The sequence below is a fragment of the Pithys albifrons genome, chromosome Z (genome assembly GCF_047495875.1).
Source record: "Pithys albifrons albifrons isolate INPA30051 chromosome Z, PitAlb_v1, whole genome shotgun sequence".
NCBI classification, from domain to species: Eukaryota; Metazoa; Chordata; class Aves; order Passeriformes; family Thamnophilidae; genus Pithys; species Pithys albifrons.
Genome location: NC_092497.1, coordinates 10,644,031 through 10,704,582, shown reverse-complemented (window position 1 = coordinate 10,704,582; position 60,552 = coordinate 10,644,031). Strand labels below are relative to the sequence as shown.

Here is a 60,552-nt window from a genome sequence, read left to right as displayed (position 1 = left end):
ACCTTGGACAGGCTCAAGTCTGTGGACTCTGGGAGCTGGTGTGAGGCTGATAGCAGCCCCAGAAGCCAGAAGGGAATAATGGAGGAGGGAGAGTCTGAGGATGGCTGGGGAAGGGCAGGCACACTGTACAGGCAGGCCCTGACATTTTCTCGGGACACTGTGTTCTTTCTGCCACAAAGTCCCTGCCCTGTCTGGCAGTCTCTTCCACCAGCAGTCCTGCAGCCCCGGGCAGCACTCTCCTTCATGTGCTTTGCACCTCTCTCTGCCCAGACAGCTACTCCCTGTGGTGCTCAGGAGCACAAGCTGGGAGCTGCACATTATGCATTATGTAACTAATGAGCTTGAAACTTCATGAGTTGCTGAAATGGTGGATTAGTGAGTTCCAGTGTTAGACATATTGGTGCAAAGGGCATTGGGCCCCTGTTTGGTTTGTTTCCTTTCCTAATTAGCTGATAAAATAAAGTTGCAGATGATGTCCTGTGAATTTGAAGACCAGAAAGGATCTATATCCTGTTCCACCCTCTAACTGAACAGGTGACAGGCAATTAGTGGGAAATACATACATGGGTGTGCATATACAGCAGGGACCCCTTCAGTATCTGGCTTTTGTCACCCAGTGTATCCAGTAGCTGGCCCTGGAATTCCAGGTCACTCTCCTGGTCCCTCCAGTATCCAGCATGGACTTTGGACCACCCCAACACCCCAGTTTCCACTCCATGGGGCCTGGCACCAGCTTTCCCCCATATGTGCACACATCACCAAGTTCTCCACCCCCAGCAGTAGCTGGAAAAGGAATTTGGTGGGAAGATGTAGCAGAGTAGGGTGCAGAGACACAGGATGAGACTGACTTGCAGGCATCCAGCCTTCACCCCAGTCCCTGGCTGTGTGGCATCCTGCTGCTCCACACTGGGGTTGCTCCATGGTGCCATCCACCACGGGGGCCCCATGAATGTCCCAAACATGGATAGGCAAGAAGGTACCTGCTGAGACCTGAAGTCATTGTCAGGAAGCAGAATTACCCAGCTGCTGTCCTTCCCCTGTTCCCTAGTGCCATTTTCCCCAGCCCCTCCAAAACATTTCCCTGTGCTCCCCAAGTCACCTCCAGTTCCCCACATTGTTCTGTCCATGGCCACAGAGTGGCTTCTTGCACCCAGGGACACATGCGGCCTGGCTCTCTGCAAAGTGGAGAAAGGTTTATTTAGGTCCATGTGTGAGGACAGCAAACTTTGGGAAGGGGGAGCCCCACCAGCATGTTGCTGGGAGGCACTTGGAAGAAGCAGGGCAAGGAGAGGGTGTGCTTGGTGCTCAGGATGCTGGGAGCAGGCAGGAGCCTAGCCTGGGACTGATACAGTGAAGGACTGCAGAAGGACTGCAGGGTACAGGCAGCTCTGGTCCCTGTTCCCATCACTTGATGCGGGTAAAGATGGAGGTGCCAATCCTGCAGGGAAGACATGTCAGGAGGAGAGAGGGAGGACTGTGTGGTGGGAAGAAGGGCAGGGCTCACCTGGTGGCTTTCCAGGTGTCCCTGTGGGATGGGACCTCTTCCCGCAGGAGCCACATGGTTTCCAGTGTCTCCTTCCCATGGCGATCCACAAAGCACTGACCTACAAAGGCGGTGGTGGAGTCTGGCAGGGTTAGAGAGAGGCAGAGGGATCTGAGAGCCTGCACCTCAAGACAGGGGAACCTGGGCCACCTGATCCTGGCAGAGAGACAGACAGACAAACCACACACCACATACCCTGGACAGAGAGATGGATCTGCTTGCCAGATTGGCAAGATGGGTTTCCTCCATGTCATCTGGACAGGTAGATGGGGCACCAGCCCTGCCAAGTCTGTTAGACTAATGTATAGACACCCCTGACATCTCTCCCAGACATCCCTGCTACCCACTCCAGAGGCACCTCTCCCATCACCATGTCCGTGACAGGAGCAAGTGAATGTGGCCAGTCTGTGCCCACAGCCAGAGTTCCTCTGGGTGCTGTGGGGGACCAGCCAGGGGGCTCCCCTCTCCCAGCATGGTTAGGAGATCACTGGCACTGCTGTACCTGAGAACTGCCACTGTACAGTGAAGCCGAAGGTGGGGTGTCTCTTGGCACCAGGGTGCTGCTGGGCCCCTTGCAGGGGTGACACCAGGATCTGCTTGTTGGTGGCTGTCACAGCAGTGTGGTAGGAGCCTGAGAAGGTTCCAGCTGTGTTCAGGGCCAAGAGGGTCATGTTGGAGCCCAGCTCGTTCCTCCACAGGCCCTGCAGATCACACTGGGGGCCGAGAGTCATGTGGGTGCCTCAGGCAGTGCTGAGCCCCGGGTACCCCTCCAGCCTCACTAAGCACTGGGACGCATGTCCTATGGCACTGCCCCTCCACGTGGCAGCTGAGACCAGTGGCAAGGGCAGCAGCTGGCACAACACCTCTCCTTCACTGAGCAGGACAGGGAAGAGCTGGCAGTGTTGGGTATGTCCCTATACCAGGGGTAGGAGCAACAGTACCCACTGGGACAGCACAGCCAGAGCTGGCAGCCCCCTTGGTCACACAAAATGCATTGTGACATGGCATGGCATGGCATTGAATTGTGTAAGATGGCATGGGATGGCACATAAGGGCACAACAAGAGCATGCAGCCCCTAAAACAGAAATAGTGAAAACACTGTGAGCTGGGGTGGCACAGGACAGCCTGGCATTGCACAGTGAAAACATGCAAACAGTCCCAGGAGTGGTACAGCATGGCACAGAATCGTGTGGCACAGCAGACTGTGGCACAGCACAGTACAACACAGCACAGCACAGCACAGCACAGCACAGCACAACATGGCACAGCATGGCACCAGAAAGCACAGCAAGGGTAGGCAGCCTCCTTGGCCATTTACATTGCATTCCAGGGTGGCACAGCCTGGCACACTAACAGCAGGCACTTCTGTGGCTATTCACAGTGCACCACAGGAATGGCACAGCACAGCATGGCAGAGCCAGGGCGTGCAGCTGCTTCTCCAGCCACCCTCCTTCTGGAATAGCACAGCACAACATGGCCAGGCTCTGCCCCAGGGCTGCCCTTACCTTCCTGGATGCAGACTCCTGCGGGATGAGCAGGGCCAGGGTGAGCAGCAAGCAGCAGCTGAGGGTCCCCATGGCACTGGTGGCAGTGGCTGTGAGTGGTGCCTGTGCTTTGCCTGTGCTCCTGACCAGTGCCAGCTCAGGCCCTTTCATAGCAGAGGGGGCTGTGGCCGGGCAGTGGCCGCCCACGCTGGGCCTCCTGCCAAAGGACACCCACAGAGTGGGAGATTGGCCACTGGCCATTGTACCAGGCTGGGTGGGGTCCAACTTCCCTAGGCCAGGCTGGGGTCCCGAGGACCATGGTGGGGTGGGGGTGCTGTAAAAGAGGATCCTGTGCCATGGAGTGCCACAGCAGGGGACACATTGGCCTTCAGGTACGTGGGGAAGAAGGCACTGTGGGACGCCTTGGTGGGGAGAGGGGAATGTGTGTGCTGAGCCACAACACTGTTGTCCAGAAATATTGGATTTGTTCCTCGGTGTGCAACAAACCAATAATTAGACACTCAGGAGAGAACACTGATTATTTATTTCAGAGCTGTACAAGCTTGAGTGCTCAGTGGTATTACACAAATCAAGCACACAAACAAAGGCTTTAAAGTTCACTGGCAACAAGTTAAGTAGTTCTGCTATTAAGTATTCTCTCTGCTATTGACTCATGATTCTCTGGTGTCTCGCGCTAATTAGCCAGCAGGCTCAGTCTTTCTCTTCTTTTGAGTCAGTGGGTTTCTTGACTTGGTGGGTCATAAGTCAGTGGTCATGATCTCCCCCTGCCAGTATTCTTTTCTATCCAGTTGGAGCTGATTCAGCTTAGTTGCTCAGTTATCTATATTAGTTTTGTCCTTATCTTGGGAGTTCTGCCAAATGTCCTTGTGGCCTGTAAATTCTGTATTCTTTGTGTTCACTGTTGGAGGTACATCCTTGTTCCAAAGATTTGTTAACATCCACCTTGGTCTGAGATCATTGAAGCATGTCCAGACCTAAACCTTAACCTTAACGAGGCAATTCTAACAAGAAGTAATTTGTATTTCTAACACCTGGATATTGCTTAGAGCTTCTGTTTCACAGATTAAATCTCCTTTCTTGTTGATCAGGCTTGAAAGCATACAAAGATCAAACATCAAAGAACATCCTTTCTTAAGAAATTTTTTACATGCTTCACATTTCTCAACAACATGACAGAAGACAGTGGGTATTTGCAACAAAGCTTTATTGGGAGAAACAAGGGGTGGAGAAGGAATGGGGGCTGCCTCCTCAATGCTGTTGCCAGCCTGGGAACACCCTCGCTGCCATCCTCACTCGCTCTGCAAGGGCACACGGGTGAAGACATTGATTCCAACCCTACAGGGACATAGAAGAAGATGTAAGAGTGGGATATCACAATGCCTGAATGCTCACCCAGCCCTACAGTCTCCCATAGCATTTGCACCTTAGCAGGACCCCAGAGGATGTAATTTTTCCTTTGAATGTTTTTTCCCCTGCTTGAAGCAGTAGGGTAAACCTTGCCATCGAAATTTGTTAAGTTGTGCTTTTGCAAATCGATATTAAACTTGTTTTTGCCAACACCTCTGACAGTGACCCTGTAAGTGACTTAAATCACTAGTTTGTGACAGTCCCAACCCCCCTGGGGATGCACAGGGGAGCTGTGCAGGGCTGGGTCAGGGAGCTCACCTGGTGGCTTTCCAGTCATTTTCAATGTTGTCCACACGAGACCGCAGGAGCCACATGGTCTTCAAAACCTCCTTTCCATTCTTGTCCACAAAGCATTGTCCCGTGAAAACAGTGACGGAGTCTGCAAGGACAGGACAAGAGGTGAAGTGGAGCATGGCCAGGTTGGCAGGTAAGTGGCTGCTCCAGCACAGGAGATAGTAGACCCCTGCTGTCCTGGGCCTCTGGGCACAGTGGGAAGGGCTAAAACAGGTAGGAGGGCTCAGCAGGCTGGGGGTCTTTCATGGACATGGGCAGGCAGCAGTGGGCTTGGCTCCATTGCATCTCCTGCACACTGGGACTGGGAGGTGACACCAGCTGAGGAGCTCCAGGGACAAGGATGGGGGAGCATCAGGGACACCAGAGGGGATGGGAGAGCATTGGGGAGAGTATAGGTGAAGGCAGGGGATCAGCAAGGATGCTACAGGAAGGTGCAGAGGAGCTTCAAGGGCATCACAACAGGGAGGGCAGGGGAGGACTGGGGTCACAACAGGGAGGCTGGGAAAGGAGAAGTACCTGAAAAGGTCCAGTTGACAGTGAAGCCGAAGGTGGGCTGACCCTTCTGGTTTTTGCGTTGCAGAGACCCCTGCAGTGGTGACTCCTTGATCTCATTTGAGGTGGCTGTCACAGCCGTAAGGTAGGTGCCAGAGAAGTCACCATTTCCATTCACATTCAAAATTTTCATGGTGGAGCCCAGGTCATTGATCCATTGCCCAGTAAGGGAGCACTGGAGTGGAGGGAACTCAGTACCAGTGCCACAGCACAGCCTGCAGTTGCAGCCCCCTGCCCATCCTGTCCACCCTACCCTGTGCATCCCAGACCTGCTCTTACCTTTTTTGGAGAGAGACCGTGAGCCCCCAGGGCCAGGCTGAGCACCAGGAGGATGAGAGTTGTTTGCTCCATTTCTGTAGCAGGCAGAGAGCTGATGTACCTGGGGATGTGCTCTTTGCAGGACTCTGCTGATGCTCCTGCTCCCTCTCCTTTTTATTGCTGCCAGGGTTGTGGGTGCCAGCTCCAGCCAAGGCATTGTGCAATCTGGGTGTTTCCAAAGTCGTGGTTCTGAGCCATGAAGAAGGGGGGTAATTGCAGCAGACATTCCCAGAAGTGTCTACTGAAAATGCCCCTCCTTTCTACCCCTGCACCTTGCAGGCCAGATCTGGCTTCTGGTGGTCAGTGAGTGCCTGGAATGGTCAGCTGGGAAAACCCCTCTCTGGAGCTGTTGTGCATTCTGCCACCTCCTTGCTGTGTGCATGTGTACCAAGGAGCCTTAACCTCGGTGCACATCAGGACTGGCCACAGCACATTGCTCACCCTGCTCTTCCTCACCAAGCATGCTCATGCAAACCCACCCACCAACTGGATTCTTTTGGGACTTTGCCTTTTGACCCCACACTAAAAGTGCCCATCCTCTATTGCTTCAAAGTGGCTGGTCCTTTCTTGCCTGGAGCTGACATTACTGTTTGCTGCTGTTTTTACAAACTGGTTCATGGGTTTTTGGAAGGAAATTTTTTAGTTAATGAAAAAACAACATGTTCTGAATATCTTGGACACTGCATGTTAATGCTGACAAAAGTTGTATTTACACAGGGATTCTTGAATGACTGTAAGTACATATTTATATGCTTCCCTTTACGTTATAGGTGTGGGTGGCCAGGAAGGCTGAAGTGGCTGGATCCACATCAGAGTTTCTCACACATTTCTCAACAATTTTCAAGGCAGTCTCCTAAAATATATATATGTTTGAATTCCCCCAGTCCTTATAACAAGAGCTGATGGAGCTCTATTCACCAGAAAACAGTAATTTTCTTAAATTGGAAGCAGGACAGCTCTTTGCAACACCTCAGAAATACATCCCAAATTTTGCTACCTCTTTAAATTCACATTTGAGCCACAGTTTCTCTCCAAGAGTAAAACTCAATGCTATCTAGGCTGGGGAGCATTGCATTTCTGCTGCTGGCTTCTCCACAGTCCCCTCTTCTCTCAACAGGAGCCCCACAGCCCTCTCACACCCCTGCCTGCAAGAAATCCCTGTCCAGAGAGCTGACTGCCTGCAGGACATTCCTGCCCCAGTGTTTGTTTTCTCGGAAATTAACTGCACAACAAGGTATGTTTTCCCACATAGCTGCTGTTTGCTCTGACTGTTTTTTGGCAAGCAGGTGCTGCCGGGAGTAGGGCTGATGTTTGTGATAAAGGTCAAGGTTGGTCTGGAAAGGTTTCAGGGGCCAAGAGGAGGAGGCACCACCCCATCTCCATGACTCTCTCTTCATCACACCCTTGCCATTTCCCCTTTATTATCACACCCTTTCTATAACCCCCTCATCATCACCATGGTTCAGGGAGTTCCTGCTCCAGCAGGAACCCTGGTGATGGTCAACACAAGGTCTCCATGCTTGGCAACCCACAGCTCATTCACAGACATAGGTTCATTTTAGCACCACACAAACAATATTGCTTGTTTCTGCCCAAAATCTTTATTTTTCTTGTATGTAACCCTCCTTGTCCCACTGGCATACATTCCAGGTGCAGGGATCAACTGATGATTCCAGGAGGCAGACTTCTTGACCAGTCTCAGCTGAGTCAAAAATAAAACAAGCCAAGTGTTAGGGTATCGCCATGGGTTTTCACCCTCCAAAGGGAAAAGAGTGAAGCAGCTTGAACTTGGCAATCATTGCTATGGCTAAATTCTGCAATGCCATGGCTGAGCCCTGGGGCAACAGGAAGTGGGCAAGGGACAGTGGGCAGGCAGAGAAGAAATCCAATGCAGATAGTATTGAAGAAGTTAAAATTCAACAGGGCTGTGGTTTAAACCCTGATGTATCAGGGGGTTATGAAAAGTAAGGGTTAATGAATAATAATAAGAAAGGTTTAACAAATAATTCAAGTTGCTTCCTGAAACTGGGATAGAATCAGCCTTGAAAAACAGTAGTACAGGCTGTACTGTAATGATAATTCTGTATGTGACCAAGGACTGTCCTCCCTTCCTGTAGCCATGCCCATGCAGAAGCTGCTGAAAGCTGAGCCTATCAGCTAAAAGATTTACTGAGCTGATACAGCCAAAAGAAGAGGAAAAAGCAGAAATACTCCTTTATACAGACCAAAGACCCCAACTTTTGGAAAAAAATGCTTGCAAGGCAGCCTGTTGCCTGGAGTTGAAGAACAGTCTTGTCAGAAGCTGTGCTGGCTTCAATGTCTGCTTTTGTCCCTTTCCAGCTGGATCAGGACATCACTGCTGTTGTTGGTAGCTGCCAACACAAGATACATAGAGGTGGAAACTGTAGGTAAGCCACACCAATGTCTTGGCACCCCTGACCCCATCAGCCTCGCCATGGTGACATCTCTGTCCCTCTCTATTAACAGTGGGCTCTGCCATGCACGGATGACAATGGCTGGTCTAGGGGGGACCACATCCGGGACAACCTGTTCTTCCTGGATATTGTTATTCCTCTACCCATGCAGATCCAGGAACGCTTCCCTGAGGAGTGAAGAAAAAGCCATTTGTCACCCACTGACAGCATTGGGCCACCACAGTGATCCCCTGCCTGCACCAGCTCCCGGGAGAAGAATGGTCACAACAGGTAGGACAGGATGCTTCCTACTCCAGCCCTGAAGGCTTTTAAGGATTAAGGGAGCACTAAGCTCTAAAGTGGACAGAAAGAGCTTATAGCTCTTCCCGTGGTAAGAGCTCTCCTGTCCTTCACTGTAATGTCCCCAGAGATCTCCTCCCCTCTCTGTGATGTCCTTGATGCTCTTTTGTCTGCCTAGCTCCACCTGAGATCAGGTGCCCTGCACAAGTCCCCTGTGCATCCCTAGGTGGGATGGGGCTCTCCCTCCCTGTGGGTATCCTTTGGTAGGAAGACAACAGCCTCTCCAATATAAAAGGGACCAAGCAGACGAGGGGCAGCAGCATACGCAAAGCAAGGGGACCACTCATGACCACCACCACCACCACCAATGCCATGGGGACCCTCTGCTGCTGCCTGCTGCTCACCCTGGTCCTGCTCATCCCCCATGAGGCTGCAGCCAGGAAGGCAAGGGCAGCCCTGGGGCACAGCCTGGCCATGCGGTGCTGTTCTATCTCAGGGAGGAGGGGTGGCTGGATGAGGGGCTGCACACCCTGGCTGTGCCATACCATGATGTCTGATGATCTGCATGCTCTTGTTGTGCCCTGCTGTGGCATCTGGTGCCATTCGACACCGTGCCATGCCATCCCAGGTACAGCGTGCATGACCAAGGAGGCTGCCAGCTCTAGCTGCGCTCAGTACCCTGGGGGTACTGTTGGTCATCTCCTGATGGTATAGGAGGGTACCCAGCACCATGAGCTCTTCCCTGTCCTGACTGGGAGGAAGAGATGCTGATCAAGGTAGTATCCATGCCACTGGTTCCTGGTGCCACACAGAGGGGCTATGCCAGGCCCATACATGCAGGATACGTGTCTCACTGGGAGGCTGGAGGAGTGGCTGTGACTCATCACTGCCCAAGGCACACAAAGAACCCCCAGTCCCCACCGATATCTGGAGACACAACAGTAAGGGCAGTGAGCCTTCCAAAACCGCACCATTCCCTAACCAGGCTGGCATAGCCTTTAAGTGGTGCGCTGACAGAGGAAGAAGGAAAAGGAAGCAAGGTGCCCAGCCCTGGGCAGAAAGGCACATAGTTTGGTTAGTGCCAGTCACTGGCAGAGCTGCTGCCCACAGAGGCATTTTCTGCCTCCGGGCCTTGCCATGCCTTGCAGGCAGCAGAGGACAGAGCAAAGGGCAGGTCTTGCCTGCCATCATATCTGGGGGTGTGGGTTGCTCCCCTCAGCAAAACTCCACTAGAGCCAGCGACGAATTGGGCTTGTCCCCTCCCTGAATCCCTAGCCCTCCACAGCCCAGCCCAAGCACGAAAAGGACAGCATCAAGGGCTCCCTCTTCTGGCTTGGCTCCGTGGCAAAGAAAACAATGAAAAAAGAGCTTAGGGAGGCAGCTGGACAAATTTATTAAGAACCTACACTGATTTATCCCCTTAAATGTGCTCCATTGCTGCCCCCGGCACCAGGAGGGAGGGGGGCCATGTTACCAGACCAGAATCTGCTGGTTGGGCTGAGATTGTCACCGTCCAGGGAGCCGGGTATCCCCTGGAGACTGTGTCTGCCTGGAACAGTCAGTCTATGCAGTGTCACCCAGGCACAACTACCGAATCCATGTGCCTGCGTGCACCAGTCCAGTATCCTCACACACATATACACCCACAGGACATTCCCAACTTCCACAGCCCACTGACTGCAAGAGAGATTTACCTGTACCCCTGGGCAAGATACCACGTTCAGTCTGGAATGTCTGGGCAGCATGCAGGCTGTCAGAGCCCTGAGTAATGGGAAAGAGGAGGCAGGGGCTCCTGCAGTGCCTACTTGCTATACCTCTCTTTGAGATTTCCCCTGCATCTCTGGTCCCCCACTTCATGCTCAGTGTCAGTGCCTGGAATCCTCCTGAGGTCAAGGGAATGTAGTGGAGGTAGGGAAGGAGAACAGCAATGTGAGTGCTAGGACAGAGCAGGAGGGAAGGGTCCCTGCTGAATCACCTCCTGGATCATGGTGGCAGCCAGGGCATAGACCACGCCAATCCACACCTCGTTGGACTGGACGCTGGAGGTGTCAGGCACCCCGTCAGGTCTCATGCCATTCACTGCCCCCATGGTGCCACCCGCAAAGCCCAACACGTTCTTCTCAAAGATGGTCCTGAGTGCACTGAGAATGTGACTCTCGGGGAAAACCTGGGTGGACAGAGATGGGGGGAGCTTTGGGCTGAGTGCACAAGTGGAGCTCTCAGGCTGTGTCTCCAGGGAGCAGGATTAAGCTCTCCATAAGGAAAAGGTCAACACTGCAGCCTGGGTCAATTGCCACAAATTCGCACCTCAGGAAAATAAAAGGTGGAAGTGAAATAGCCTCTTTCCTCAAAAAATACTAAAACAAATGCCAAACCTGCTCAAAAGAGAGGTGCTGAACTTCACTCCACCTTCCTCCTGAAGAGGCTGACAGCTCATTCAACCAGTGCATCTCCAAAAACAGCTTTTCATCCTCACTCACTGGCCAACCTCACCACAAGTTTTGGGAGTTTACTTGGTGGACAGAGCCAACTACACCACTCTCATCTGATTTACAGTCTACAACTGTCATTTCTCAGGCTAAGGCCTATTTGAGGGCCAGACTTTCCCCTGACAAGGCCACTGTAGAGTTCTCTCAGCCTCTGCACCAGCTACAGGAGGCATCACAATGCCTTCAAGAGATGGGACACTGGCCAGAGTTGGCCAAAAGATGGCCTAGGATCAGCAAGGCTGGAGGTAACTTCTTGCCAAAGGGAAAAGTTATGGTCAAATTAGGCTGAGGACATCAAAATGCATCTTGCAGCTGCAAAGTCAATGTTGTGGATATCAGCAGGTTGGTTTGGGTAAATGCTGGGAATTTTGAGGAAAGAAAGTGCAAGAAAAATTTGTACTCAGTTCAAGGGGAAAAAAAAACAGCTTAGCTTGAACAACTTTCAAAGTACTTTAATCCTTTCAGTTTTGTAATTGGGTGATGATGCAAAATGTCATGGCCTAGATACTAATGCAAGATCTCAAGACAGTTACCAGAACTGGAATGCCATGTTCAGCAAGTTCTTGCCAAAACAGAAAAAAAGAACAAGGAAAATCAAAATGAAGCTCCAAAAACAAAAAGAAAGCAAACCCAATCAACCAACTCCACAAGAGTATGAAAGCAACCTGCCAACCAAAAAAAAAGCAGTGGAGCAGCAGCACAGGGAGGACTGCACTGAAATGAAAACACTCTGCAGAGAGTTGAAAATAAAGATGTTGAACAACTTTTGTTATTGGCAATAAAAATAGGAAGTGTCTGGGCAACACAAGTCATACATATTTTAGTCCCATTTTTAGACAAATAGTATTGTTGCAGTGAGTTCTGCTGCTGGCAGCTGAATCGCTGCATTCACCACTATGGAACTTTAATGACCAACCAAGTACAGGAGGGTCTGCAAGGAGAGTGGTCCTGCAGCAGCCTGGGCCGTTGCGACATGAGCCATTGGGCTCATCTCATCCCCTGCACATGCTCCTCTCCTCCCCAGTTCACGGTGTGCCTGCGTTGCAAGGGCCAGACTGTTTACCAGCAGGTCTTGTCTGTGGAGAGACCCAGCACTCTGCAGGGCTGGAACTGGGGCTACTGTGGCCACTATGCCTTTTACCATGCCCTGTACCCCCGTGCCTGGATGGTCTACGAGCTCCCGGGGCAGAACGTGGTGCTCACTTGCCGACAGGTCTCTCCTGTCATCCCCCATGACTATAAGGTAAGGAGGTGATGGCATCACAAAGCGAAGAGCTGCTTATTAGCTGGGCTTTCCCAGCATTTCCCCATGTTCAGCAACGGTCCCAGGCAGGGGAAATCCCGGCAGCAATGCGGGAGCTGGGGAATGCAGCAAGAGATGCCTCACCTCTCCCTCATGCTGCTCGTGCTGGCTCCCAGCCCCAGGCAAGGGTGGCAGGCGGTGCTGCTGACACGTCTGACCTTCCTCTTAGCCCAGCGAAGCACGTGAGCCTGTATCAACCTGCCGAGCAGATGAGGGATGAGGCACCCAGCAGAGCCTTAAACACTGTTTTCCATCTATTGTGTGGTGTTTGCTAGCCCAGGGCTCCTTTTCTGGATTTTGTATTGCCTGCTCCAAAAATTCCTCAGCTTCTGGTGTAACAAGCCCTTCACCTCTGAGAGGGATGGCGAGCGGGTTGCTGGAGTGCTGCTGCACCACTGCACGCCTGTGAACCCCTTCACTCTCGCCATCTCTGCACAAGAGAAGGTAAAGGACTGGCTCTGATGGTGTGGCTACTGCTAGAGGGTTGTGCAGCTCTGCTGGAGGGTGGGGAGCTGCTTCCAGGTAGCTGGCAAAGAGGTGTGCAATGGGCTGGGGCCAACACCAGTTCTCAGCAGCACTTGCCTGACCTCAAGAGTGGGGACTTGACTTCCCTGAGGGCTCCCTCTTTGGGTGTGAGTGGCAGGAGAGAAGCTGTGGGTGAAGCTTGTAGGGCAGTGGGTGAACAGGTTTGAAGCTGGAGTTGGTGGGCAGCAAGTGGGGAATGAGTGTGACATACCATTGTTGTGGTTGGAGGCAGAGAGCCTGCGTCTGCCCTCCAAAGTACCAACCTCTGATGATGCTCTTCCCTTCTCCAGGCTGGCACAGAAGTCACCCATCTGACATCATCCAATCCCAAGGGATCCGGTAGAGAGGTGTAGCAGGACCTCCTGCAGGATGGCAGGCTGGATTCACCCACTGGTGAGTCCCTCCATCCTCAGTGGAACAGGTGGAGGAGGAACAGGGGGAATGAGTGGCCACAGGACACCTGAGTCAAGGTAGAGTTTCCTTCCTCCAGCCATGTTGGTGCCATTGCTAAAAGCTCTCTGGGATGCTGTGGCTTTCCACCTTTAGGTTGTGTCCAATCTTCCCATTGCTTGTCCTTGCTGTGATTCTCCAAAAGCTGTCTACACACCACTTTGTTGGCTATATTAGTTACTGGTGCCACTATCCTGTTAGTCTGTGTGGGGTTGCCTACTGAGCTGAGGTTTTTGCTGAGTCACCAGGGTACTGCCCAGGTGCTTTCCCTCAATCCCTGTTGCCAGGTCAGTTGTGTCCCATTAGATTGGTTCCAGCACGTGTTTAGCAGCCCTTGGCATTTGGTGCTGACATCATTTGCTGTCCTTTTGCTACTGTGCTGGTTCTCTGAATCTCTGGGCTTTTGTCCTACCTGGGGAGTCTTGTGCTACCCAGTCCCTATGGTGACAGCTGAGGGAAGGGGCCCTCTGCTCAGCCTCTGCTCCTCAATGACTCTGCACTAGTAGGTGAGTTATTCTGGTTTTCTATATAGTCCAGCCCCTCTCTTGTGTCTGGGTGGGTTTCCCAGCTGGAGCCCATGGTGTGCTCACCAAAACCCTGCTTGGCAGGAGGTACACTCTGCTTTTTGGCAGTGGAGGCGATGCTGCTCCTGCCCTGTCACATCATGCCCTGATGCACTATAACAAATGAGCAGGAGAGGAAGTGGGAGAGATGGCAGAGGAAGATCAAAGTGTGGCAGAACCCTGTCCTGGACAACAGATAGGGTAGATGACAGCACCTTCCCAGTGGCTGCCTGGAGCTGGTTGGAGCAGGTGTATTGCCACCTCATTCACTGTGGTTGAGTTTACAGAATCTCAGAATTGTCAGTGTTGGAAAAGACCTCTGGAGATCATCTAGTCCAACCCTTTTGACAAGGTAGGGCCATCTGGAGCAGGTGACATGGGAACTTGTCACACAGGTGAGTTTTGAATGTCTCCAGAGAGGAAGGCTCTACCACCTCCCTGTGCAACTGGTCCAGTGCTCTGCCACCCTCAGTGTAAAGTTCTTCCTCATGTTGAGGTGGAACATCTTGTTTTGATTTACAGACATTGCTCATTGTTGTGCCACTGGGCACCACTGAGGAGAGCCTGGCACCATCCTCTTGACACCTGCCTTTGAGATATTTATGTGCATTAATAAGATCCCCTCTCAGTCCTCTGTTCTCCAGACCAAACAGGCCCATCTCCCACAGTCTCTCCTCATCAGAGAGATATTCCAGACCACTCATCATCTTTGTGGCCTCTGCTAGACCCTCTCCAGTAAACACCCCTAACAGTGTCACCCACAGTAGCATGTCCTTTAGTTCTCACCCATAAACTCTCAACTGTACAACTTCCACGTATCCAGGAAGAAATTTATGGCAGAAGTCAGAAATGAACATATACAAAATTACCTGGAAAGCAACCCGAAGGGAATAGATGCCAGCAGCCTTGTAGGTCAGCATAGGAGTCCTTTTGGTGGAAGAGGTGGATACGAACCCATGCCCCTGAAGTGACTGGAACTTATCACAATCTGATTGTTCTCTCACATAAAGAGCAACTCCACCTTCTCATTTCTCTGACCTGTAATTGCTAAAAAGTACACAGCCATCCATGACAACCTTCCAGTCATGTGAGCTCTTCTACTATGTCTCAGTCATTGCAATGAGGATTGACCACAACCACAAATCCTTGATGTGGTGAGCACTGCGATTCTTATCCTGAGAGGCAGTCAGGGAACATCTGCCACTGTACTGGTTGGTATGTGCTCCTTCCCAAGAGGAAGCAATGGCACGAGCACTGCCACTTTGGACCACACCCCCGAGTCCTTTTTAAAGCCCATCTCACAAAAGTGGCCAGCCTGCTGCCAAAGATTCTCTTGCCCTTTTGAGACAGGTGGATCCCATCCCTCCCTGATGGGCTACACTCACTAAAGCACAACCCACTGTCACAGAGGCCAAAACCTTCTCAAAGGCACCAGCCATGATGGTAGACATTGATCTGCACTATGCATCTGCTCATCTGCTTCAGTCTGTCCCTGTTTCTCTGACTGGTAGGATAGATGAGGAGGTGACTTGGGCACAGATGTTTTTCACCTGCCTTGCCAGGGCTTAATAGTCTTCCTTAATCCCAGCTGTTTTTTGGCTTCTGGCATCAAATAACAAATAAAAAAGCAGTAGCGGGGAAGCTGGGGTACCCTCTCAGCGATATCACAGATCTCAGCAAACCAGTCATGACTCTCTTTCAGGCTGGCAGATGGGCACCTCAACGTCCCTTCACAGAGCCACCCGCTATGATCACTGAATATCCTTTTTACGGTAACCAATGTGTGCTGGTGGTAAAGGTTATCCTTGTTGGCCTTGCTCATGGAAATCTAAGGCCTTTAAAACATCATGTTTGGTTTTGGTCTTGATGTTGGAGGGTGGAGGTTGAATTGGAGCCCTGCTTTTGAGGGTCACCAGGGTCCAAGGTGCCTCTGGCTCAGTGGTATCAATTGTAAGTGTAGGGCTCTGAAGTCAGGTATCTATCTCCATTTCAGCCTGTCTAATGCTGCACAGCCTATTAACTGTCTCTTTACATTCACCCACCTGCAGCAACATGTTGTCAACCTGTGCACAGGTTGTGCAGGTACTACCTTTTCTGCAGGAGAAGTGTCTGAGCATTTGTTGAAAGCTATCACCTGTACTGACGTCTCTTTCCTTACCAGTTGGGTCTGGGTGGAAGCACCAGGCTTCTCAGGGGTTGTCTCTGTAGGCACATTGGTTTTCGCTCTGAGTTGAGTGCTCACCATTATGCAGGAGTCTGCTGCACTTGGTACTTACCTGAGATAAGTCCTTACCTGAGGTGTGGACCTGCTTGCAGATTGCAAAGACCTGGAGCACTTGGCACTTACCTGAAGTGTGGACCTATAGGAAGATGAAGCACCCTCCCAACTTGCCCTGCCTGCATGAACTGCCCTGTCACATCCTTCTCATGCATCATATCCTGTGTGCCCACACTGTTCACGACACTCCTGGTCATTTAGGTTCCCTCGAGCCATTTAAATCTCCCACGGGTGCTCCTGGTAACAGCCTCTTCCTCCTGGTTACCTCTCGAGGGTCCTGATGAGGCTTTGAGCTTCTGCTTGGATGTCCCTGAGCTCAGGAACTCCCCTGTACAGCACGATCTAATCCACAACCCCAGACTTCCCTCAATTGCTGCTACTGCCACCTTGCCTTGTGGCTGCAGCCAGCCCTGCCCCTATCCCAATTCCATTGGTTACTGCCCCTGTCTATCCTCAATCCCTGGTTTTCTATTGGTTATTGCCCTACGTTTCCCCTACTGGCTAATCGAAGCCGCTCAGACACTCCCCCTTCCGAAATTTTTGACCAATCCAGTCCCCGATCTGGCACCTTCCCCCGAGATCATATAAAAGCTTTATGTATTTCCCAATAAACCTCACTTTGCTTTGTAACGTCTGGAGTGGTGATAACGTCTGGAGTGGTGATAACGTCTCCTTTCTCTGCACCCCTTCGGCTCCAAAGGCAGGCAGAGCCTTCTCCCTTCCCCTCAAACCTCCACATGTTGCTGCCTCAACATCTGTGCCCAGGACTGGGTACCTTCTCGCCATGCTGAGGGTGCACAGCTGCCCAGGGGAAACCCCTGGTCTTCCCAGCTCTGTGCATGCCCCTTGCAGAGGAGACACGTTTTTGTTCTTTGCAGACCCTTGTGCTTCAGCTGCTTGGTGCCTGAGCAGTGTTGAGGACATTTGCTGGGCTCTAGTTGCACTGAGCTCACTGGGGTTCCTTCCCAGCCCTTCTTTATGGGGGTGGTGCCAGTTGCAAGTTGCAAGTACCCTGCTGAGGGTGCCCTGGGAGCAGCCTGGTGTGTCCTCAGCTCTTTGCAGAGGGCAGAAATCTTGCAGCCAGTGGCAAAGGGGAACAGTGGGGCAGATGGGCTGGGACAGAGGAGCCTGAGCCGTGGAGGGTCATGGCAGCGGATGCACACTGGCCTTCAGGGACGGTGACAAGAGAGGGAGGGGAGTGGCATGGTGGGGACAGGGCAACATGGGTGCTGATCCATGACAAAATAGGAGAAGTGTTTGCAGCAAAGCTTTATTGGAAGAAGGAGGTGGTGGGGCAGGAGGACAGATTGTATTCCCAGCGCTGCCGCTGGTCTGGGAACTCCGATCCTGCCACACTCACTCCATCTGTGGTTCCAGACGGGTGAATTCATTTGTGCCGACCCTGCGGGGACACAGAGGGAAGAGATGTAGGGGTAGGACATGGGGGTCGCTAAATGACCCCTCAGCTCTGTATGTCCCTAAAATATTTGCACCTTGGCGGGACCCCCAGTGAATCTGTGCACAAGCACCCAGTCCTCCACAAGCAGCCAGTCCTCCATCACCCCCATACTGGCAGCAGCTCTGCCAGGTGCTCATCACCACTGGGTGGGGGACCCAAACTCCATGTCCATCCTGGGGCCATTCAGAACCCTTGTTAGGCCTGTTATGGGCTTAGCTGTCCCCATGTTGAAGCAGAGATCCCAGAACAGAGCCAAGAATACCAATTAAGCCGCCCTGCCTCCAGCCGAGAGGAGGAGGAGAACAACCAAGTCTACTGGACACTGCTGAACCAGAAACTAGCCAAGACTGTACCTCTACACTGACTTGTAGATGACAGCCAGTGCCCCTCTGAGGGTGTCTGGACCGATAAAAGAAGATTAATTGAAGCATAGAGAGGCCCATATGGGCTGTTGATGTGTGGCAGGACACTGCTGCTTGAGTAGAATCTGTGGAGATTCATCATGTGGATGCTCATGTGCCCAAAGGCTGAGCTAATGAGGAACATCACACCTGGGCTAGCATAAGGGAGAGTTGTTCCTGGCTCAATGGGCCCATGATACCTCAGCCCACCTGTAGGTGGACGGGGCCAAGGGGTGGATTTAACCATGGACATTATTTCCCAGGTTATTCATTATTGTGAAACACCTAGGAAGGGGATAGAGACCCCAGTGTGGGGATAGTAACCCCACTGTGGGGATGGTGACCCTAATGAGGGTATGGTTACCCCTGAAAAGGATGATCCCAATGTGTGCCTCAAGGACTTTTAAACTTGGGGGAAAAGGTAACTTGCATTTTGAGTTCTGTGTTGCAGGACTTAAACCTTCAGATGAAGAAAACCTGAGCTGAACTTGTGTTGGTGTCCAAAGATGAACTGTTTTTCCTGCCTGAAGTACCTACCCCATCCTAATGGACTATTGCCTACAATATGGAGGGGTGGAAGACAGCCCTGGAAAGAAAAAGACTGTTTAAGCACGGGAATAGAAAATTTAAGATATGAGTGACCTAATATGGTATGGAATAAGGGGTGGAATGTTATGGTCTTAGCCAGGTGGGCCTAAATCTAAGATTTAAAGTTCAGACTAGGCCTGAAAATGTCAGCTGACTTGAGCTGGGCTGGGCTAGCTAACAGCTGACTTCTTCTAGCCAATAATATTGTATTCCATACCATACTACATCATCTCAAAAGGTATAAAATCCACTGTGTGGGAGTGGCTTAGTCAATTCCATTATGGCTGGAGTGCAGAGAAGACTGCTACAGTTGTTCTGCTCTGTTGGGCCCTGCTCCTGCTGCCACTACATCGTATGTTGTTTTAGTTTCAGGGAAGTAGAAATATTTTGTTGTTATACCTTCTCTTTCTTACAGAGTATCTTTTAGAGTGCTTATGAATCTATAATAATACACTTTGTGTTTACTGGGAAGTGGGAAGTTATTTCTTGTTATACATAACTTGTCTAAGTGTGTGTTATATTGTAGTTTCCACGTAATTTTCTCTTTTCTGTATAAATACATATAGTTAGTTTCAGCAGAGACCTGGTTTAGTGGTTTTTTTTCCTCTCTCCCTCTTCTTTTTCCCTTGGCTGGTTGGGGGAGGGAGGAACAGTTTTTCTCTGTCTTGGACAGTTGGCGTTTTCCCAGCTCACCCCCAGACAAGGCCTTTGGCTTTAGGAATGACTCTCAGGTGGTGAAGTTCAAGCTCCCTTTGAGCTTATCAGAAACAGTGTCCATAGCAGGAGCTGTTGCTGTTCAAGGATATGATATTCTGATAGCCTTGGGATGTTATTTGTCTAAATCATATCCTGACTGCTAGACTTGTGAAAAATTCCCTTATTCCATGTTGGACTATGTCCAGGTTGAAGACTGAGGGATGACTAAAGTCAATCATCTTACAACTCCATAACAGAGTTCCTAAGTGAGGCCCCTTGAGCTCTCCTGAACCACCTCAGGGGGCTGTGCCAACATCTCCCTCCAAGCACATGTGTGAATGGATGTAAACACCCTACAGCAAGTGTAATATGACTCCTGTCACCTCAGATCTATAATTAAGTCTCTGTTTTAATTGTGGCAAATCCTACTCAATCATTTTATGATGTTAAATTAAATAATGTGCTGCCAAATCCTTTCCACAGAAAGCACTGACCAAGTCTTGGACCATGACGGAATCAGCCACACCTAGGATCCCTCAGCAGTTCAAAAAGCAAGCAGGACCTCTCTGAACTCCAGTGTGATTCAGTAGGAGGGTCTCCCTTACCCATTTCCATCTCCAGTCTCCATCTAAATAATTCTAAATTGATTCTCACTCATTTTTCCTTTGAATGTTTTTACCCATGCAATAAGCAATAGAATGAACCTTGCCATCAAAATTTGTTACATTGCGCTTTTGCAAACGAGTATGAAACTTTCTTTTGCCAACATCTCTGACAGTGGCTCCATAAGTCACTAATTTGTGAGAGTCCCAACCCCCCTGGGGCTGCACAGGGGAGCTGTGCAGGGCTGGGTCAGGGAGCTCACCTGGTGGCTTTCCAGTCATTTTTGATGTTGCCCGCATCTGACCGCAGGAGCCACATGGTCTTCAAAACCTCCGTTCCATTCTTGTCCACGAAGCATTGTCCCGTGAAAACAGAGATGGAGTCTGCAAGGACAGGACAAGAGGTGGAGTGGAGCATGGCCAGGGTAACAGGTCAGTGGCTGCTCCAGCACAGGCGACAGTGGAGTATAGCGTGGCCAGGGTGGCAGGTCAGTGGCTGCTCCAGCACAGGAGATAGTAGACCCCTGCTGTCCTGGGCCTCTGGGCACAATGGGGAGGGAGAAAACAAGTAGGAGGGCTCAGCAGGCTTGGGGGTCTTTCATGGACATGGGCATGCAGCAGTGGGCTTGGCTCCATTGCATCTCCTGCACACTGGGACTGGGAGGTGACACCAGCTGAAGAGATCCAGGGACAAGGATGGGGGAGCATCAGGGACACCAGAGGGGACGGGAGAGCACTGAGGAGAGTATAGGTGAAGGCAGGAATCAGCAAGGATGCTGCAGGAAGGTGCAGAAGAGCTTCAAGGGCATCACAACAGGGAAGGCAGGGGAAATCTGAAGACTCAACAGAGAGGGCAGGAAAGAAGAAGTACTTATATCGATCCACTTCACAGTGAAGCCGAAGGTGGGCTGGTGTATTTCTTTCGTGATGTTCTGGAAGCCCAGCAGTGGTGATGGTGGGACTTTATGCGGAGTGTCTTCCACGGAAGTGGTATATAAGCCAGTGAAGTTGCCTTTTTCATTCACAGCAGAGATAGTCATGTTGGAGCCCAGGTCATTCTTCCAGCGCCCAGTCAGGTTGCACTGGAGCAGAGGGGACTCAGTACTGGTGCCACAGCACAGCCTGCAGCCCTTGCCCACCCTGCCCACCCTGCCCTGTGCACCCCAGACCTGCACCTACCTTTTCTGCAGAGAGGATGTGAGCCCCCAGGGCCAGGCAGAGCACCAGGAGGAACAGAGTTGTTTGTTCCATCCCTACAGCCGACAGCTGATGTACCTGGGGATGTGCTCCATGCAGGACTCTGCCGATGCTCCTGCTCCCCTCTTCTTTTTATTGCTGCCAGGTCTGTGGGTGGCAGCTCTGGCCAGGGCATTAAGCAATTTGTGTGGTTCCACATTTACCAGTGCTATGAGGGGTTGGTTGCAGCTGGTATTTCCAGAATACCTTGGTTCCAAGACAAATGCAGGTGGAGAGCTCAGGTGAGCTGCACCCTCATCTTGGTACCACAGTACCCATTCAGTGCTGCCACAGTGATGCGAAGGGAGAGCCCCTCTGTCCCTCTCGATTGGATGTGGGCTCTGCCTGGGAAGACACCAGCTGGTTAAGAGGGGACTGCATCTGGGAAGTTTCTTTTCCCAAATAACATTATTCCTCTGGCCAGGAACATTCCTCTGGGGAGCCAAGAAAAAGACCATTTGTCATCTTGCAGCACAGGGGCACCATGGCAATCTGCTGCCTGCACCAGTTTGCAGGGCAGGCAAGTGAGGAAAGAATGGTCACAGTGGGCAGAGTAGGTTGCCTCCTTCCCCCAGTTCTGATGGCCATTAAGTAGTAAGGGAGTGCTCTAGAATAAAAAACTCTAAGGTGGACACAGAGCTTATAGCCCTTCCTGCGGTGTCCCGAGATCTCTCCTGTCCTGCACTGTGATGTCATCAGAGATCTCATGCCCTTCCTATGGTGTCCCCAGTCCTCCCCTGTCCTCCAATGTGATGTGCCCTGAGATCTGATGACCTGTGGTATATGCAGCCCTTCCCAGCCCTTCCTGTTGTGTCCCCAAAATTCTCCTATCTGCCACTGTGATGTCCCCAAACCTCCCCTGTCCTCCACTGTGATTTCCCCTGAGATGCCCTGCCCTTCCTGTGGTATCCCCTGAGATCTGATACACTACCTGTGGTGTGCCCATATCTTCCATGCCCTTCCTGTGGCATCCTGAGGCACCTCCTGTCTTCCGCTTTGATGCCACCTCAGGTGCCCTACACTCCCTGTGACATCTTTGATGCTCTTCTGACCTGCTGTTCTGGCTATGCTCCCTGCCCCATCCCACACTGTCCCCATGGCCTCCATCACTATCCAGAGGGGATGGGGCTCTCCCACTGCGGCAGAAGGTTCAGCTTGGGCTGTGAAGGTTCAGCAAGGTCTAATGTCAACTGCCCAGCCACATCTTCCTCTGTGATGAAATGGGCTGAGCTGGCAAGGGGCAGGAGCACAGGCAGAGCACAAGCACCGCTCATGGCCACTGCCACCAATGCCATGGGACCCCTTAGCTTCTACATGCTGATCGACCTGGTCCTGCTTGTCCTCCATGAGGCTGCATCCAGAAAGGTAAGGGCAACCCTGGGGCACAGTCTGACCATGTTGTTTGCTTATTTGGAGGGTAACTTGCAGGGATGGGATGGATGGTCCTGTTGCTGAAGGGAGTTTTGTTCTGATTTTCACATTTTGTAGATTTTAGGAGCACAGTAACTGTAGCAAATGTAGATGTACTGTGCTAATATTCTGGCAGCCTAAGTTCATTGTTTATACATCCTAACCCTTAGCATTTATCAGTAGCTCAAATTCTCTTAGTTGCTTAGTCTCTTTTTCAAGGTAAAGAGCTGAAAGATATCAGAAGGCCTACAGAACAAAACATAAACACAAGTCAGAGTGACCCAAAAGTCAGAACTGAATGAACTCCAAGAGACCTTTGTGTGCCTGAGGAAGAGGAGCTGATGAAGACAGAGGGTCTTGACAACCCCAGACCCAATTCCAGGGGTTGGACCAGGGGTGGAACCAGGGCTGGACTGAGAAATGTGTAAAGCAATGATTGGAGGGATCTTATTATAAAAGCCATGGAAACAAGAACTGGGGCACATGCATGTCATCATGTATTCCTGTGGGCTGTAGGCCTGTGATATTAAAGGACCTTTACTTTTTATCTTACCCTACACTAACGTGGCTCGAAGTTCTGCTTTGGGGAGGGGGCACTCACGGCATCAGTCCCAACTCAACCCCTCCCTGTTACTGCTACCAGGTGTTTTTAACCGCCATGGGGATACTTTTCACACTGCAATGGGTAGGGAGCAGCTCTTTTCCCAGGAAAACCCCTGGCAGCCCTGTAGGACATAGCATTAGGTGTTCCCCAGATTCCTGGTGCTCAGTGCAGAGTATAAAAGCCATTTCTAATGGGAGCCCTGCCTGTGTTGGGAAAGAGCCCATCCTGCTGGGGCCATGTGGGAGGGAAAACCTGCCCTTCTTTTCCCCTCCTTGTGGCAGGTCTCATATCCCTCAGCATGTCCCCTGTGTTTCCAGGCCAGGAGTACCGGATGTACAACACCTATGATGTTCACTTCTATGCCTCCTTTGGTGCCTGCTGGGGAAGAGAAGAGACATGGTATTTGGCACTGTTCCTACCACAGAGATCTGTGCCATGGAGACACCATGCTTCTCCAGCTCCTCTACTGTACCCAGGACTTGCAAACGCCCAGTGTTGCTGTCTCAACATCTGTGCCCAGGACTGGGTGCCTTCTCGTCATGCTGAGGGTGCACAGCTGCCCAGGGGAAACCCCTGGTCTTCCCAGCTCTGTGAGTGCCCCTTGCAGAGGAGACACATTTTGGCTGTTTGCAGACCCTTGTGCTTCAGCTGGGCTCGGTGGCTGCTCAGTGCTGGCCAGAGCAGTGTTGGAGCCCTTTCTCGGGCTCTAGTTGCACTGAGCTCACTGGGGTTCCTTCCCAGACATTCCTTAATGGGGTGGGGACAATTCTAAGTACCCTGCTGAGGGTGCCCTGGGAGCAGCCTGGTGTGTCCTCAGCCCTTTGCAGAGGGCAGTGATCTTGTAGCCAGCTACAAGGGAGGAGAGTGGGGCAGATGGGCTGGGACAGAGAAGCCTGAGCCATGGAGGGTCATGGCAGCTGGTGCACACTGGCCTTCAGAGATGGTGACAAGAGGGAGGGGAGTGGCATGGTGGGAACAGGGCAACATGGGTACTGATCCATGACAAAACAGGAGGAGGTGTGTTTGCAGCAAAGCTTTATTGAGAGAAGCAGGTGGTGGGGCAGGAGGACAGATTGTATTCCCAGCACTACCGCTGGTCTGGGAACTCCGATCCTGCCACACTCACTCCATCTGCGGTTCCAGGCGGGTGAATTCATTTGTGCCAACCCTGCAGGGACACAGAGGGAAGAGATGTAGGGGTAGGACATGGGGGTCACTAAATGACCCCTCAGTTCTGTATGTCCCTAAAATATTTGCACCTTGGCGGGACCCCCAGTGAAGGGGTGCACAAGCAGCCAGTCCTCCATCACCCCAATACTGGTAGCAACTTTGCCAGCTGCTCATCACCACTGGGTGGGGGAACCAAACTCCATGTGCATCCTGAGGCCATTCAGGAACCCTTGTTAGGCCTTTGGCTTTAGTAATGACTCTCAGGTGGTGAAGCTCAAGCTCCCTTTGAGCTTTTCAGAAACCCTGTCCATAGCAGGAGCTGTCGCTGACCAAGGAAATGATATTCTGATAGCCTTGGGATCTTATTTGTCTGAATCATATCCTGATTGTTAGACTTGTTAAAAATTCCCTTATTACCGTCTTGGACTATGTTCAGGATGGAGACTGAGAGCTGAGTAAAGTCAATCATCTTACGACTCTACAACAAAGTTCCTAAGTGAGGCCCCTTGAGTTCTCCTGGACCACCGCAGGGGGCTGTGCCATTATCTCCCTCCAAGCATGTGTGTGAATGGATGTAAACAACCAATAGCAAGTGTAGTATGACTGCTGCCATCTCTGATCTGTAATTAAGTCTCTCTTGTGATTGTGGCAAATCCTACTCAATCACTTTATGATGTTAAATTAAACAATGATTAAGTGCTTCAGATCCTCTCCACAGAAAGCAAAGAGCAAGTCTGGGACTAAGACTGGAATCAGCCACACCTCGGTTCCCTCTGCAGTTCAGAAAGCAAGTAGGACCTCTCTTAACATCAGTTTGATTCAGTGGGAGAGTCTACCTTACCCATTTCCATCTCCAATGTCCACCTAAATAATTCTAAATTCATTCTCACTTTTTTTTATCTTGAATGTTTTTACCCATGCAGAAAGCAAGAGACTGAACCTTGCCATCGAACTTTGTTAAGCTGCAAACTGGTATTAAACTTACTTTGGCCAACACCTCTGACAGCGGCTCTGCAAGTGACTTAAGTCACTAATTTGTAACAGCCCCAACCTGCCTGGGGATGCCCAGGGGAGCTGTGCAGGGACAGAGACAGAGAACTCACACAGTGCCGTTCCAGTTGTCTTGAATTGTGTTCTGGTGACGCCGAAAGAGCCACATGGTCTTCAAAACCTCCTTTCCATACTCATCCACAAAGCACTGTCCCGTGAAAACGGATGTGGCTTCTGCAGGACAGAACAGGGAGTGGATCAGAGCATAGCCAGGGTGGCAGATCAGTGGCTGCTCTAGCACAGGGGACAGTAGACCCCTGGTGTCTGGGGCCTCTGGGCACAGTGGGGATGGGGAAAGCAGGCAGGAAGGCTCAGCAGGCTGGGAGTCTCACATGAAAATGGGCAGATAGCAGTCGGCTTCAGCCCCCATTGCATCTCCTGCGCACTGGGACTGGGATGTGACAGCAGCCAAGGAACTCCAGGGAAAGGATGGGGGAGCATCACGGACAGCAGAGGGATGGGAGAGAACTGAGGACAGTCCAGGAGAGGGCAGAGAATCAGCAAGGATGCTGCATGGTGGGGCAGTTTCAAGAGCATTACAATAGGGAGGGCAGAGGAGGTCTGGGAACACAAGGAGGTTGGGAAAGGAAAAGCACCTGAAAAGGTCCAGTTGACGGTGAAGCCGAAGGTGGGCTGGCCGTTTGTGTTTGTGAGGTGCTGGAAGCCCAGCAGCGGTGACTGCAGGATCTTACTTGGATTGTCTGCCACGGATGTGTTGTACAAGCCAGTGAAGTTGCCTTTTTCATCCACTGCAGTGATGGTCATGTTGGAACCCAGGTCATTCTTCCAGTGCCCAGTCAGGTTGCACTGGAGCAGAGGGGACTCAGTACTGGTGCCACAGCACAGCCTGCAGCCCTTGTCCACCCTGCCCACCCTACCCTGTGCATCCCAGACCTGCTCTTACCTTTTCTACAGAGATGCCATAAGCCCCCAGGGCCAGGCTGAGCACCAGGAGCAAAGGAGTTCCTTGCATCATCTCTGCAGCAGACAAGACAGCTGATGTACCTGGGGACGTGCTCCTTGCAGGACTCTGCTGATGCTCCTGCTCCCCTCTCCTTTTTATGGCTGCCAGGTCTGTGGGTGGCAGCTCTGGCCAGGGCATTAAGCAATTTGTGTGGTTCCACATTTACCAGTGCTATGAGGGGTTGGTTGCAGCTGGTATTTCCAGAATACCTTGGTTCCAAGACAAATGCAGGTGGAGAGCTCAGGTGAGCTGCACCCTCATCTTGGTACCACAGTACCCATTCAGTGCTGCCACAGTGATGCGAAGGGAGAGCCCCTCTGTCCCTCTCGATTGGATGTGGGCTCTGCCTGGGAAGACACCAGCTGGTTAAGAGGGGACTGCATCTGGGAAGTTTCTTTTCCCAAATAACATTATTCCTCTGGCCAGGAACATTCCTCTGGGGAGCCAAGAAAAAGACCATTTGTCATCTTGCAGCACAGGGGCACCATGGCAATCTGCTGCCTGCACCAGTTTGCAGGGCAGGCAAGTGAGGAAAGAATGGTCACAGTGGGCAGAGTAGGTTGCCTCCTTCCCCCAGTTCTGATGGCCATTAAGTAGTAAGGGAGTGCTCTAGAATAAAAAACTCTAAGGTGGACACAGAGCTTATAGCCCTTCCTGCGGTGTCCCGAGATCTCTCCTGTCCTGCACTGTGATGTCATCAGAGATCTCATGCCCTTCCTATGGTGTCCCCAGTCCTCCCCTGTCCTCCACTGTGATGTGCCCTGAGATCTGATGACCTGTGGTATATGCAGTCCTTCCCAGTCCTTCCTGTTGTGTCCCCCAAATTCTCCTGTCTGCCACTGTGATGTCCCCAAACCTCCCCTGTCCTCCACTGTGATGCCCCCTGAGATCCCCTGCCCTTCCTGTGGTATCCCCTGAGATCTGATACACTACCTGTGGTGTGCCCCTATCTTCCATGCCCTTCCTGTGGCATCCCCAGACTCCCCCTGTCTTCCACTGTGATGTCCCCTGAGATGTCCTACACTCCCTGTGATATCTTTGATGCTCTTCTGACCTGCTCTTCTGGCTATGCTCCCTGCCCCATCCCACACTGTCCCCATGGCCTCCATCACTGTCCAGAGGGGATGGGGCTCTCCCATACTGTGGCAGAAGGTTCATCATGGGTGGCCACTGCCCAGCCACATCTTCCTCTGTGATGAAATGGGCTGAGCTGGCAAGGGGCAGGAGCACAGGCAGAGCACAAGCACCGCTCACGGCCACCGCCACCAATGCCATGGGACCCCTTAGCTTCTACATGCTGATCGACCTGGTCCTGCTTGTCCTCCATGAGGCTGCATCCAGGAAGGTAAGGGCAGCCCTGGAGCAGAGTGTGGCCATGCTGTGCTGTGGTATCCCAGGGATGAGAGTGGCTGGACCAGGGGCTGCACCCCCTGGCTCTGTTATGCTGTGCTGTACCATCCCTGTGGTGCACTGTGAACAGCCACAGAGGTGTCTGCTGTTGGTGTGCCAGGCTGTGCTATATGGCTGAAGGGGTTGCATATTTTCACTGTGCCATGCTGTGCTGTCATGTGCCTCCCCAGCTCACAGTTTTTCTGTCCAAAGGGCTCCATGCTCTGTATTCCTTGCTCTGCCATCCCGTACCATCCCACATCATGGCATGCCATGCTATGCCATCCCACAGTGCAGCGTATGTGACCAAGGAGGCTGCCAGCTCTGATTGTGCTGTCCCTGGTGGTACTGTTGGTTACCTATTTCTGGCATGGAGGGTGCCTAGCACTGCCAGCTCTTGCCCATGGAGGGAGAGATGCTGTCCCACTGGTGCCACCAGTCCCAGCTGCCATTCCTATGCATTCTACACTTATCAGAGAGGAGTCTGGCTACAGCTGGATCCAGTCTTAGCCTCAGATTTTGTCAATGGTTTATGTCTAACGGATTATACAGGGGTAACTGAAACCTTGTACAACTTAATCCTGAAGGATTAAGGATGGCAAACCAGATATATTTATATAAAAATATTTATTATGATAATTATACAAAAATATCTCAGAATTATTTACTACATAGTATAGAAGATATAACTACTAGTATAGTATAATGCACTATTTTGAAGCTATATTAAAGCCAGCAATACCAATTCCTAAGTAGAGCCTGATGCTACTCACCCATATCAATAAATGTGTGCAAATCTCTTCTGCTCAGCCTCAAGGAATAACCTTGAGGGGTGTTCCCACTCAAGGGAGGACTCTCCACAAACAGTTCAAAAAGGGGTGTTAGAGAACCCTGCTACTAAAAGTGGGACTGGGCTTTCGCAGTCTAAAGTGATTGACTGGCAGCCAGATGTCTCCAGGCCAGTTCTGTCAGCTCAGTAGCTTTAGATATGTCATCAGTAGTATCATTTGTAGGTTCCCTTATTTGGTAGTTTACCAGTTCTACCTATCTTCATCTCACTCTCAGGGTGTTTAACTTTGGGATTGATGAGTCAGACTCATATCAGCATTATTCAACACCAAAACCAACATGACACGCCTTCTCCATTCACCACTGGTAGCTTTGCAAATAGGGCCTTGTTCAAGTTGGTTTACCACCAGTCTAGCCAGAGCATCCTAGTACAGAAAGGTGGTAGAGGTGTCCCTTTCTCTGTCCAAAGGATAGAGCAGTAGTCATGCCCATCCATCTATCAGGGAGATTTGTGTATCTGGGGACACAACAGGAAAGGCAGGAAAGGTCTCTCCCTCCCAAATCAGGCTGTTACAGCCTTCAGAGGCTGCACTGGCAGAGAAAGAAGGAAAAGGGCAGAAGGAGACATGATTTACTCGAGGCTCCAGCCCTTTAGCTCCACTGCTCCCCACAGAGGCCTTTTCAGGAGGAAAGCTCTCTCCTCTTACCCTTCAAGGCAGGGTAAGTCTAGGGGCCAAGCAAGAGGCAGGTTTTGCCTTCTGCTACATCTGAGGGGGCAGGTAGGAAGGCACATCTTGCTCCCCTTAGCAAAACTCCACCAGAGTCAGAGACGAATAGGGCTAGTCCCCTCCCTGAATTCCTAGCCCTCCAGCCCAGCCCAAGAACGAAAAGGAGAACAGCAAGGGCTCCCTCTCCTGGCTTGGCTCCGTGGCAAAGAAGACAACGAAGAAAACGAGAGGCAACAGCTGAAAAAATTTATTAAGAACTTAAAGTGATTTATCCCCTTGAATGTGCTCCACTGTCTGCCCCCGGCACCAGCAGGGAGGGGGGCCATGGTACCAGACCAGGACCTGCTGCTTGGGCTCAGATTGTCACCGTCCAGGGAGCCGGGTATCCCCTGGAGATTGTATCTGCCACAGCCCCTCTTGGGACAGGGCCAGTCAGTCTGTGAAGTGTCACCCAGGCACAACTACCACATCCACATGCCTGCGTGCACCAGTGCACTATCCTCACACACACACACACTTTTTTTTTCTTTTCTGCAGGCCAGGTTGCCACCTTACACAGCCCACTGACTGCAGAAGAGGTGTCCTGTGCCACCAGGCAAGATACCAGGTCCAGTTTGGAATGTCTGGGGAGTCTGCAGGCTTATCAGAGCCCTGAGCAATGGGCAAGGGGAAGCACAAGCTCCAGTAGCAACTCCTTGTCCTACCGCTCTCTGAGGAGACATCCCCCAAACCTTTGGTTCCCCTCTTCGTGCTCAGCATCAGTGATTGGAAGCCCCTGAGGTCAAGGGCATGTAGTGGAGGTAGGGAAGGAGAACAGCAACGTGAGTACTAGCACAGAGGGGGAGGGAAGAGTCCTTGCCCATCCTCGGAGGACCCCCCAGCCCCTCATGCACCTGCTGCCCTGCCCAGTGCCACCAGGCTCAAGGGTTGATGGGGACCTGGGAGGGTTGTGGAGGTGGAGGTGCCCAGCCAGCTCGGCGCTCCAGGGCCAGCTGCATGCTCCAGATGCTGAGGGGACGCATGTAGGCCAGTGAGCGGTACACTTTCTTCTCCCGATAGGCCTCTGGTGTCTGGAAAGCCATGCCCAGTCGCTCCCAAACCGTTCGGTAGCAGCCCTCCGCTGTACGGAAGCCTTCCTCCACCATCCCCTGCAGCAGAGGGAACATGACCATCAGCACGTCCACGGAGAGCAAGGAGATGGCACATTCTGAAGGGTGCAGTATCAGCATCCCCACTCACCTCCTGGATCATGGTGGCAGCCAGGGCATAGACCACGCCAATCCACACCTCGTTGGACTGGACGCTGGAGGTGTCGGGCACCCCGTCAGGTCTCATGCCATTCACTGCCCCCATGGTGCCACCCGCAAAGCCCAGCACATTCTTCTCAAAGATGGTCCTGAGTGCACTGAGAACGTGACTCTTGGGGAAAACCTGTGTGGACAGAGACGGGGGGAGCTTTGAGCTGAGTGCACAAGTGGAGCCCTCAGGCTGTGTCTCCAGGGAGCAGGATTAAGCTCTCCATAAGGAAAAGGTCAACACTGCAGCCTGGGTCAATTGCCACAAATTCGCACCTCAGGAAAATAACAGGCGGAAGTGAAACAGCCTCTTTCCTCAAAAAGATAAAAAAGACACCAAAACTGCTCATCAGAGAGGTGTTGAACTTCATTCCACCCTCCTCCTGAGGAGGCTGACAGCTCACCCAACTAGTACGTCTCCAAAAACAGCTTTTCACCCTCACTCAATGGCCAAATCCTCTCCCATCTCTTGAGAGTTTGCTTCAGAGACCTGAAGCCAACCCCACATCACCTTCACCTTGTTTATGGTCACCACTTGCAAGAGGGGGAAGATCCAGGAGGCTCATCAGCACAGCCTGGGGAAGTGCCAGACTCTGCTTGTCAGTTTGGTGACACCAAAGCCAGGGGAAGCAGAGGGTGTGATGACACCAGGCAGGAGATTGCCAGGGGAGGCTGAACAGTCCAACAAGTCAGCTTTGGCAGACTCAAAGAAGAAACAGCAAACTCCTCTCATCTGTGCTAAAGCCAGCCACCTACACAACCATTCTTCCCCAGTGTGGCTCTGGCTATAAGTCCAGGTGGTGCTGTGGGAATCAGCAAAGGGGTGGTGTGAAGCAGCCATCTCTGGCAGAAGCTTTTGGGGCAAAGTTTCTTCGTGACTGTCTAACAGGCTTTTCTTACATTTCGTTACTGACTTGCACATGCAGCAAGGGCATGTAAATGAGACTACAAACAACAATGCTGCGAGCCAGGCAAGGGGTCAAAATACATGGAAAAACTCCTTGATGGTAACAGTAACACAGGAGACAAGTCCAGCAGTCCCACCTCCAGTGAGCATAACGCTCACCAGAGTACAGGGAGGAGTACCACCTCCAGCAACAGTCTGAGGCTGGAGAAAGGCAAGAGAGACTCTGGTGTGCACCACCTTTACTGTTTCCTCCCCAAATGGGTATTACTGAAGGTCTGGGCCAGATTCTGGAGGCCTGGGCACAGCCCAAATACCACAGTTGGATAAACACAGGAGGGCCTGACCACACACCCATTTCTCATGAAGTCCCACAGTGTTCAGCACAAGCTGCTCCCAGGAAAAGTCACCTGAAGATCCCCTTGGTCTTACCAACACATAGTAAAGTGGTTCATCACTCTCCCACACACAAACTCACTCCTTCCTTCAGCCAGCCAAGGCCTTTGCCTGCCCATCACCACCAGAAGACTTTGGTCTGACAACTGCCTAGAGGGCATAAATAATTCATAAAATGGCTCTCTACTGCCTGGCTCTATTCTAGGTATGGCACCACCAGAAGCTGCTTCTTACCATGAGGTCTGCAACCAATTTTTCCCTTGCAGCTGAAGAGCAACAGACTTTAGCGACCCAAATAAGACTCATAGATACTGATTTTGGACTTTTTAGGGCAGGAAATAACATGTGGCAAGTTTCATACCTGTGGAAAAGTTTCATACACTTTCTTCTCCCATTTTTAAGCAAATAGCATCTTGCCAAGATCCAATCCCACTGGAGCCTTCCTCCACGTGTGCTGTAGCTAACTATGGTTACACACCCCTGCTGCATGGCCTCTCCATGGACAGATTTTAGCTTAAGGTGGATTGCACAGGGTCCATTCAACAGCCTTCACCGAAGTATGGACTGCTGTGGAAGAACAGGCTGGTGCCCCCCACTCCAGCCCCTAATGAGTAATCCTCACATGTCAGCTCTGCTGCTGGTCCCTGCCTGCCACAGGTCCCATCTCACCCCAGCCATACCAGGCTGTTCCTCCTCTTACCTCAAACTCCCCCTGGTCCAGGCCACAAGCCCCAAGAAACCACTGCCCAGCACACTGATCTGACATGATGCTGCTGGAGGTGTGACTCCCACTGCTGTCATAGTTGTAGTATTTTCCTGGAAAAGGCAGGAAACATTAAAATCAGTATTGTAGTATACCAGCTCATGTATGCTGTCCATACACTTCTTCCTTTGTGGCAGGAGCACAGCAGCTTTTACCACAAGGCTCTTCTTCTTTTCTCCCACCATTGCACCCTTTCTGCTCCCTCCCCAAATAACTAGTCCTTTCCCTCCACTGGGAGGAGCAGCACCTCCCTTCCTTCCACTATTCCCTACAAGACTCTTGTGATCCAAGAAAAAGCCATTGCCCTCCCAAGGGATCCATCGCAGCTGAGCATGGTTCCCTACCGATGAGCACTCACCATTCCAGAGCATTCTCTCAAATGCCTCCTTGCCCTTGCTCAGGATGTCTGTGTACTTCTGCTGGATCTCAGCATCTCCAAGCACCTCTGCCATCTTGCACATCATACAGACAGCAGCCAGCCACAGCCCGCCACAGTAGGCACTGCCAGAGCCACAGGGAGAGAAGCATCAGCAATGTGGGACACCCTATGGGTTACATAGAGCTCCCACAGCAAATGGTGACCAAGGGCTCAGCTCTGAGCTACCTTCCCACCCCACAGCTCCCATCTCCAACCCCCTCCCCTGTCTCACTTGCTCACCTGGCTCCATGTACCACCCACGCATCATATGTTTGGTCAGCAAAGCCACCATTTTCAATGAGCCCATCATTATCTGTATCAAACTTTAGCTCTGACTCCATCACAGCCTGTAGGAGAGGCAGGAGATAGTCACGCGGCCCTTACATCCTGGAACCCCCTCATATTCTACTCGGGAGCATCCATCCTCTCAGGAAGTCACTTGGCTCCCAAGAGAATTCAGAAGGGATTGATGCCCCATCTCCTGATCTCCTCCCAGTACCTGGCAGACTGGCCACATGTCCCGCAAGTACAGGGAGTCATGTGTCAGGTAGTAGTCACGGTACACCTGCAGCACAAACTTCAGGTTCAGGTCCTTCCAGTCAGCCGTGTCGTGCATCAGGTAGGCATTGACACGCTGCCATGGCTCGTCAGCTAAGCAAGGACAGACCAGATGCAGCAGGGCAGAACAGAACAAACATCCCCTCTCCTACCCAGGAGCAAGGTATCAAGGGTGCTGTAATCACTGGGATATGCTCTACCCTGTGCCCTCTCCAGCAAGAACAGCCTTCCTACTACTGTTCAGCTTCCTTCCATCTCCCCTGTACAAGCTCCATGCGGCGTCTTTTCATCACCAGCTCAAACCATCCAGATTTTCATTCCCAGAAAAATTATTCTGATTCTCTGTTAGGTTGGAAAAGACCTCTAAGAACAAGTCCAACCATTAACCCAGCACTGCAAACCCCACCACTGAAAAATGTCCTTAAGTGCCACATCTACACATCTTTCAAATAGCTCCAGGGATGGTGACACCACAGCTTCCCTGGCTATGCTGTTCCAATACTTGACAACAACAGTGTATTCCATATACCACACCCATTTCCCACAGCTTGGGACTTAACTACCCTAGGAAAGTTTTATGAGCAGCCTGTCTCCCACCAGGCCCGGAGAGAACCCCTCACCTGGGTCCCCAATGTCATGTGGCACCACATTCTTCAGCTTCACCTGGGCAGTCTGACCACCCATCAGGTACTGCCGGGGTTGGACATCCTCATTCACCACTGTGACAGCTGCAGAGGACACAGAACAACACATGTTGGAAGAGCAGCAGGAACTGCAGCAGAAAGGGTCAAGCACAGGTATGGCCACCAGCACAAGCACATCAGGCTTCCCTTTGGGGCACTGGCTTTAAGATCACAGCCCTTCACAATGGGCTGCTCCCAGGCCCTCCTCAGGAGGGAACATGGAACTGTCATCACTTCCCTTAAGGAAGAGATGGGAAGGTAACCCCATGGGTTCAGCCCTTTCAGAGCCCAGCAAAGGGCTGTGTGCTCCAAAACAGCTCAGGCCACCCCTGAGCAGCCACCAAGCCCAGCCAAAGCACAAGGGTCTGCAAATAGCCAAAATGTGTCTCCTCTGCAAGGGGCACACACAGAGCTGGGAAGACCAGGGGTTTCCCCTGGGCAGCTGTGCACCCTCAGCATGGCAAGAAGGCACCCACTCCTGGGCACAGATGCTGAGGCAGCAACACTGGGCATTTCAAAGTCCTGGGCACAGCAGAAAAGCAGGAGAGGGATGCTGGCTCCATTGCACAGATCTCTGTGGTAGGAATAGTCCCAAATACCATGTCTCTTGTCTTCTCCAGCAGGCACCAAAACAGGGGCTCCTGGGTCACTCACCAATGTCATACTGCAGGCTGATCTGCAGCTTGGGCCACAGCATGACAAGAGCAAAGGAGGCATAGAAGTGAACATCGTAGGTGTTGTACATCCGGTACTCCTGGCCTGAAAACACAGGGGACATGCTGAGGGACATGCTGAAGGACAGGAAACCTGCCTCAAGGAGGGAAAAAGAAGAGCAGGTCTTCCCACCCACATGGCCCCAGCAGGATGGGCTCTTTCCTAACACAGGCAGGGCTCCCATTAGAAACAGGTTTTATACTCTCCATAGAGAACCAGGATTCTGGGGAAGACCTTATGCCATATCCTACAGGGCTGCAGGGAGCTTTCCTGGGAAAAGAGCTGCTCCCTACCCAAAGCAGTGTGACAAGTATCCCCACTGCAGGTTAAAAACACCTGGTAGCAGTAACAGGGAGGGGTTGAGTTGGGACTATCCATCCCATCCCTGCAAGTTACCTTCCAAATAAGCAAACCTTCCATACTCCCGTAGGAAAGGGAAGAGGTGGGACAGGCCAGCCCCTGCTGGCCCCTGCAGGTCCTTAGCAGAGCAATCTGGGGGCACCTCCATCCAGATGGTTCCCCCATCCGTCATGAAGTAGAGCTCATTGAAAAGGGCTGACTTGTACCAGGAAGGCAGCTGGCTGCAGGAAAGAGGGAAATTCAACCACAGTGGACAAGGTGGGGGTGGTCCTGCTCCATCCAGTCTCAGGAGGCCACTGAGATGTGCTCTCATCTACCTTACCTGTTCTCCAGAACAGGGTTCTGCCATGCTTCAATCTTCCTCTCCCACTCCTCGTAGTGCATCAGGGCATGATGTGACAGGGCAGGAGCAGCATCGCCTCCACTGCCAAAAAACCGGGTGTATCGCCTGCCAAGTGAGAGTTTGGTGAGCACACTGTGGGCTCCAGCTGGGAAACCCACCCAGACAAAAGAGAGGGGCTGGATTATAGGGAACACCAGAATAACTCAACTGCTAGTGCAGTCATTGAGGAGCAGAGGCTTGGGCACAGGTTCTCCTCCCTAATCTGGAAGGGCCACGGCCACAGGGAATACAAAGCTCCCCACGTGGTACACAAGCCTGGAGGTAGGGAGAAGGGGACTTTGGGGACATGAGCCAAACCCCACTGGAGACAACCCACTCACCTGAAGTGCAGCTTCTCCTTGGCGCCAAAGTGAACACAGGGCATGTCCCAGGCCAGGGCCAATTCCAGTGTCCTGTGTTCCCGTGCAGGAATCCTGCAGCTGGCACACACCGCTGCTGCTGTCACCTCCCCCTTCTCCGTCAGGCTGCTTTTACCTGCCAGAAAAAATTATTATAAGTGACAAAGGAGGTCCTACGCAGGGGTAAGTGAGTCTCACACACACACCAACAGGGATTGAGACTCCACAGCCCCGGTGCAACCTAGAAGTTACAGCCTCAGGGTTTTCAGGGATGACTAATGCCACAGGAAAAGATAGTTTAAGTGCTCCACCCATGGAAGGTAAGTCAGTCAAAACAGAGGAACATATCAGGCAGGAAAAGCCATCAGGCATGAGTGGGAGGCACAGAAGTCCCGTGACTTTGTATCTCTGCTGAACTCAGAGACACTGACTTTCTAGTGACAGTCATTGTTTCCAGCTTTTTGCAGGGTGTTTGAGCCATGCTGGTATTTTAGAAAAGCCCTGAGGCACTTGGATAATTATATGCTGGTTGTGACATGTGTACAAGGTAAACTCATTAGAGCAACAATTTTAATATAAGCACAGACCCTGACCATGATAATGTCTGGCATGCATGAAGGAAAACCACATCCCAATAGCCTGAAGAGCTCTGAATGCATCCAGGCAGGAAGCTTATTTTTCCGGAAATATTTACATAAACACTTCATTTAAATAATATAAGGTTCAAGAAATATGGCAAAGACTCAGTGTCAGCATCGCTTTTGTGAGCATCATCCTTGCTGAAAAGCTGACAGAAACAATTGGGAAACAGTCACCTTTTATAGTAACAGGGGGTGAGCAGCACAGGCTGGGATCTTGCCTGAAGCACCATGCTTCAAAGCTCCTCCAAGGGAGCTGCTAGGAGACAGCTGGTGAATGACGCTGAATTATCAAGGGAATAACAGAGACCTTCACAGAACTGGTATGGTCACAAGAGGACAGCAAGTGATGGCAGCACCAATGCCAAGGGCTGGTAAGCACGCCTGCTGGAACCAATCTAAGGGGACACAGCTTACTGACCTGGCAACAGGGACTGAGGGAAAGAACCTGAACAGTACCCTGGCAACTCAGCAGAAACCTCGGCTCAGTGGGCAAGCCACAGACTAACAAAATAGTAACTAATATAGCCAACAACGCCCCCAAAGTCGTGCAGACAGCTTTTGGAGAACCACAGCAAGGACAAGCAATGGGAAGGCTGGATACAGCCTAAAGGTGGAAAGCCACAGCATCCCAGAGAGCTTTTAGCAATGGCACCAACATGGCTGGAGGAAGGAAACCCTGCCTTGGCTCAGGTGCCCTGTGGCCACTCATTCCCCCTGTTCCTCCTCCACCTGTTCCACTGAGGATGAAGGGACTCACCACTGGGTGAATCCAGCCTGCCATCCTGCAGGAGGTCCTGCCACACCTCTCTACCGGATCCCGTGGGATTGAATGATGTCAGATGGGTGACTTCTGTGCCAGCCTGGAGAAGGGAAGAGCATCATCAGAGGTTAGTACTTTGGAGGACAGATGCAGGCTCTCTGCCTCCAACTACAACAATGGTATGTCACACTCATTCCCCACTTGCTGCCCAGCAACTCCAGCTCCAAACCTGTTCACCCACTGCCCTACAAGCTTCACCCACAGCTTCTCTCCTGCCACTCAAACCCAAAGAGGGAGCCCTCAGGGAAGTCAAGTCCCCACTCTTGAGGTCAGGCAAGTGCTGAAAAGCACTGCTGGCCCCAGCCCATTGCACACCTCTTCTTTGCCAGCTACCTGGAAGCAGCTCCCCACCCTCCAGCAGAGCTGCACAACCCTCTAGCAGTAGCCACACCATCAGAGCCAGTCCTTTACCTTCTCCCAGGCAGAGATGGCGAGAGTGAAGGGGTTCACAGGCGTGCAGTGGTGCAGTAGCACTCCAGCAACCCGCTCGCCATCCCTCTCAAAGGTGAAGGGCTCGTTCCAGTGCCCTCCAATCCTGTCATCCTTCGTTCCCATGCCATTCTGCAGGCTGAACATGATGGAGACTTCCACATCCTCATCCCTTCCATTCTCCACCTCCCAAATGAACACTCCTACTGGCAGACTGGAGTCCTGGCAGAGACAGAGAATGCTGTGTACAGGGATGGTGCTCCATCGTCAGCTGTCGGAGCATCATTTTTCTTGATGCTGGGGAGACCATGCAGTACAGTGGGAGCAAGAGGAACAGGAACAACTCAGTCTGTTGCCAAGCTGAGGAGCAGCAGCAGCAATACAGGCATTTGGGGGGCAGGCAATACAAAATCCAGAAAAGCAGTCCTGGGCTAGCAAACACCACACCCAGCAAAAGAGAGACAGAAAGCAGTGTTTAAGGCTCAGCTGGGTGCCTCATCCCTCATTTGCTCGGCAGGTTGATACAGGCTCACGTGCTTCGCTAGGGTAAGAGGAAGGTCAGACGTGTCAGCAGCACCGCCTGCCACCCTTGCCTGGGGCTGGGAGCCAGCACGAGCAGCATGAGGGAGAGGTAAGGCATCCCTTGCTGCATTCCCCAGCTCCCGCATTGCTGCTGGGATTTCCCCTGCCTGGGACCGTTGCTGAACATGGGGAAATGCTGGGAAAGCCCAGCTAATAAGCAGCTCTTCGCTTTGCGATGCCATCACCTCCTTACCTTATAGTCATGGGGGATGACAGGAGAGACCTGTCGGCAAGTGAGCACCACGTTCTGCCCCGGGAGCTCGTAGACCATCCAGGCACGGGGGTACAGGGCATGGTAAAAGGCATAGTGGCCACAGTAGCCCCAGTTCCAGCCCTGCAGAGTGCTGGGTCTCTCCACAGACAAGACCTGCTGGTAAACAGTCTGGCCCTTGCAACGCAGGCACACCGTGAACTGGGGAGGAGAGGAGCATGTGCAGGGGATGAGATGAGCCCAATGGCTCATGTGGCCCAGTGGCCCAGGCTGCTGCAGGGCCACTCACTCCCCTTGAAGACCCTCCTGCACCTACCTGGTTGGCAATGACTGTTTCATAGCGGTAAACACCAGGACTCAGCTGCCAGCGGCAGAACTCGCCGTGCCAGCCACGGGTGATGGTGCCTCCTCCAATGCCGCCCAGCGGACATCCTGTCGAAGACACCAGTAACTAGCACACCCATCCCTCCCCATCGTGGGATCTGACTTAAGGACCCTCCCCAGGCCGCTCAGCATGAGGGGTCACTCAGCACTGCCTGCATCACATAAGCTCCTTCATAAACACATTCCCTGGAGCACTTTGATGGCCCCATTTGAATCTCTGCCCACCCAGCACATTGGCACTGCATCAACCCAGTGCCCAAACTGGAAGCTGACCATAGATCTGCTGCAGAGGGACAGCACACAAGAGGTCAATGAAGGCAGATTTCTTCTCTATGCGGGTCTTCTTGAACCACCACCTGAAGTATCTGCAAGGGAAAGAGAGGTATGAAACAAGACAGGAGCAAGTGCCGCCATCCCTTCAGTGTCACATCCCAGGGCCACAGCCTTGGGAGCAGCTGGCATGGGACGCCCTTCACCTGGAGAACATGATGATTGCTGTCTGCAGCTGGCAGTATCCTGAGGACTCACCTCCACCCACACACCGGCTGCACAGCCCTGCACTGCCCATCAGATAATTTCTCACCCAAAGGTCTGGGAATCAAGACACTCAAACAGGGGCACACCTGCAGCTGGGTGTGCCAGCACCACTCCAGGCAAGAGCAGCAGGGCTGGGCTCTGAGTTGGCGCTTGTAAAGGACTGGCTTTGCTAATAAACCGCCCCAAGTTAAATCTTCCATATGGAGACAATTACCATATGGAAATAGCTACCAGACCAGAAGCTGCTGAACTTTGCCTAGCAAACAGGCAAGACCCAACCAGCAGCTTCATGGCCCCGAGTGCCAGGTAGGCAGCAGGGGCAATCTCCCTGAGCTACCTGTAGACATTCGTGACATCCATACTGCTGAGGAAAAAACCACCCCAGCCAGGAGCACACAGCCTGTCCTACTACAACGGCTCATGCAGTGCAGAGCCTTGGTGGTGGGCAATGGGTGAGCACAAATCCCAATCCCTGGGGGAGAGGCTCTTCCATGACATCCCTACTACTACACTTCCCCAGCAGAAACAACCCATACATGAATTTTGAGCTGTGTGGTCACTAGATGTTCATCTTTATTCATTAAACATGTAAGATCCCCAAATCCCTCTGAAAGTAAGATTTTCTGGATTGAAGTCTCAGAGGACCTGACTGCACCCAGCTCTCCATTCCTGTGGAGTCATCTTCACATTTGATTGTTTATGGATATTTTGCTCACAGAGGTCCATGACTGCCCCAAACCAGGGCCTGCCGTTATCTTCCAGCTACATCTGTTGCAACTGCTCTTCTCCAGCCGACACAGCTCTGGCCTTACCCTGCCCAGGCGTGGTTTTGGCAGTGCTCTCTCTCTCTCAGGGAAATGATTATTATTCTTTTTCAACGCAGCATCAGGGAACCAACCCAGCTGCTTCCCCAGCAGGTTTCTGGCAACAGGAAATAAAATGCCCAGGCAGCGTGGCTGCAGCACAGCCTAGCGGAGCATCCTGACTCCTTGGAAAGGAGGTGGCAGACAGACTTCAAAAAGCAGTTTTTCCACGAGCACACAGCAGAGAAGGTTTGGGATTTACAGCCACTGCCAGAGTCATTTTGCCATCTCAATAGCAAACCCTTCTCCTGACAGCTTCTCCCAAAATCACACAAGCCAAAAGGAGAAGGAGGTCAGTGCCCAATTCTCGTCTGTTAACAGCTCTGTCAGGGTTACAGAATAACCAGGAGAAAGTCTTCCTGCTTTGCAGCCCCAAAAGTCAAGTTAGGGCTGGAGGGCATTTCTTTGCTTTCAAATTGGCAGTGGAATTAAAACCTGTTGGAATATTACTCAGCTGATCTGGCTTCATGGCATGACCCCCTCTCAGGACACACCAGCCATCTCTGCGGAAACCTGCCTGCACTGGTTCTACTGCCCCACCAGCCTCAGCCTGCACAACCCTTTCTTCCCAGATTTGCTCTTTGCCCACAGAGATACCCCAATGAGCTCTGATTAACAAAAAATCCTGCCCCAGGGCTGTCAACACTCCCAGTCATGCCATCTGCATCAGAGGCTGGTGCTGCAGAAGAGGACATCCATCGTCAGGTTTAACTCTACATGACACCTGTCAGCTCAAGATGTGGTGGCTCCTCTGCAAGTTCTGGACTTTCTGAGCCAAAGATGTGCAGCGACACCAAGGCACTCTCAGCCAACTCAGCAGCTACAAGCACCTGCCCCAGGTGACTTTGCACTTGATGCACTAAGCCATGCCAGATTTTCAGAGAATCCCTGGCACTGGTGCTGCTCATCTTGGGTCATTCAGGAGAGAGCACATCAGCCCACAGGGCTCCAGAGGTTCAAATCCACACACCATTCCACAGGACTGAGCTCCAGGCTCCGCTTGCAGCACCAGCAGCCAGGTTTCTTGTGAGCTGGCTGCCTCTGCCAGGCATACACTGAGGTGCTCACCAATGCCCAGAGCATGAAGTGTTCCCTACATCCTCACATCTCTGAACTGGCTGCCCTCTGTCAGAAAACACCACTGGCCTCAGGTTTTAATTCAAACCCTCACAGGTAATTCTTGCCACCCTGGCACTTCCTCTTCTCCACTCTCAAGGCTGCAAGCTCCTCGTAAGGAAGCTCTGCCCTTTGCAAAAGTACTTCAAGACGATAATCTAACTGCATCTTAAATTTGTATATGGGAAGAGGCAGTAGTTTAGCAGTTAGTAGATTTAGCTCCTTGTTTTTAAACTCTTTCCTACGACTGATCCAAGCCACTTCCACTGTCAGACCCCTATAGGAACAGGCCAGGATTGGCATCCCCAGGATCGCTTCTCCTCCCTGCTCACCCCACCAGAACTTCATGCTTTCCCACATGCTCAGCTCATCCCAACCTGACGCGGCAGCTTTTATTTATCTCCAATGCATGACCCATGCTCTCTCTTTTCCCCGATGCCCAGGCTTGCGTCAGGGTGTCTCAGGTCAGACCGGCGTGCTGCGCACCCCGAAGCAATCCAATATCTGCCCTTTCATCCGGCTTTGCAGGAACCAGCTTGGCAAGCAGCAGCCTCCAAGGACACCGGCAGAAAATGGAGGCAGGAGACATAAATCCAGTACAAGGAAATAAGCGATGCCGTCACTGGTCCCGCCGTTCAGCCTGATGGGTGCACACACTCCACCAGCGCCCGGGCACCGGCTTCAAAGGTTAAACAACACCCTTGCGTTTCACGGGTGTTCTCCCTTCCTTACTTCCAGCTCACCCCAATGCAAAATCGAGATAACTTCCCCGCTCCCAAGGATGCCACACCGTACGGCATTTCAAAACACCCCCAGTTACCCCTGGTTTGACCTCCAGCTGCCGAGCACCAGGGACGACGCCGGGGAAGATGCGGCAGCGATCCCAGACAGTGAGAGATGGGGGGGCCCCACGCCCGTGCGGTGCCTCCAGCCGTCCCAGAGCCCCCAGTTCGGGGGAGCCCGACGCCGGGTGCTGCCCCTTCACACCAACGCTCCCGGTGCCGGCGGCTCCCGCCAGCCGGGGCCCTTCAGTGATCCACCGGACTCTGCCCTCGGTGCACCGGGACGCAGCCGGTGCCTCCGCGGGGAGAGCCGCCCATGGCACCGAGCGGCTCCAGCGCGGCCGGTCCGCGTCTCCCCAGGACGACACCCCCCGGCCCCCTCCCCCGGTGCGCTCCCGGTGCCCTCCATCCTCCGCCGTACCGCAAGCCGAGGCCGATGTGCCGCAGGACGTCGCGGAGCGGCACGTCCCCGGCGCCGTAGGGCTGCCGCGGCTCCTCGAAGCGGTGCGCCAGGCAGATGCGCCAGCCAGCGGCCGGCACGCCGCGGCCCCGCGCCGCCCCCTCGTACAGCCGCATCAGCCGCCCCTCCGCCGCCTCCTCCGCCGCCGCCGCCGCCGCCGCCGCCTCCTCCGCCGCCATCGCCGCCCCCAGCCCCGCGCGCTCCCTCTTCTTCACCGCCCCGCCCCGCCCCGCCCGCGCCCCCGGGGCACGGCGGAAACACGGACCCGCCCCGCCGCCGGCCCCTGGGGTGCCCGCCCGAGCGCTGCCGAGCCAGGCCGAGCGCTGCCGAGCCAGGCCGAGCGCTGCCGAGCCAGGCCGAGCGATGCCGAACCAGGCCGAGCGATGCCGAACCAGACCGAGCGATGCCGAACCAGACCGAGCGATGCCGAGCCAGACCGAGCGATGCCGAGCCAGGCCGAGAGGTACCCGAGAGACCCCGAGCACTTCCGAGTGTACCCGAGAACAGTACGAGAAGTGCCGAGCGCCACCCGAGCGTTGCCGAGCCCAGTCCGAGAGTTCCCGAGCGTAGACCGAGCGTTGCCGAGCCCAGTCCGAGAGTTCCCGAGCAAATCCGAGCATTGCCGAGCGCGTCCGAGCGCTGCCGATCTCCGCCGAGCGGCTGAGGGGAGCTGGGCCCTGAGCGGCGTCGGGCGACGAGCGGGGCCTGTGCGGGAGGTGAGTGGCCCCGCGGCGGGAGCGGCGGAGTGTTTGCCGCCCTGTGTCCCTGAGCCCTCGTAGACCTTTCCGTGTCCCTGTTTGCGGTCGGGGCCGGCCCCGAACCCCGAGGTTCGGGGAGGACAGAACTGTCCCTCCTGACGCTCGCGGTGTGTCCGGACTACCCTTGGCTGTGTGGGCTCAGGGGATGGGGTGTATGTGTGTGTAAGGCCAAGGCTGTGCGTGTTTCCCTCCCACACCTCCTGCGTGTATGCCTGTGTCTGTGTCCCTGTTCCCCCTCTGTTACAGCGCCCAACCCGTGTCGCTGCAACATGTCAGGGAGGATGGCTTTAAACTGGAAGAGTGTGGTCTTAGATTGGATATTAGGAAGAAATTCTTTACTGTGAGGGTGGTGAGGCAGTGGGACAGGTTGCCCAGAGAAGCTGTGGATGCCCCATCCTTGAAGTGTTGCAGGCCAGGTTGGATGGGGCTTGAAGCATCCTGGGCTAGTGGAAGATGTCCTATCCACTGCAGGGAGTTGGAATGAGATAGTACTTTGAGTTCCCTTCCAACCGATAGCATGTGACTCTGTGATTCCACTGTTGTATTTTTTTTAGCAGGTGTGCACCAGGGCTGTCCAAGCCATGATCGAGGTGTTGGCCAAGCTGGGCCGTGGGCCCGTGTTCCTGGCAGGAGAGGTCCTGGAGTGTGTGATCACTTTCACCAACCCATTATCGGCCTCGTCGACCTCCGCCAGCAGGTACAGGGCCTGTGCCAGTCTGTGCACAGAGCCTCCAAATGTTGGAGCTGCCTAGGTCTCTGTAGAGGGAGCAGCCCTACCTCTTTCCCTCTGAAGCAGCACTCGTGGCTGGATTGTGGGGCAATGGCGCCAGCTCAGCCCCCTGTGACTTCCCGGCCCAAGGCTTTCCTGTGAGTTTAGAGGCCTTGCCGTTTCAGGGACAAAACTGAGGTAATTATTTTGGTTTTCTGCCCCCAAGAAGGAGACAAGGAAAGAAGTATGCAGTTAAAGATTCTCTGTCCCTCAGGTGAGCTCTCAGTGACAGGGTTACTGGCAGAAAATGAAGCCAAACTGGTTGTCAAAGCAGGATATCTGGTTACACCAGGATGATGGTCCCTCAGGGCAACATCCAGGCAGCATCATATTTGCTGTTTGTGGAAGGAGCCCTCTCTGCCCATCAGTGTTGGATGGGTCAGTGTGATCCCTGCTTGCAGGGATGGCAGGCAAAAGGGTGAGCACTGTTGAGGGTCAGAGAGAGGCAGCTTCTCTGGCAGCATTTTCTGTGGCCCAGCCTTTTAGCACTGCATCTCCCCTTATCATCTCTGTCCCCAAAATCTATGTTGACGAAATGTGAAAAGATGGGACCTTCCCATGCTGGCTCACGGGGGGTGACTCTGTGTCATAAGTAATCACCCAAAGCCTCTGTGTCCGCTGAGTGTGTGGCCTTATCTGATTCTTCAGTGGGCGGAGGGTGCTTTCTCATCTTGAGACCTTGCTGGGAAGTGTCTGTTTCCAAGCCTGTCATGTTCAGCAGTTTTTCTTCACCAGGATGAGATTTAAATGTGATTGTTTCAGTGGGCCTACTCTTAATGCTTGCAGTCTCAGCAGCAAAGAAGTCGCTTGTATTACAACTGTAGGGCTTCTGTGTTTATTGCCTTCCTTAACTTTTCATCTTTTCTTCCTGCTTCCTCTTGTCTGCTGAATTGAGCTTTCAAATTCAGCTGTGGCATAAGCATCCAGCTTCATGGAGTTGAATCCTGTACAATGACAGAGTTGTTTTTCCTGGTTCTGAAACGTGGGACTGCAAGGGTACAAGGTGGAATGGTTTTGGAGGTTTGCAGTGCCTTTAATGAGAGCTTCCTTTGGGAACTTCAAGTATGTTGTGGTCCATCGAAGACTGCATCCTGGAAGAAGTTTTTAAAATAAAACAAACAAATGAATAAAGAGGTGATCAGTCTGATGAGGCCTGGATAAGTCATATGAGTGGCAACAGCAAATAGATTGGTGGTTTGGAAATTGAAGCTGTGGGTTGCATAAAGACAAACCACTGTGACTGTACAACAGGTAGATGGACCTGTCAGAGACTGGAAGGTTTTGGGGCTGAGGGTGAAGGTGGAGGGATGGAGGGGCACACATTTGAAGTGCAGAGGCAGAACTGAAGGAGTGGAAGGAAGTAAACTGATTGTGGAGTATGAGGTGTACAAGAAACAAAGCTCTTCTTCCCAGAGACTGCATGGAGCATGGCCTGTGTGGGCTACAGGAGCAATGGGGAAGGTGAACCAGCAAGGAAGTGACCTCAGCACTGGTGTATGCAAATTCTGGTTGGACATCTGGTTAGAAAAAAATAAATCAATCCAGTGGCATATTGTTGGGCAATCCTGAAAAAGAAAGAAAAAAATATCCAAAATACAGTGTTTGAAGGTACTGTAATCATGCTAAGCTTGTATAAAATTAGTAATGTTGCCTCAAGCAAAGGCAGTTCTCTGTTTCCATACACCTTACAACAACAGAAAAAAAATAAGGCAGCCCTGATGGAAGAGCCATGTTGGCGCTTTCGAAAATGAGAAATTACAACTGAGGGTTAGAGGCAGCTGGGTAGAGTAACTGAGATGTGTTGGGTAAAGGCAGACAGCACATACAAAAGATCAAATAGTTCATCCTTAGTCAGCTGACACACCTTTTCCCCTAATTCATCTAGACCTTTAACTGCTTTGATGTGTCACACGATGAGAGACACCCATGTGCCACAAAAAATCCCTCTGCCACCTAAAGCGCTGGTGTCAGTGTTTACTAATCAGATCATGATGTTAGAAAACACCAGAGGAACGATACAGTAGCTAAACTGTAGAAACAAAACCTACTGAAATAAAACTAGAGGAATTTGGAAAATGAAAGGTATCAGTAATGCCATGGGAAATGCCCTGTGCAATGGCTGAGGTTGTAGCAGAGTCCAAAACATGAGACTGTTTTTCATGCTGGATGCATGGCCCAACATTCATTCCTGTGGCTGTTCAGAGAGGGGATAAAATGACACCTTTGCCTCCTCCATAGCCGTCAGCAAACCCCTTGCATCCCTCCTGACGCAAGGAGGGATATTATGAAAGACCTTCTCTTGTCTGACACAACCAGCAGCTGATGTTCTTGATGGGGATGGTTCTGTGGGGAGGGAAAGAGCACATCTGTGCCCTTCCTGCCCCGAGGAGTGTTGAACTTGAGGCAACTGGGACCTGTGGGCAGGGGGAGGTGAACCCAGGTTGCCCGTATTTGTTGGTTTTGAATTTGCCCACTTCCCTAATGATTGTTGTTAACTGGAGTGCTGCACTGTGTGTCACCTCTGGCTTGGGATTTAGCTCATCATGGTTAAAAGTCCTGTGCCTGGCCAGGCCCATGGACAGCAGCTCGAGGTGTCCTCTCAAAAGTGCAGTGAGCGGCCAGTGCCAAACTGTGGGTAATGAGAAAGCTGAATGAATGAGTAAGGCTTTGGACCAGATCTTGGAACACTTGGCCTCAACATGTTTTCTGTAAGATCCCTGTGAGGCTATCTTGTCTCTTGTCCCCATGGAAGGGGACAGTGGCTGCTAACCTGTGCTGCTTGCTGTCTTCTGCCACTTGTGCACAGCAGGCTCTTGGGTCCTTATGCCGTGTTAGTTGCTGTGCTCATGGTGTTGTGGCTCAGAATGGTGACAGAGCCAGGTCTTGTGAACAACTGCTGTGAGTAGCTGGAGTGCAATTGGCTTTGGGTCAGCACCAGAGATTCAGCTTGCTCCCAAGGCACATTTGCGGGGTGGCTGTGAGACTGGCTTCAGGGACAGTGAAGCAAGGCCTTCTTTCTTCCAGACAAGCAGTCTTGCATGAAGCTGAGCAGAAATAGCTGCTTGCCTCTAAGTTCCTGCTTGCTGTAAACCAGGTTTAAAGTGTAGACACAAGTGTTGCTCTTTGCTTTCAGTGAAATGCTGGCATGGGCCAGTGCCCAGATCCACTGCCAGTTTCACGCCAGTGAGAACCGGGTGGTGCTCCCTCCCTCGGATGGCAGCAAGCACGATGTGCAGGCAGAGAACGAGACTGTGTTCATCCCCAACAGAGGTGAGTGCTACTCCTGCCACCCCGGGTAAGGACAGAGACAGCACAGTGAGCAGGAGTCAAGCAGACCCTAATATGTGTCTTGAGGGCAGCATGCAGAAAAGCGAGTGGGAAGTCCTTGTTGCTTTCCTTTTGTCATTCCCCTGGTGATGGCTGTTGTGGGACCTCATTAATACTGAGATCAAAGTGGCACTATCTTGGAGTGAAACATGGCGGTTGTCTGTCCAGCTGTTCTGGTAATGTCTCATGATATGACAGGGCATGGTGCTCTTCTCCCTGTTGCTCCTCACGAGGAAAAAGCCTGACTGACCAGGACACAGCCCGAGTCTGGGCAGCATTCATGTATTTCTTCTCTTCCAGGAGAGCGGGGTCAGTGTATCCTGTCCACTCCACCAAAGATTCTCTTCTGTGACTTGCGACTGGATCCTGGGGAGTCAAAGTCCTGTGAGTCTTATTTTCTCTTCCCCTGCTTGCAGAGCTCACCTCTGAGGAGCTCTGCTTTCAAAACTGGCTTTGCAATCCCAAGTACTGCAGGTGTGAGACCCTGGTGCTTGTGGAAACCAAGATGCTTTGATGAGAGTGTGAGTGCTCAGGAACTGCTGCATCATGCAGGTCTGGTCTCCACTGCATTATGGCTTCATACTGCAGTGTGTCCATCAGTCTTGCCCCTGGCCTGCAGCCCTTGCTGTAGGTCCATTGTGTAGCTGCAAGGCATAAAACATTTGAAATTCCTGGTTGCAGTTGAAGAAACAGTTACATGCACATCTGCATTTTCTTGCCTTTATACCTTCAGCCACACTGGAGTATTCTTGGAATTTAGGCTGGTGTCTTGCAAAGGTTTGTGCCTTCTCTTCAGGTTGTGGCTGTCCTGGAGATCGCAGTCTTCTGCATGTTCTAGTTTTCCTACTGTAAAAGGGAACATTCCTAATCTTCTCTGCTCAAAGCTCTCTGTGTCTTAAGTAGACAGCTGTGAAAATAAAGAGTATGTGCTGTTGTCTGTCAGTTGATGGCTGTGTGACCCAGCCTTTCAGGCTGTATTGGATCTCCTTTGTGTTCAGTGGCCTGTGATGTAGCAGCAGTGGTGTTAGGCCTTGCAGGCTGTGTGTGGAGACCTGCATTGGCTTGTCCCAGGGATCTGCTGGGAGCAGTTGTGGAAGGAGGCCTCTCTAGTTGCAGAGCACAGGGAGTGTAGAGGCAGTGCCTGTGGTTAAGGGGGCTCTGCTGGAACACTGAGCTCTGTGAAGGTGAGAGTGGAGCTGCAGGTGAGACTGAGAAGCCAAGGGGTTCTGACGTGCTGTTTTTGAAGCTGGTATCTCCTGCCTTCCTTGCCTTGGAGAGGCCTGACTGGAGGGAAAGGTGGACAGGGTGAAACCAAGGTGACTTGGCTAGCTGGTTACTGGGGTGGGGCAGTGCCACGTGGGCCTGTGCCCTAAGCTGCAGAGCCTGTCATCTGAGGACATTTGGTTTTTCACTATTATACAGCATCTTGTTAGGGAAAGGAGCTGGCCATGCTGGCAGGGAGGAGGAGGAGGAGGAGTAGTCAGAAATCTGAGCTGGCCTGAGACTCACCTGGATTCTCCTGTGCTCCTCCATGCTTGCAGGTGAGAGGCTGGAGCATCCATTTGTTGGGAGCAGGGGGAGGTTCCATTTCCTGGAACATCTCAGGTAGGCAGGCCAGTCTGTGTGATAGCAAATCAGTGATAACAGCCCAAGCTCCAGGTGTCTGGGATGGATTGACAGGATTTCCTTTTGTGCTGGCTTTGCAGACAAAAGCTGTTTAGCCCCCAGCTGAGCTAGGGATTGTCTGTCCTTTCCACTAATGCTGTGATGTGTGTCCTCTGCCTCTGGGTGACACTGTCACAAGCAGCCTACATCTCCCTTGTGCTTGGATGTAGCTCCTCGGGAAGGACATGAACTCTTCTACGCTTTCAGTTTCGTTGTCTGTATGTTTCATGATGCACCTGTCTGTTTCATGCTTCACTTGTGATGTCACTGTGTGTGGCACTGGCTTTTTAGCACTGAAATCCCCGTATTGTAGCTGTGGTCTCGTTCTCTGCCAGGCTGCTCACACCGATCCCATCTGCCTGTTGTGCTGCTGATCTCACACGAGACTGCAACTGGCATGCTTGCAGATTGTTCCTGGGGGCTCCTGCCAGCTCTGTGGAGGGAGAGTTAAGGCTGTGTGGGTGTGTATCTTAATTCTTCATTTCCTGTTTTTCAGAAGTTTTGAGTTTTGCTACGCAGTTTGGAAATGGAAAAAAAAAAAACAAGAGAAAACCCAAGAAATCTTAATTCTGCTTCAGCAATGTACTATGTTATTAGACTGCAACCAGAGCTGGCACATACAGCAGAGGTTGTGTCATGGTGTCTCTTGATAAAAGGCCTTGTTTTCAGTTGCTGACCAACTTATTCCCCAATATCTCAGTCTTGTTATGGTGCCTATATACTGAAGCTGATCCATCTCCCAGCCCTTTCACACACTGCCCAGGGTGAGCTCTTTAAATTTGTCACCATGGCTTCATCTTCTCAAGTCCTCAAGTAATTTCTGTGGCTGTTTTTGCCCGCTCTCTGGTTCTGTAATACCTTTAAATATTTGGTAGATCACAGAGAGGGGAGGATAGGGAAGCAGCCTGGACATGGACCAGCAGTCCAGCCAGAGGGCACAGTGGGTGGGTAAGGAAGGCATCCATAACACCAGGAATGTGCTTCCTTCTGGGATATGCCTGGAAGTTGGGACTTTCTGAGTCTTGGCATTCCTCGGCCAGGTAGCAAACTGCCCATCCTTCTCTGGCAGTGGTGGTCTCTGCTCAGATTATCCTCGGTGGGCAAGAAGGTCTTTGTGAGTGCTCTTGTTAAGTCTGGTAGACCAGTTTGCTTCCTTCCCTGGAAATACCTGATTTTCTTCCCTGTCAGGACAGTTCTGTGCTTCATCTGCACCCTGGTCCAGCAAGACAGGCTTGTGCTTTAAGGTGTGACATCCTGTGGACACTAGGCACTAGCACAGGGTTTTTTCTTCCTTCTAGTCTTGTTATTTTAAATCTAGAAGTTATATTTAAAATGTAACCCTCACTTTTAATCTAAGCCCCAGTATTCAGGATGTGCCAGACATGGTGAAGGATCTGTGGTTTCAGAGCAGGATGCTGCCCTTCCTCTGGCAGGGTGTACCCATGTTATGGTGAGCAGGCCAGAGAGGTGGAGACTTTCCACAGTTCACCGTTTGTGCCTTTTTTGTTAATAGAGCCTGTGGTTTGGGAAAGCTGCAGAAGTCTTCGCACTACGTCAAGAGGCGTTGGGGTCTGTATGCTGGCCAAGGGACTCTGAGAGAGTTGAGTGTGGTGTAAGCTGGGCCCTGGCATCTCTGAGGCCTCAAAGTTAGAGGCTTTGTGGTCTCAGTCATCAGTCTGTCAAGAGTGACACGCCACAGGTTTTTGTGAAGGTCTCAGAATTGTTTCTTGATCATTTAGACCTGGTGTTTCAGGGAAAAATACAGGAAGAAACTAACTTTCATTGCTGAGTTTGGGGTTTGCATAAAGCAAATACTAGAAGAAGCATGAGGTATTGATCAAACCCGCTTGGGGCAGAGCCAAGAGCAGACTGCAACGTATGACTGTGCCATGAGAGCAGTGGACAAAGGAGGGCACAGAGGCAAATTCAGGTTAAACTTGTGATGAGTGATTTAGCTATCATGTCTTTGTGTTCCTGGATTTGACATCTTGTTTGTGTGTGTGGTTGTATGTGCTGGAAGCAATGTCTGGATGAGGGTGCATGTGATGAGGAGCAGTGCTCCTGGTGCAGGGGAGCTGGGGATGTGCTTGGCCTGCTGTGTAGCAGAAAGCACCAGGTGCTGTCCCTGACTCAGCACCACTGCTGGTCCTAACAGTGTGAGGAGCTCCAGGAGTTTCCTTTTGGCCTTGTAAAGGAACTTTTCTGCACCCTTTTCAGATTCATACTGTGAGACACTGCCAGTGGATGGCCCTCCCTCTTTCCGGGGTCAGTCCGTGAAGTATGTGTACAAGCTGACCATTGGCTGCCAGAGGGTCAATTCCCCCATCAAGCTCCTGCGTGTGCCCTTCCGTGTCCTCGTGCTGCATGGTAAAGCCACACACTGCCCTCCCTGCACACATGGGCCAAGACACACCCTGCCCTGCTGACACTCTCTCCTTTTCCCCAGGGCTCAAGGATTACCAGTTCCCACAGGATGAGGCCGTTGCACCCTCAAACCCCTTCCTTGAGGAGGAGGAGGGCTTGAAGAAAGATTCTCGCCTGGCAGACCTGGCGACAGAACTGCTCATGGTGGCAACCTCCCGACGCAGCCTGCGTAGGTCATATTCCCTGCTCGAACTTGTCATCCTTCCTAACCTGAGCATGGAGCACAACTCAGGGCCAGCTGCAAAAATCTCTCGCTGACAAAGTGAAGCTCCAAGTGGGGCTGTGGAGCAGCTCCATCAGGGCCTGCTTGGGTTAGGGCCTTCCAGCCAGTCTCAAGGTCTTCCTGATTCAGCCAGAGAGACCCTCTGCCCAGCATATCACAGCCAGTGTGTGGTTTGTTCTTGCTCAGTGCAGGCAAAGTATTCCCAAAGGGAATACCACCGCCCAGGACTGCCCTTAACACCCAAGCAGCAGGCACAGGGTCATGTCATTCACTCAGAGCACTGCATGGAGCAGAGCCCTGTCCTTCCACAACTCTTAGCTGTCTGTTCTTGGTCCCCAGACCTGTATAACATCAGCAACACTCGTGGGAAGGTGGGAACGTTCTGCATCTTTAAGACTGTGTATAAGATTGGAGAGGATGTCATTGGGACCTTCAGCTTCTCAGAAGGAGACATCCCATGTCTGCAGGTCATTGCTGGGTCTTGGGTGACTGGAAAGAGACAGAGGTTTAGGGTGGGGGAGAGGGAGAAGGGTTTGGGGTGGTGCTGGGCTGCTGTGGGGTTTATACTGGGTTTCTAGTGAGACTCAGCTGTGGTGTCCTTGGAGTGTGTGGTGGGAAATGATCCAGTCCTGAGCTTGTTTGGGAAATAGAGGCCTTGGGCTTTGGGCAAGGGCTGTGTGAGATTGTGAGAACAAGCACCATGCTGACTGTCCTGCAGTTCTCGGTGAGCCTGCAGACAGAGGAGAGCATCCAGGAGGAGTTCCAGCGCCGGCGGGGGCAGCCTGTCTCCTTCACCACACACGCCCGCCATCAGGAGTCCTGCCTGCACACGGCCCAGAGCAGCTTCAGCCTGCCCATCCCGCTCAGCTCGACCCCAGGATTCACCACCAACATCGGTATGTAACCTCCAGGGAAGGAACCCTACTTGTCTCTCCAGGAGGACTATGATGTCCCCAGCCCTGCCCTTGCTCAGCAGGACTGTGGGAAGGCACTGGTCTGTGTGAGTGGGATCATTCACATGTCCCCTTGCCAGGACCACCAGCACTGAGAGAGCTGCTGTCCCTGTCCATTATCGTGTTGTCTGCTGACGCCCCTCTTGCCCACAGTGTCCCTGAAGTGGAGGCTGCACTTCGAGTTTGTGACCTCTGGGGAGTCGGTGGGAACCTGCTTGGTTCGTGGGAGCCAGTCAGAGGCTGTCACCTGGACTGGGGTAGAGCAGATGGAAGTGGACACTTTCAGCTGGGACTTACCCATCAAAGTTCTTCCCACCAATCCCATCCTGGCTTCCTACGTTTCGCAGTTCTCCAGCACTAACTCCATCACCATCTGAAGTAGGGAGAGCTGGTGGGCCTGCAGTGCTGCAAGTGTGTGCCACCGGTGGGAATGGCAGGCAGGACTGTCACCAGCATGCTGTGGGGTGTGCATCCCAGTGTCCCCTTGCCCAGGTGGACATCAGGCCAGTCTGTTGCGTCCATGGGTGGAGGACCACTGTGCTTCATGCAGTGTCCTGTGCTGCAGACCTTGGCTGAGAGCTGGACCCTTCCTGCCTGAGTGAAGGTGCAAGTCCCAGCACTCACCAAAAAGAAATCTGCCTCCCAGGGAACTGCTGATGTGCCTTTACCGTATGTAGGGCTTCCAAGAGGTTGAGGCCCAGCCCTGAGAAGGAAGAGGGAAAGTCTTGCAGTGAGGCTTGGGTGAAAGCCATGTCCCTACAGAGAGACCCTACAAGGAGAGGTCTGGCATCCAGGTGAGGCACACTGCCCACCTGGCTGGCTGGGAGCCTGTTCTCCTGCCCTGGCACATGTCCTGCCTCTCGAGAGGTGTCCCACACGCACAGGTCAGTGCCATCCTCACCTGGATGAGGCAGGTCCTAGCAGGCCAGCCCTGTGCTGCTGACAAGTGCTGCTGACCTGCGTACAGCCCCACGCTGTGGCTGCACAATAGTGATGATCCAAAACTGAGCAGCACTGAGCCCCTGGGCTGTTGTCTGCCTGCATTCCTGGGCATGAAGGCATCCTGCTGGTCTCGGGATCCTTGGGGAGCTATAGGGAATGAAGGCTGTACATCCAGGAGCTGGGATGGAGATCTCCCTGCTCCCCATTTCTACCAAACCTTCCAGTGAGTTTTCCTCTTTGCATGGAAATCTAATAAACATCTGAATGTGCAAAATTTGGCCTTCCCAAGAGCCTTATTCCTACATTGTTCTCCAGTGGTGGACACATTCCACCTTGTATGGCAGTCACAGGCTGGAGACCTCTTTGTTCAGTATCTTTATTGCAAGAACAGAAACATCTACACAAGGCTCTGCACAACACAGCACGGCACCAGCTGGGGTGAGCTGCCAGGGCAGCTCCTCCACCCTGGCACCTGTGGATTGCTTCTGCTTCCTGAACCCACCCTGCTCCCCTGTATATCTGGGGATGGGGATGTCTCAGGGGATGTCTAGTGGTTCCCCTGCACCACTGCCCACCCCGGGCTGGCTCTGTTGCAGTTTTGCCCAGGGCTGGCCTGCAGTGCCAGGGACCCCAAGAGCTGTAGGAGTAGGGACATTAGTGGTTCCAGAGCTGGGTTGTACCCCTCACAGTCTGGGATTAGCGTGGGGGCTCTAAGGGGCTGGCCAGGGTGTGGGGGTCCTGCACAAGGGGCTTTGATGCTCCCTGGTGAGCTCCCAGCAGCTGCTCTACAGAGGGATAGGGGTCTGACAGGAAGTAGTGGGGAGCTGCTACACGTGAGGCTGGATGTGGGAGTACAGGACTGCCATGAGGCAGGCTCATGTTAGTGTTGTAGCCCTTTAGTAACGAGGTTTTCTGCCCACCCGGGAGGAGATCCCATAGGATTTGCATTCCTGCCGTGTGCGGCTTGTCTCACAGGGAGGAAGCCCTGGTTTGGTTCAGGAAGCCGAAGACAGAAGCAAGGCCGTACCGTGGCAGCGCGAGGGTGCATCTTAGCCCGGTACCATGGTGCGTGGATAGTGGTTTCCCTTGAAGGTGGCGGCGGTGACGTCTCTACGGGATGGGGCAGGTCTGGAGCATGCGGGAGGTGTGTTCTGGAGGAGGGAAGACGCCGCCAAGGGGGCGGGGAGTGCTGCCGAGCCTCTATCTGCTGAGCCCAGCGCCCAGCACCTTGTTGATCAGTGGCTCGGGGGTGCCGGCCGAGCCCCACTCGTGCTCCACGGTCTTCACACAGGGCAGGCTAGGGTTGGCCTTCTGCACCACCGAGATCTGGCAGGTCTGCGAGTCGTAGTGGGCCTCGCACCAGTCGGGGAAGTCGATGGGGTGCTGGGTACTGTGGGAGAGCGCTGTCAGGACCCCCAGGTTCATGCGGAAGGGCTGCTAACAGAGCCAGGTGGCTTCCTTTGCTGTCAGCCCCCCAGACGAGTTTTTTTCCCAGACCTGGCACATCTGAGCATCTCACTGTGCTGAGACACCCTTGCCCACTGCTTTGCCTCCCCAGCTCACCCCACCACCCTCCACACCACCTTGAGGTCTTGTCCACCTCTGTCCTTTGTTCCCCAGGTGCCCCACAGCCCTCTGGAGGCTCTGACATCTGCATTTGCAGCCACTAGACCCCCTGCTTGTGGGTGCAGCAGTGCTGTGGTGGGCAGCACGGCCAGCGACAGCCCACCCAGGTGTCCCTCAGCCCCTCACTCACGTCTCACAGCAGCCCATGCCGATGGGGTGCAGGCAGGTGCAGAGAAGGCAGTTGGTGCTCAGCCATGATTCCCCAAGGGAGTACTGCTTCCCCTCATACTCACAGGGAGCTGCAAAGGAAGCAGTGGTGATGAGGACACATGGGCCAGTGCTGAGGGTTAGTGGGAGCCTCCTTGGCATCGCTGTGTCCTGACGGGGGTTGTTGTCACCTCCCACCCACCTTATGATACAGAAAATACTTGGCAGGTATGGAATGCCCAGGTATCTGCCAAGGGTGATGTATGCATCCTTTCCTGGCCTTGCCCTGTGGCTTTCCCCACTACCCTGTAGGCCTAGAGCAGAAGCCAGTGGCTCTTGCTTTCCTGAAGAAAGCAAGTCCAGCAACCCCTGGGGTCTGAGTATCTCTGCAGCCCTGGGAGGACTCAGCAGAGGGAAGATCCTGTTCCCTTTGCTACTAGTCCTTAATGCTCGGTCCCAGAGGGGCTCCTGCCAGGAGCCTTCATGGCCCAGTGAACTGTTTCTCAGCCAGAGCCCTGGGGAGCTATTGTGTGGTTTATTGACTGCTCCTTCCACTCACCACTGGCCCATGATTCCACTGTTGAGCTCAGCATAGTCCCTTCTGCTCTTCACAGGCTTAGGGCATAGCCCTGATATGCCAGGAAAGCTGAGGCCTCCTCTTCCCATCAGTCTCTTCCCATCTCACTGCCCCGCTTACCTTTAGCCTGGAAGTAGCATTTGGCCTGGGAGCCTGGCAGCTGGAGAAGGAGGGAGAGAAGCAGACAAAGCCTGCCCCAAGCACACCCGATCTTCTGTGCTTGCATGGCCATGGTTGGTGTTGAGCTGGGTTCGTTCGCCTTGCTTCTCTGTTGCCTTTGCTCCTTTCCTTTCCTTTCCTTTCCTTTCCTTTCCTTTCCTTTCCTTTCCTTTCCTTTCCTTTCCTTTCCTTTCCTTTCCTTTCCTTTCCTTTCCTTTCCTTTCCTTTCCTTTCCTTTCCTTTCCTTTCCTTTCCTTTCCTTTCCTTTCCTTTCCTTTCCTTTCCTTTCCTTTCCTTTCCTTTCCTTTCCTTTCCTTTCCTTTCCTTTCCTTTCCTTTCCTTTCCTTTCCTTCTCTCTCTCTCTCACTCTCTGCCTTTTTAATGTTCTTCCCCTGATCCTAAAAGAGATATTTATAAAGTTCAGCTTTACGACCCTGGCCACCAGCTGTGCCCCACTGGAAAAGTTGTAAAACTCATTTCCTGATTTGAAAGGCATGAAAACAAGAGGTAGGATCAAGATTTTTAACAAGCTGTGAAAAGCTGATTCATGCCCTCCAGAAATGTCTCCAGTTGGAAGCCCCTGTGAGTGCAAGGCTCCACAGCAAGGGGAGATCCAAGGGTCCCCAGCGGGGTTGCCCTCAGCAGTGTGGTGAGCACGTAAGCAGCAAGCACAGGAGACCCTGGCTCCTGACCAGGAGAGCTTCAGGCTCCCCTCTGGTCACTCTGAGCCATCACTGATCCTTCACAGCAGACAAGGATTTGGGAACATCCCATCTTGTAAGGGCTGGAGCAGCACAGGCATCCTGTTAACAGCCACTGCAGAATACAATGACACAGTCCTCTTTGGGAATGGAGGTGCTTGCACCCAGCTTGTGGGTACCACAGCACAGCACTTTCACCCCAGCCTGAGCTGCAGCTGTACCAGACTTGTGGTCATGTGTGGGCTGAGGGCAACAGCAGGTTTTTTGGCCAAGAGCAGGCAAAATGGCGACTGCCGTTTGCTGGTGGCAATGGATGTCTGCTTATGCAGAGCAGGGGAGAAAGACCCAGGGCTCATCTGAGCCATGCTCGTGAAAGGAGGCTGGGTCTGGGTACATGTGATACTAGATCTGAGCAGCCCCTTTCAGAGGCTGGAGACCAGCCCCAGCAGAAACAGGGAACAAGAGGGACAAAATCAGGAGGCAAAGGTGCTTTTTGGCAGGAGACTTGAGAGGCAAATGAGGCACTTGGCTGGAATCAAGGAGCCACACCACTCAGGAATATGCCTGTGAACTGCACAGGCCCTTATCCACAGTGGCTGCCCCTGGATAGAAGTGATAAGTCTGTTATCAGCTGGTAAAGTGAGGGAATGGGTGAGACAGAGGAAGTCAGAGCCATGGGAGCCACATGGCCCCAGAAAACTAAAAGCAAAAGGCTGAACTGCCAAGAAATTCACAGCCCTTGTCAGAGGTGCTGCCAGCAGCAGGAAACAGGGCTCTGGGGACAGTCCAGCCAGCAGCTCGGCCAGCGTGGGGCAGTGGCATCAGTGAGGCCGCATCGGTAGTGGTGGCATATGTGGGTCATCTGCTCCTGCATTAAGCTCCCTGCTTTCTGAGAGTTTGGGATAAGTTTACACCTTGACGCGTGAGGCTTAATATCCCTTCCAGAATTTGTATTGGCATCCACTATTATAGCTGGATATTTTTGTTATCCCCAGAAGTGCCCAATCTCTCATTGAATCCTGCTAAATTTTGGCCTGAGCATTTTCCTGTGGCAGTCTAATTAAGCACCGCATGAGAAAAAAAATGCTTCCTTTTATCCCCTCTGGATTCACCACCTTTGGATCTGAAGACACAGTCCCTTCTTTCTGGTGCTCTGGGCCCCCTTGCCATCCCGTTGCATCCCCATCCTAGAACTTGTGTTTTCAATGCTGAAGAAGCAACTCTGGCTTTGCATTCCCTGTTCCCCTTGGAGAATTATCCCAGCCCTGGATGAAGCTGTGCCCCTCAGTGTGGTGGCCGGGTGGCAGTGAGCATGAGATCTGTTGGGAAAGGATAATAATAAACCAGAGAAGTTCTGAGCAGCCATGAATAAACTGCTGACCATGGGGCCCTGAACTGGGATGGTGGAGTGTATCAGTGACAAATGGAACTTGCCCTTTGGTACAGAGTTGTTACTATATAAGGAGGATAAAAGTGTTCGTTGTCAGAGCAGTAAATTAATATTCCTATTGTGTGTTTGGAAAAAGAAGTCTGGCACGCTAGTAACTGCAATGAAATAATCCATCATTGTTTCATCACTGAGAACAGCAAATGTTAAACAGAAGGGATGGGTTTCACTCGGAGGCCCACAGGATTTGGACAGGCTTCCAGAAGAGTGCTGAAAACCTGGGGCAACAGCATCTCTTGGCTGTGTGGAACAGCATTGCCCCTGCTCCATCATGGTCATGGGGAGGCATTCCCAGGATTTCTGTAGCCATTCTGGTTTACCAAAGAGAGGGTTAAGGCTACCAGCTCACTCATGGCCTTTGGGCTTTCCATCAAAGCACTTTGCTGGGAAAACATAGATAAAGAGGAAAGAGTCACTACACACCTTGGCATGTTGCAGAGGGACCTGGGCAGAGGAGCACCCTCCACACTGTGGCTGTGCAATTGCAATAGGCCTGATGGTCCCCCACAGCCTGTTGGTCTTGCTCTTCCCCCTTCTGACACTTTTGTTCCCTCACTTTTACATCCCTGAACAGCCACCTGGCCCCAGCACACACACTCCCGTGGGTGACCCAGAGCATTTTCATCTGGCTAGTGCAGGAGAGGGCCTGTAGCTTGGAAAGCAGCAGCTGGAGTTGGACTTGGTGCTTTAGAGCTTCAGTTTAGGTTCTCAAGGGATGCTGTGGCTGGAGGAGCTGACATCCTCTCCCACTGTGCCAGCCTGTGCATCCTGAAGGAAGTTTTGCCACAGAGATTGAAAGGAGGCAGCCAGTTTTGGTCTCACATCTCAGGGGACAACTGAGACTTGGGGGAGAGCCACAAAAGGTACACAGAGACTGGAAGAAGTGCCCCTCTGGAAGTTCAGTCACTTTGATTTATCAGACAGAGACCAACAGCAGGGACCGGCTGCCTATCCAGTCATGCCAGTGAGGAGCAGTCACCATTCCTGAGCATTCTGGGATCCTGCAGAAAGTCATATCAATGTCTCAGCATTCTCCCAGCAGGACCCAGCTGTCCTGCCGAGCCTGGCTCTCTGATTTTACTGTGCACCCAAGAGCAGCCCACCAAGGGCACAGCACTGCTGGCCTCCTCTCCCAGAAAAGCTGGGTACTTCCTCTGCAGAGCAATGGTCCGAGTGCCCAATACCAAGGATGAGACCCTGTGGATAGGCAGGTACAAGCACGAAAGCCAGTGGGTGGTGGGATGAGGTGACAACAGCCCACTTCAGCCTCACAGAAGGTTTGAAGGATAATAAAAGATGCTGGACAAGTTGCCATCAGCAGGATCCAGGAGGGTTATAAAACCTGAATCTCCTGAGCCTTCAGCTGGGACTGCAGCTGCAGAGCAGGAAGCAAACAGGATCCCGGCTGGCATTGTGAAAGCAAACACCATAAATCCAAGGAAGTGCTGTGATTGCTGTTTTAGGCACTGGGGAGCTTGGCTCCTGCTCCCCAAAGGTATTTTATTTTCTCTCTAAACAGAAAAAAAATCAAAAACCCCACAACCCCAATTTATCACTGAACCAAAGTGCCTCAGTGCTGCCATGGACTCCCCATGGCACCAGGGCAGGAGGAGGTAGATGCCAGCTCCGAGTGATGTCACTCACCTGACCCATTGCTCACAGGCACAGCCTGATCCCACGGGAGAGGTGAGCAGAGGGGTCAGAGAGAGCTGGGCAGTGAGGAGCTGGAAAAGGGCACAGGAGGGGACAAAGGGTTACCCAGGGAATGACAGCCAACTCATGGTATCCTTCATCCTGCAGCTGGTAAGCCAGACAGGATAGCTTATGGAGGCTGGAGTACTGGTGGGGTCAGATCCAGCCCTACCAGCAGTGAGACTGCTGCTTCAAAGAGGGGACAAAGCAGAGGAGACGTGCTGAAAAACTTGATGCCACCTTACTCTGCAGGCTGCCTGCCTAATGGATGGAGCTCAGTGCCAGTGGAGGAGTATGGGCTGGGAGTGCCGACATGACCTGCATCTCCCATGAGTCTCCCTGGCCTCAGCACACACACTGCTCACAGGGGAGAGACATTCCCACCCCATAGGTTGAGTACAGTATTTCACAGAGGCTCTGTAAGCCCTGGTTGGATAATGTCTGTGGGACAGGGTCT

General features: G+C 52.5%; 7 protein-coding genes and 1 long non-coding RNA gene across 9 annotated transcripts; 2 read left to right on the top strand and 6 right to left on the bottom strand.

Moving 5' to 3' along the window:
• Nucleotides 1-1,210: 1,210 nt before the first annotated feature.
• LOC139684434 (avidin-like) lies at nucleotides 1,211-3,151 on the bottom strand. Its single transcript, XM_071580394.1, has 4 exons — nucleotides 3,050-3,151; nucleotides 2,046-2,256; nucleotides 1,505-1,625; nucleotides 1,211-1,438 (listed from the first exon to the last, which is right to left on the bottom strand). Exons 1-4 carry the CDS (start codon nucleotides 3,119-3,121, stop codon nucleotides 1,405-1,407), a joined length of 438 nt encoding a protein of 145 aa, XP_071436495.1. The 5' UTR covers nucleotides 3,122-3,151; the 3' UTR covers nucleotides 1,211-1,404.
• A 1,085-nt stretch (nucleotides 3,152-4,236) lies between these two features.
• Nucleotides 4,237-5,719, bottom strand: LOC139684536 (avidin-like). The gene is made up of 4 exons (XM_071580599.1): nucleotides 5,582-5,719; nucleotides 5,267-5,477; nucleotides 4,715-4,835; nucleotides 4,237-4,384 (listed from the first exon to the last, which is right to left on the bottom strand). Exons 1-4 carry the CDS (start codon nucleotides 5,651-5,653, stop codon nucleotides 4,339-4,341), a joined length of 450 nt encoding a protein of 149 aa, XP_071436700.1. The 5' UTR covers nucleotides 5,654-5,719; the 3' UTR covers nucleotides 4,237-4,338.
• Nucleotides 5,720-7,729: 2,010 nt separating this feature from the next.
• Nucleotides 7,730-13,434, top strand: LOC139684597 (uncharacterized). The gene is made up of 3 exons (XR_011699936.1): nucleotides 7,730-8,028; nucleotides 8,207-8,325; nucleotides 12,942-13,434. It is a non-coding gene; the product is annotated as an uncharacterized lncRNA (long non-coding RNA).
• A 3,864-nt stretch (nucleotides 13,435-17,298) lies between these two features.
• Nucleotides 17,299-20,939, bottom strand: LOC139684674 (avidin-like). Its single transcript, XM_071580833.1, has 4 exons — nucleotides 20,868-20,939; nucleotides 20,560-20,770; nucleotides 19,952-20,072; nucleotides 17,299-17,344 (listed from the first exon to the last, which is right to left on the bottom strand). The coding sequence occupies exons 1-4, from the start codon at nucleotides 20,937-20,939 to the stop codon at nucleotides 17,299-17,301; spliced, it is 450 nt and encodes a 149-aa protein (XP_071436934.1).
• Nucleotides 20,940-24,046: 3,107 nt separating this feature from the next.
• Nucleotides 24,047-26,144, bottom strand: LOC139684510 (avidin-like). Its single transcript, XM_071580534.1, has 4 exons — nucleotides 26,063-26,144; nucleotides 25,755-25,965; nucleotides 25,212-25,332; nucleotides 24,047-24,106 (listed from the first exon to the last, which is right to left on the bottom strand). Exons 1-4 carry the CDS (start codon nucleotides 26,132-26,134, stop codon nucleotides 24,061-24,063), a joined length of 450 nt encoding a protein of 149 aa, XP_071436635.1. The 5' UTR covers nucleotides 26,135-26,144; the 3' UTR covers nucleotides 24,047-24,060.
• A 3,116-nt stretch (nucleotides 26,145-29,260) lies between these two features.
• GBA2 (glucosylceramidase beta 2) lies at nucleotides 29,261-42,819 on the bottom strand. Its single transcript, XM_071580161.1, has 17 exons — nucleotides 42,647-42,819; nucleotides 39,201-39,292; nucleotides 38,860-38,975; nucleotides 38,526-38,744; nucleotides 37,733-37,972; nucleotides 37,259-37,361; nucleotides 35,843-35,996; nucleotides 35,442-35,567; nucleotides 35,156-35,340; nucleotides 34,700-34,804; nucleotides 33,983-34,090; nucleotides 33,304-33,455; nucleotides 33,045-33,151; nucleotides 32,745-32,887; nucleotides 32,324-32,439; nucleotides 30,268-30,459; nucleotides 29,261-30,176 (listed from the first exon to the last, which is right to left on the bottom strand). Exons 1-17 carry the CDS (start codon nucleotides 42,799-42,801, stop codon nucleotides 29,949-29,951), a joined length of 2,541 nt encoding a protein of 846 aa, XP_071436262.1. The 5' UTR covers nucleotides 42,802-42,819; the 3' UTR covers nucleotides 29,261-29,948.
• A 459-nt stretch (nucleotides 42,820-43,278) lies between these two features.
• Nucleotides 43,279-54,014, top strand: RGP1 (RGP1 homolog, RAB6A GEF complex partner 1). 2 transcript variants are annotated; one of them, XM_071581182.1, is made up of 9 exons: nucleotides 43,279-43,401; nucleotides 44,001-44,140; nucleotides 47,346-47,482; nucleotides 47,840-47,923; nucleotides 51,422-51,571; nucleotides 51,651-51,797; nucleotides 52,191-52,318; nucleotides 52,570-52,747; nucleotides 52,958-54,014. In XM_071581182.1, exons 2-9 carry the CDS (start codon nucleotides 44,025-44,027, stop codon nucleotides 53,179-53,181), a joined length of 1,164 nt encoding a protein of 387 aa, XP_071437283.1. In that variant the 5' UTR covers nucleotides 43,279-43,401; nucleotides 44,001-44,024; the 3' UTR covers nucleotides 53,182-54,014. The 2 variants fall into 2 exon arrangements, with proteins under 2 accessions (XP_071437283.1, XP_071437284.1); XM_071581183.1 differs by lacking the exon at nucleotides 44,001-44,140.
• A 932-nt stretch (nucleotides 54,015-54,946) lies between these two features.
• On the bottom strand, nucleotides 54,947-56,496 carry MSMP (microseminoprotein, prostate associated). The gene is made up of 3 exons (XM_071581184.1): nucleotides 56,217-56,496; nucleotides 55,503-55,611; nucleotides 54,947-55,136 (listed from the first exon to the last, which is right to left on the bottom strand). Exons 1-3 carry the CDS (start codon nucleotides 56,326-56,328, stop codon nucleotides 54,947-54,949), a joined length of 411 nt encoding a protein of 136 aa, XP_071437285.1. The 5' UTR covers nucleotides 56,329-56,496.
• Nucleotides 56,497-60,552: the final 4,056 nt, after the last annotated feature.

Bases quoted from the DNA above. Each gene is read 5' to 3' on its own strand.
- LOC139684434 (XM_071580394.1), bottom strand. From the start codon at position 3,121: ATGGGGACCCTCAGCTGCTGCTTGCTGCTCACCCTGGCCCTGCTCATC. The intron at 2,257-3,049 runs GTAAGGGCAGCC...CTCGGCCCCCAG, and splicing joins AGGAGTCTGCATCCAGGAAG to TGTGATCTGCAGGGCCTGTG. The intron at 1,439-1,504 runs GTGAGCCCTGCC...TCTTCCCTGCAG, and splicing joins GACACCTGGAAAGCCACCAG to GATTGGCACCTCCATCTTTA.
- LOC139684536 (XM_071580599.1), bottom strand. From the start codon at position 5,653: ATGGAGCAAACAACTCTCATCCTCCTGGTGCTCAGCCTGGCCCTGGGG. The intron at 5,478-5,581 runs GTAAGAGCAGGT...CCTCCACTCCAG, and splicing joins ACGGTCTCTCTCCAAAAAAG to TGCTCCCTTACTGGGCAATG. The intron at 4,385-4,714 runs GTGAGCTCCCTG...ATGTCCCTGTAG, and splicing joins AATGACTGGAAAGCCACCAG to GGTTGGAATCAATGTCTTCA.
- LOC139684674 (XM_071580833.1), bottom strand. From the start codon at position 20,939: ATGGAACAAACAACTCTGTTCCTCCTGGTGCTCTGCCTGGCCCTGGGG. The intron at 20,771-20,867 runs GTAGGTGCAGGT...CCTCTGCTCCAG, and splicing joins ACATCCTCTCTGCAGAAAAG to TGCAACCTGACTGGGCGCTG. The intron at 20,073-20,559 runs GTACTTCTTCTT...CTGTCCTTGCAG, and splicing joins TGTGAAGTGGATCGATATAA to ACTCCATCTCTGTTTTCACG.
- LOC139684510 (XM_071580534.1), bottom strand. From the start codon at position 26,134: ATGATGCAAGGAACTCCTTTGCTCCTGGTGCTCAGCCTGGCCCTGGGG. The intron at 25,966-26,062 runs GTAAGAGCAGGT...CCTCTGCTCCAG, and splicing joins ATGGCATCTCTGTAGAAAAG to TGCAACCTGACTGGGCACTG. The intron at 25,333-25,754 runs GTGCTTTTCCTT...TCTGTCCTGCAG, and splicing joins CGTCAACTGGACCTTTTCAG to AAGCCACATCCGTTTTCACG.
- GBA2 (XM_071580161.1), bottom strand. From the start codon at position 42,801: ATGCGGCTGTACGAGGGGGCGGCGCGGGGCCGCGGCGTGCCGGCCGCT. The intron at 38,976-39,200 runs GTCAGCTTCCAG...TGTCTTCGACAG, and splicing joins CCCTCTGCAGCAGATCTATG to GATGTCCGCTGGGCGGCATT. The intron at 37,362-37,732 runs GTAAAGGACTGG...TCCCTTCTCCAG, and splicing joins CCATCTCTGCCTGGGAGAAG to GCTGGCACAGAAGTCACCCA.
- RGP1 (XM_071581182.1), top strand. From the start codon at position 44,025: ATGATCGAGGTGTTGGCCAAGCTGGGCCGTGGGCCCGTGTTCCTGGCA. The intron at 44,141-47,345 runs GTACAGGGCCTG...CTTTGCTTTCAG, and splicing joins TCGTCGACCTCCGCCAGCAG to TGAAATGCTGGCATGGGCCA. The intron at 51,572-51,650 runs GTAAAGCCACAC...CCTTTTCCCCAG, and splicing joins CCGTGTCCTCGTGCTGCATG to GGCTCAAGGATTACCAGTTC.
- MSMP (XM_071581184.1), bottom strand. From the start codon at position 56,328: ATGGCCATGCAAGCACAGAAGATCGGGTGTGCTTGGGGCAGGCTTTGT. The intron at 55,612-56,216 runs GTAAGCGGGGCA...CTTCCTTTGCAG, and splicing joins ATGCTACTTCCAGGCTAAAG to CTCCCTGTGAGTATGAGGGG. The intron at 55,137-55,502 runs GTGAGTGAGGGG...GCTCTCCCACAG, and splicing joins GGCATGGGCTGCTGTGAGAC to TACCCAGCACCCCATCGACT.